This window comes from Oxyura jamaicensis, chromosome 1 (assembly GCF_011077185.1).
Source record: "Oxyura jamaicensis isolate SHBP4307 breed ruddy duck chromosome 1, BPBGC_Ojam_1.0, whole genome shotgun sequence".
Classification (NCBI taxonomy): Eukaryota; Metazoa; Chordata; class Aves; order Anseriformes; family Anatidae; genus Oxyura; species Oxyura jamaicensis.
The window spans coordinates 114,317,960-114,389,325 of NC_048893.1; the positions used below are offsets into that span (position 1 = coordinate 114,317,960).

Consider the following 71,366-nt stretch of genomic DNA (forward strand, 5'->3'; position numbering starts at 1 on the left):
AAGCAGGGTGCTGGCTGTAACTTCAACATTTGCAGAGCATGCGACTGCATTCGAAAACACCCAGGGAAAGTGTTTTGCCCAGCAATGTCTTCCACCAACGTAACCATTTGTTCAGTGAAGGCCCCTTCACGCTGCCTTGTGCTTCCCCAAAATGTCCCAATTAAAACCCATGGCCCTGCCTGCCATCTAACACGACTCACCTTGAGTGAAATCAGGGAGTGATTTAGTGATAGGTGGTGCAGGCTGGGGCAGATCCTCCTGTCCTTATTCACTGTGAATTGTGCCGTAGGCAGTTATAGTACCAGGGAAATCAATGGGATAATGAATACTAATTAGCGGCAAGTCACAGTGGGAGAATCTGGGAAAACATCTGTCCTTGCCCCAGGAGTAGGAGTTCCTCGGGTCCCTGCCATTGTCACGCAGTTTGGGGGCCCTCATGATCCTGGGGAAAGCAAGATTTTGAATATTTACAAGCAGCATAGGAATTGGCCCCAAAAATCACTTTCTCATCAGTTTCACTAAGCTCTAATTATAATGTAAATTGAAAAATTGGAAGGAATTCAGAGACGAGCAACAAATACGATTAAGGGGATTGGAGGATTGATTTATGAGGGAAGATTAAAAGACCTAAGAATTATGCAGTTTGACTAAACGATGACTGTGGGCCTGATCTTGCAAACTTTTCCCAGACATGGCTTTCCACATTAAAGAGGAAGCATGATTTAAAAATATCTACCATGTTCTCCAGTGAGAAATTTTGCAGATCAGTATTCCAAGCTAGGGTAGAGGGAAGCGTTAGTTTTCATCTTGCAGCAGTGAAAGCTAAAATTTCCAGTGTCAAAGATCAAGGAGTGCTTGCAATTTTTGTGCGGGTTTATACAGGAAAAGGAAGCAGAATTTATTCACATCAGATAGAAACATGGGGGAACATGGAGATGTGAGATCTGTCGGTGACCAGCATAAGAGAAGTGATAGAAAAATTATGCTTTTCACTTGGAAGACTATTAAATGCCATTTTAAATTTGTAGGTGTAAAGCATAAATCATTACACACACACACAAGAAGTCAAAAGTCTGAAACTCATGAATCACACCTTTGCATGGATAATACACAGCATTTGGATGTTTTGAGGATGCATTTAAACTCAGGAAGACATTACTGAGATACATAGATACCACAGGACCAAGCATACAATGTGACAGAAGAAGGCAACAGGAAAATGGGAGATGCAGCACCACAACAGGAAAATGAAAGATGCAACACCAAGCCTGTGACTGTCCTCTCGCTCCATGGCTTGGCTGCCTCCAAGCTGTGGGGCTCTGCTGCAGCAAAGCCAGCCTCCAAGCATCATGCTGCTTGGAGGGATGGCCCTGCTGTGCTCTCCCTATGTGCTTCCTCATTGCTTGCTCAGAGGTGCTGTGGACTAAGGAGTTTTTTTCAGCTTTGTGTTCAGGGAAGCGAGGGGCACCAGCACATTTTGGGTGATACAAAGAATTCTATTTCATAGTCCCAGCACTGATGGAAGCAAATGTGAATGAAATCTGACCTCCCATGTACAGGCTTCAGTGAACAGCCATAGCACGTGTGTGGAGGGATTCAAGGTGGACACGGATTCAGTACAGGAGCAGGAAAACTGAAAATATAACAGAGGCTTTAATGGCCTCTATCCACCAAGCTAGGGCTAAATCAGCATCATGCTCTGATGTCTCTGATGCTTCCCATTCATGGTGTGCATCTAGAGTTCGTGCTAAAGCCTACTGTTCCAGACCTGTTTCTTACAATTCTGGGGTCGTTCTGCCTCAGATCTTCAATAGCTGAAGAAAAAAATAAGAGTTGAGGGAACAGTTAGCATGATGAAGGATCAAATAAAATCCAGGATGAGGGGAAACAGATCCATTAGATCATCACTAACACGCAAATGTTCGTGCAGAAAATAAAAAATCCCTTGCTTTCAGCCCACCAGCCCTGGGTAAATAGAGCTGAGTAACACTAGCAATGAAATAATTTCATGAAAAAAAAATAAAATTAAAATAATTATGGAAAGATTAAACTCCTTGAGAATTTGTCATAATTGGCCATTCGTTTTTCCTAGAGAAAAACAAACAAACAAACAAACAAAAAAACCTTTCTGTTATACTCTAGAAACAGCAGAACTTTCTTTTTTTTTTCTCAAAACAAAATCAAACCAACATTGTTTAAAGGAAAAAAAGTTTTTAAAGTGTCAGATGAATCAGAATCAAAAGCAATACTGAATCAAAAGATAATCAAATCAGAATCAACACCAGTATTTGGACTGATCAAAATGTACTATAATGGATTATTCAGTAATCAAAAACAAAACAAAACAAAACAAGAAGAACTAACACTTTTTTTTTTTTTTTTTCCTATCCATCCATCTCTAAAATCCATCACTCATCAAGCCCCTGCCTTGGGGCACTAACCTCCCTGCTGTGCCAGAGCCTGGCTTGGACACAGGCTCAATGCATGACATGGATGACATGGCAGCTCTGCAAAACAGGATTTAAGTAAGTCAGATCTCTGATTTAGGTCCAATAACTGAAAAAACTCATTGTACAAGTACTGAAACCGAACCTGGCCCAGAAATATTTGTCTGTGTGAGCCCAAGCTGCAGTGGGAGGTGATGATAGAACAGGATGCTGACATGAATGCAGCATCCTCAGAGGCATCAGTGTGCTGCCCGAAACAGCCACACCACTGTGCCCACACAACACAGTGGAGAGAGACTGCATATGAGAGACACAGACAGCAGCAAAATAACAGAGCTGACCACCTTGATTACCTCCTGTACCAGCTCCGGGGGAGGCAGTTCCCAGCGTTTCCAGGAATGACCTTGCTGGTTCAGCAGATTCAGGTTTAGACCAGCACGCAGCGCAGAAACAAATGCCCTGCCTTTTTCAATGGGCCTGGAGCAAAAAAAGAAAAAAGAAAAAGAAAAAAAAAAAAAACAAACCTCACTATCTTTCCAAAAAACTCACAGCTGCTTATCTGAAACAGTTCATGACAGCAAAAGAGCTGGATGACTATGTCATGCAATGCTGCATTGTGATTTTTTTGGAAGGCAGGCATGATTTCACCGAGGCAAGCAAGGGAAGGGTGAGTCAGCAGAAGATTTCATAAGAGCCCTCGGCAGCCGGCTCCAACGTGGTGGTTACGAGGGAGGCATGCAAGGTGGGCTGGCTGGGGGCAGCCATGGCCCCAGCCTCATGTAAGGGCACAGACAAGTCTGCAATGGCAACATGGAGAGAAACAACAGCTGATGAAAACTGCTGAGGGAGAGAAGGCTCTTGGAAATGAGTGAACGTTTTGGGACAAAGACCCTAAAAGCCTCTTCAAGCCAGGATAAGTCCCTGGTGGTCTCCCTGCTCCATCCCACGGCTTCTTCCTCTTGCAGCTCTCTGACTTCCACAAAACCTCCTCTCGAGGAGGAAGAGAGGCAGGAAGGCTCTGGCAGGCCTGGGGGTTGCTGTCTTCCTTCTCAGCCCCACTTTCACAAAAGCCTGGGTGGAGTGGCCCACCTATAGCCCACAAAACAGGGGAGGCTGCCTGCCCATGACAGCGTTACTCCACTCACCGCAGTGCCTGGGTTGGGGCCAGCCGACCCTTAGCTGCATGGGAGCAACTCCACAGCAGCCACGTCCAAGCCCCAGTGTTGCTGAGCCAGTCTCTCTGCAGCCACATGCAGGATTTCCAACCGGGAGCCTGGTGGAGCTGCAGGGAGCGGTGCTGCAGCATGTGAAAAATCAGAAATAAAATGCAAAGGGCTCACAGGCTGGGGCCAGCAAGGAGTGGGTTAGCTCTACAGTACCCAACAAGGAGCAGGTTGGTGTCCTTCCTCCCTACCTGTGCTCAGGGACATAAGGGCTTCCTCCCGTCCTCTGCACCAACGCTGCATGTGGCCTGTAAGGAGCAAGGAAAAAAGCCAGGGAGAAACCAACAGGGACTTTTGTCATGGGCACTGGAACAGCACCCTCAGTTGCATGTAAGGAGCTGGTGAGTCAGCTGTGGAAGGAGGAACAGAGAGGCACAGCCCCTATACACTACTGCCATTGGCATAAATATTGGACCAAAATGTATTCTATCCCACACCTGAACCAAACCCGAGCAATGCTTGAGCACTACTTGAAATACTCAGGAAATGGGGGAATAAGAGAATGTTGAAGTGTTGAATAAGAAAGTAGGGACAAGGAGCAAGAAAAAGATAATAATAATGAAAGAAGATTCAAGAAAACATTATTTTTTGCAACTTTTTAAAAATCAACAATTATTTTTATTGCAATTGATGCTTTCAAGTATGTTTTGCCATGTGAACTCCTGTGGGCTCTGATGTCCTAGTCTGATATTGCTGTTATGCTTGATATTTGCTTTCATTATTCCTGCACAGGTTCACACACACCTCTCAAGTGTAGTCCCCCCCCCCCCCCTTTTTTTTTTTTAAATCAAATTCCTTGCAAGAAATTCACAGTCGGCTTCCCTGAAAAACTCTGTAGTTCAAGAGTGCCATCTTGAGGTTTACTATATTTAAGGACTAGCATGTTGATTGAACTTCTGCTATTTGGGGAATTATTAGTGAGCTCAAGCACCTAATATTAAATGTAGAGTTTTTAAGAGACTTGAACATACGTACAGAGATGCAGCTCATCCCTGCTCTGTATTGCCTGGAGTTAAGGGATCTAGCTAACAGATGTGCCAAACCCGTCCAGATTTTCAGAAGCAAGTAATAGTAGCGAGTGCTCTGTTTTGGGATGCTCTACTCAAAATGGAGATACCTGGTGTTCAGACTGTATCCAGTTCCAGCCATCTGAATATTAGATATGAACTAACTTCCAAAATATTTTAAGCCAGGCATCCAAAATTACTATTTTAAATTTAATTTTTTCTTGTCTGTAAGAAGGCTTACTTGAATTCTTAATCTGAATTAAAAGTAAAGTTGGAGGCAGAATAAAACTTTGGTTTTCAGACATACTTAATTTTTATTTCAGATACTCCCATGTTTTAAAATAAGGAAGACACTTTCATGTTTTGGAGCACAAGTTTAGGAGGTGTTCTGAAATCATCTTCCTTCTACAGCATTGTCCAGGCACAAGTTATATATCACTGCAGGAAAGTAAATGAGAGGATCATTAAGACAAATCACGCTTAGGTTTTGAAGTTACACTGAACGGGGGATGGTGCTTTTCATTCTTCCTGCTGCAACTGCCAGGTGGCTTTTGGTTTGGGAAAAGGATGTGTGCCAACATGTTCACAATGAAGTGCATTAAAGGATGAGGCGCCGCAGGAAACCAGAGACCCTCAAAAATATGCATTGTTAGCACCACAATTAACCTGTGTTTCCTTGTGATAGTTCTCACTTTAAAGCCCAGGAAAAAGAAAAAAAAGAAAAAAAAAAAAAAAGAAAAAAAAGAAAAAAGATAAAAGAAAAAAAAACACTTTCTCAAACCTTTGCCTATGATATCTAATTCCCAGTTATCTCCACTTCCCAAACTGCAAAAGTATGTTTCATTTTTTTGTGACTATTTTGACTTCTATTAGATGGGAAGCCCTAAAATTATAGATTTGAATGAAGTCTAGATGAAGAGGAATCTACCTCCAAAGAAGTAACACGATCTAAAGGAAGAAGCTCAGTTTGTTTCCCAGTGCAGAGGCAGACTGCAGCAGAAGGTATTTTTATCCTAAGCATATTAGCACAGCAATGACAGAGCTCCCCCCAGAAAAACAATATGAACCCTTACCACCTTTAAAGTATAAGGGGCTGAGCCATACCCCAGTCTGGAAGGAGGAGTGGGTAGGAAACAAATTTCCCTTTCACAGCAAAGTTTCACAGCTATGAATTTGATTTTTTTTCGCTTTTTTTGTTGTTGTTGTTGTCTCTGAGGTTCAAAATACCTTGCCAATAAATTGTGTCTGTATGGCAGATCTTCTGAAGGGGATGGAAGCAGCCCACCACAGCCTATGGACTGGACGTCCCACACAGACCTGCCTCCTGCCTGCAGGCCACAGCAGCACCTCGGTGGCTCAGTCCCAGAGAAGGATATCACACGGTCAAGGAGGTGATGAGTAAATGAGGACTTCCTCCTCAATTAAAGGCCCTTTCAAAGGTCTACCACGTGCTAAGCCTATTCACAGAGAATAACACTTTTTATTCTGGAAGCAGCCTGTGTTATTTCTTGATAAGTAAGGTGCTACCATGCATGAACAAGGTGGCAGGGAGTTGGTTTTTTTTTCTTTTTTTATTATTTATTTCTATTTTTATTTTTTTTTTGCCTGTGTAAGCGGTTGCTGAGGCTGAGCTGTGAGCTGGTTCACCTGGAAACTATTGCCTGGGTGCGAGCCAGGTGTCTATTTTGGGTCCCTCCACAGGCAGGAGTGGCATGGAGTCAAGCCATCCACTTGTCTCAGGCAGCCAAAACCTTGGCCTGTCCTCTGGAAGGGCAAAGAGCAGGAACAGCACACCAACTAAAAGGAAAAATTAAATGAAAACTTATTTTTTCCCCCCATATAATTTCAAGCTTGCTACTTCAGTTTTTGTTATCAATTCCCAGTGATGACTGGGAAGGCAATCAAAAGATTGGAGAAGATTTATGCAAAAAAAATAACCCTCAACTGCTGAAAGTTTCCAAATGTGGAGGTTTCAAAGGCGATGTAGCCAACTCTTACATTTACAATCACCAAAGAAAAATTTACCTTCTGTACTTTGACATGTGTTAATACCTTTTTGAATGCTAAGCCTTGTATTAGTACGTTGTATTTGAAGCTTTTTGCATTAGAACAAGTGGTGTACGATAGCATGCCTTCCATGGATGGTGAGAGAATGACATAGTATCCTATTGTGTCTTTACATGGTATTCTAAACAAAGATATTTTCCTGTGTTAGCATAAAGTCTAAATATTTTGGAAAACTATACATTGTTAGCCTTAAAATTGCTATAGATATTTCTCCTACTGGGTCTCTTGTTCCTTTTGTCTTCTTTTGTGCTTTTATAAGATATCTCCAGTACTTGACATTTATATTTATGCCTTTTTGCAAACTTGCTTTATTATTATAACTGAAAGATACCTTATAAAATAGATCCTACACTTAAATTTTAAGACTTTTTTTTTTTCTGTCAATGTTAATAAAATATATTTAGTGAAGATATAAATGAATAACACTTTTGAATTACAGCTGTCTCCAAAACAAGAAATACTGAGGAATAAGGTCTTTTACAAAATGCAAAATAACTGGTGAGGACAACAAAAATAAATAAATAAATGAAAATAAAAGGTACTGGGAGGAATTCAGCAGTGACCTTCGAGAGCTGCGTATTCCAGAGAAATCCAAAACCATGTGGCAAAGCTGCTGATCCAAAGTTGAAAAAATTAGGGTTTTAAGGCATCATAGGGAACAGCAGCCCCGTGACACCACAGGGACGAGTCCTTCTGCTGATGACCCCATGGGCCTTGCAGGATGTCCCCTTCCTCACAGAAGGGTCTTCCCCAGCTTGGTGGACCCCATCTGGGGTGAGCGCTCTCCTCAGCTGTGGGGTGGAGGCAGCATCTCAGCACCTGGGTCCTTTGTGGCATCTGCTGAGACCCAAAGCAGCAAATGCAGTCCCTGACCAGTCACTGGCCAAGGACTAACTTATGGCAGTGAGTGGGGTAGTTTTCACAGCTTGCATTCAAAGATGAGACGGAACCAAATATGTCAGGAGAAAATCATTTCACTGGAAGGAGGAAATGAGCTCACACATCTTCAGTTAAGCCATCATGGTGGTGATGGGATGTTCCCTGGATCCAGTTCTGAGGTAAGAAAAGCACTGGTATTTCCATGGGATATTTCTTCAAGGGACACACAAATAATTTTGTAATTCCTGCATGTGTGAGAAATATTTCTAGGAGAATTTATATAGCAATGCTTGCTTGAGGGCTAAGCGCTGGAGCTCATGCATTGCAAACGGAATGCAGAAGTTAGCAAGTAACAGAGAAGGAAGCTGCTGCTCAAAAGCAAGCTATCTGTGCATTGGGAAGTACACACAATGTACCAATGCCATGGGTGAGCGCTAACTGCATATTCTGAATTGCTCTGTGAGAAGGTTGTGCGTACATTTTTTTGCATTAGGCAAAGAAAAGTTAGAGTAGGAGCTAAAACAAGCTACTAAATAAAAGAGAACAATTGTTTTTGAATTGACTATGAAAAAAATAAAGCCATATGGAACCTGTGTGTAATCTTCTTACTTTTATGCATTTTGTTCCAACTGCAAAGGAAGATGCCAAGGTCACCTGCCAACAAGAGGAAGGTCTAGAGCTAGAGTTGAATGAGAGGAGTCGTAGCCAACCTCATGAGCAAACAAGTGTACAAGTCATTACAAAAATATCATGTGTGTGCATGTGTGCAAAACTTTGCTGGGTGAATGGTGGTATATATAAATATATATGTACGCTGCACGCAGCTGGCACTTTGGTTTTTCTACAGTCAGTCCCCAAAGTACGTACACAAATGTGAACTTGCAAGTTTGTGCGGGACATGAATTCTTCATGGTATGAGAAGACAGGATGAGAGTTGTATTCACCTGCACCAGTCATCCACTAAGCCAGCACTACCCACAAAATCAAGCCAGCAATATCAATTCAACCCAGATTAAACTAAAAGGCCTAACTGTAAAGCTGCCAGTGTAAACAAAAAAAAAAAAAAACAACAAAAAAAAAACAATTTAATATAAAATGCCTGTTTCTGTCTAGAGAATCATCTGCCTTGAGGGGATCCAGGATTTCTGTGTAAAAACAACAGTGCTAAAACTATCTAACCGCATCTCTCACAGCAAGGCTGATGCCTTCACAAGCGGGGCGCTTTGCACCAAAAAATATTGCAGCTGCTAATGGTTGATTTGCCATGGACTGTGAGAAAGAAGGGAAAAACTATACAGAGAGCTGTGCAAACCATTTTCCTCTGCTTATTCTTGATCTCAAAGCACAGCAAATTGTTAAGGTTACCTGTTACAAAGTTAAAGATCCGGATGGGAGCAATGCTATAAACACGATGTCTGTGGCTGATGGTATTCCTCAAGAAGAGCTATTTAGACTTGTTCAGAAATGCTCCTGACAGTGTTAAAATGATGGGAGATAGAAAAAGTTCACTAAACTCCTCTCCCATCATGGCTGCCATCAGTGGGGGCTGATAGTAATTGTAGGAAATTAGTTCCAAAAAGCAGCTGCAAACATGGGCACAGCCTCAAGCTATCAGAGTTAATTCTGAGCATTATTTTTCTCTGGAGAGGGATGCCCAGTCTCCTCGGAAACCAAGTTTGGATACATCCTCCTCTTGCCTTTCATATAGTGTCAATACTTATTTATAATTGTACTTTCTTCATGTAGGGACGGAATACACATTAACTCCTGTCTGCAGCTTTTTTTTTTTTTTTTTTTTTTACCATCACAAGTTTCAATTTTCCCTGGTTTTGATTTATGATTAAGATATTTCTCCTCCGCAATGGTTCATGTACTGTCACTTTCTAACAGGAAAGCACTAGGGAACTTCCAACTTTGAAATTAATTACAGGAATAAAGCCTTCTTTGCATATTTTCTAATTATCCCTTTCTTTGTTAATGCCAAATAATGCCTTTAGCATCTTCCTGGAAAAAGTCTCATTGACCCTGCTTCATGATTATGGTGCTTTAATCTCCCATCTGTGCTGTGAAAGCTATGGGTTTCCCATTTAAAATGCAAAATCCTCCAGAATTGAAAACATTAGCAGAAATAATAAAAATATTAAAAAGCTGCACAGGTACATGATGTGGGCCATATGCAAGGCAGCTTTATCCAGTCATGGGTGAAGGAGCAAAGACCAGAGGTGACACGCCTTTTATTCTGATATGATCACAGCTGACAACTTTAAGTTTTGCAGATACTGAGAAAATTTGCAAGCAGCACTCAGGGTCCATCGGTGAGAGGGCTTGGCAGGAGATGGGCAATAACCTTGGACCAGAACCATCAGGACTGCAGGGTCAGCTGGAGGAACCCTTGGGTACCAGCCCCGATGGGGAGCTGGGGATGAATGCAGCTCAGCTCTTGCACCCACCTCATCGACAGAGCATCCCCAAGTCCTGCCAGGATGTGATCCTGCATTTACACGTAATTCAGTCACTCTCCAGCCATCAGATGCCTCGTGGGAGAGCCGAGCCGGAGCAGGGCCACTATGCCAACATTACGAAACTCGCAGATAAGTAGGGGCATGTGGTTTTTGCCTCAAGGACCACATGTCAGACCTTGTTTTTTTTTTTTTTTCAGTTCAGTTTTGGCTCCATGGCATGCTGTTCTTGTAGTTGGTTCTCATGATCCCTTGAGTCATGCTATGGTGCTATGAGCTGTTTGCAGAGGAGTTGGCAAATAGCTCCGGTTTGCACTCCCTGTGTGATTTAACCATTACAAGTCATCGAGGGGCATGACATTCACGTGGGTTAGTAACTGGGAGGCCTGGAAGCATTGGTGCAAGCCTGGAGGGTGACGAACTGTTGTGTAAAGGAGAATCAAAAAGGTACATTGGATGTTGAACTAAAAATGCTCGGGTGTACAGTGGCTCTCTCAGCCCTCCCTTAAAATGGACAAATTGGCTTTCCATTGCTTCCTTGATATTTTTTCCTCTTGTAATATAAGCTAAGGCTTCCTATGAAAAAGAATTAAAAAAACAACAAAAAAAAAACTTCTATTTTTTGGCAATTTCTAGAGGGTCTTGATGTCTCTTGGGATTTCTTCAAAGAAGTTCAACAGAAACCAGTCAGAAAATGAGTGCATTCCTTATAATGCCTAAAATGAACAACAGTGAGGCCCCAGTCCATGCCTGATTCACTTCTTTAAAATTAGGTTGGCCTCTACTCTTCATTTATTTACTCCCTCAGCAGCCTAAGGGAATATACTTAGTGTGTGAAGTGAAGCACGTGCCCTTGCAAGAGATTTTCTGTCATTAAAAGGAAAAATGTAATATTGCAAATGAAGAAATAACTCATTAGAATTGCATTTATCTCTCCACAAATGCCAGCCAAAAGGTGTTTTTTGTTGTTGTTGTTGTTTTGTTTTTTTTTCCAAATATATACCTATATTTTTGGCTTCTAAATATACGCTGCTACCAAAAAAGAGCCCACAAGTGACCTGTGAGATAATCCATTGTCTTAGGGTGCATTTGCAGCTTGTTATAGAGATATCTGAGGAACATACAAACAAAAGAGATGTGTCAGGGGGGAGAAGGAGGTGGAGGATATCTGGGAACAATCCCAATTTATGAGAGAACAATGGGGCTGAGGATGCGATTCTCATCCCTGTCCTCAACAACTTCCCACCAAGAAACACTCTTCCTTGCAGATGGTTCTACCACAAGCAGCAGCTCAGGATCAAAAACCTCCCTCCACCCTTGAAACAGCTTACTATTAAAGTTGGTTTTAACAAAATGAGCTCTGGATGAAATTTCAGTTTGTAAAATTCCAGAAGATTTTTTTTTTTTGGGTTGGATTCTGTTCATATTTCCATGCTTTTTTTATCCATATTTTGCTATAAGCACTAAGTTATGGTCAACGTCTTTTATCTCGGTAAAATTTTGCCTTCCCAGATTAGAAGAAAAAAAAAATAAAAAAATAAAAAATAAAATAATAAAAAAATAAAAATGAGATGTTTGTTGTAAAACAGTGCCAGGAATTCCCCAAGCCAATCCTCCTTTATTTCTGTCTTGGATCTTTGAGGCATACAGTATTGCTTTTGGAGTGGTGGTAGTTTGTGTGTTGCAGCTCTGAGGAAAGCATGGCTCTGTCTGAACCACTGGAGGCAAAGATGGTCTAAGGAGGCAGCTGCATGGTTGCACAGCAAGGATCTGATGGTCAGTTTGACCTCCTAGGAACTGGGACTATCCAAGCCAACAGGAAACTGTGTTTTTTTTTTTTTTTTTACAGCACAGCTAAAAATTGCAAGCTGTTCTGTGAATTCACTCTACAGAATTGAACAAGTAGTCAGCAGCTGAAACAGCCTCTGAAAGTTTTCACTCAGTTGCTGGCTGCCTCCCCTCACCAGCTATCTTCCTGACTGAGGTTAAATAAGGACAAGCCTTTAAAACTCTAGTATTTTAAAACTAGTTACCTTATTTTTTGCTGATTTGGCATCTATTTCCATGGAAACAGAAGCAAGAACTAGAAGCCAGCAGCTGAAGTTGGCTACACCACTGCTCTTGGCTTGTTCTACTTCCATTTCCATGGAAACTGATGTAAGATCACTGCAAACAAGGCAAAGTTTGCTTCTTTCTTTTTTTTTGTTTTTAGATTAACTCTTCCTTGATTTTCTCCTTCCAGATGCCTTTGGTGCCAGAAGTGCAGATATGAAGTCACTGGGAATGCAAGCAAGAGCAGCCCACCTACCCTCTTGAATCTGCGTATGTGTGCAGGTCTGTGTGTGTGCACACGTGTGTGCATGCGCATGTGCTCCATTTTCTGACAGGGATCATCAAATTACTCACTGATTTACTTCAAGGATGCTGAAAGTCGTGATAAAATAAAAAACATACAGGAGAGTTAACAGAGACAGGGGAAGATTATGTCCCTTCATTGACAGGACACCCTTCTTTGTTGTTTCCTGCATTTCGGTGTCCAGGATGGAGGTGAGCACTGAGTCCTGGAGCAGCCTGGCCACGCCTTTCACAGAGGCATCTCACCTGCAAGGGGCTCCACGAGGATCAGCTCTGCCACCTCTGCTGGTGCCCTGGGCACCCCACTTAGCATGAAGACCGTGGTGTCACGTGGGCATGTCACAGGGAAAATGGCAAGTGGAAAAGCAGAGATGGCAGCAGCAAAAGCAGCAGCAGAAGGAAGAAGTGTATGACATTGGGGGGTTAAAATGCAGGATTGCTCCCTATGGAGTGTAAAAGCTCAATGAGAAGAAATGGCACTTCCTTCCTAATTGTTTTCTAGGAGTTTTCTAGACTATTTTTCTAGACTATTTCTCCTGTGATGCCATATATGGTCCCCTTTTTGGCTAGAAACCCACTGAAATTCAGATTTTAATATACCTTTTTCTCCTAGTCTGCCAAGGTGTAGGAAAACATGTCACAAGCCTTTAAGGGTGCCTGATGACATAGGCAATTTAACCTGCAGCCAAAGCGTTAGGGACTACGTTACAAACTTTGTACAGGCTGGGGTTGAGCATGGCTCATGGAGCGTGAGCTGTTCAGATCTGCTTTGAGCTAATGACTGAACCTGATCCAAGATTAAGTCACGGTTAGGGAATTGATTCACTTACCCTGCTTCATTAACAGAGGTTTTGGTGCCGATCCCAGAAAATCTGGATCCAGACGCTTAAACCCCAAAGTAGTAAAGCACTGAATCACATACTTGAGTCCTCCATAAGCCCAAACAAATATAATGTATGTGTATACTCAATTGCTCCACACTCTCGAGAGCCACAGATACCAACGCTTACATGACAAAAAGTCTTTCCAATTTGTAACAGTCTGCTTGGGCTTTGGGGGAGTCTCTCTCATTCAGTTGCTCTTATGAAATGCAAGGAGGAAGCTGGTGGGACAAAATGGCTAAAGAGAAGGGAGGTGACCTGGGTCACACCTCTAGCTACCAAAACATCAAAACACTGAATTTGTTGACAGAAGAGAATAGAAGCCAGGTTTTTAAGAAATAGATGAAAAATACAAGGAAAATCAATACTTTTTCATGTCTCGATTTGCTTCTCCTTCCAGTTAATAATACCTCCAGATTAGCCTGATTTTATGAACCTGTTAATTTCTGCACCAGTGCACATCAGCACCTGGTCTGTACCAGCTCAGATCCCACCAGACCAGGAACTGTTGCCTGAAAATCAAAAAGGGTTAATGAATGCAGGAAAAGTGTCTTAACTATCATGGCCTGCAAATGGCAATTGCATGGTGACAAAAACGTTTAAGACTAGAGGATTGTATCCTTTGGTATATAGGAAAAACGAAGTTTACTGCCTAGAGTGCACGTGTAGTGGTTGTAATATATTCATTGATATTCGTAAGATGAGTTCAATTCATAATTGAATCTCCTCTTCCTAACACTGGGTATTGGTCAAGACCACTCCCAAGGCTAGTGAAAGCAGTCTTCATGTATTTCTCATTCACATCTCCTTGCATTCAGACAGCTGGAGTAAGAGAGCTGATGAAAAATACAGATAAATGTACTCCCACTCAAAGAAAAAGAAAAAGAAAAAAAAAAAAAGAAGAAAAAAAAAGAAGAAAGAAAAGAAAAGAAAAGAAAAGAAAAGAAAAGAAAAGAAAAGAAAAGAAAAGAAAAAGAAATCAGAGACTCCAATCTGGCAAACAGAAACCAAATGGGGCCAAGCAATCAGTATCTACAAGGAAATAATGTGGTTTGACGAGGTTAGCAGCCTGCCACTGGATCAGGCATCTGCCGTGTTTTATTCTTTCACTGGTTACTGTTGTAGTTTTTTATTTTCCCAGTGAACTAGTTCAGAAGGAATCCTTTCATACCCATATTTTAAATGTCTTTCACTTTGGTCTTGGAAATGAAGCTGTTATGAAGCCATGGTTCATTAGCCAGCCCATTCCAAGAGTGTCTGCTCGCCATGCCACTTTTATTTCAGATGACCCTATTTCGTCCTGCATCTGCCTCACAGATGAATTTGATAGAAAATCTGAAGTTATGACACCAAAAAGTCTGCATTATTTTTAATCCTTTTAGCTTCTGGGACACAGACTCAATAGCATCTCTCCAAGAAAAATATTGTGGGTAGGTCTTTCTCTTCTGGAAAAATGCATGACATGAAAATGTTTCTCATTTTCTCTTGGAAGAGGATCCTTTTAATTTATGTATTTTGCCTGGGAGGGATCTTTTGTTTCACTGCTGCAGCGCTGCCAAAGGAAATCACGCCTCACGTGTGCCACTGCTTCAGCTGCAGGCACGTGTGCTCGGGCTCCACGTAAGGCACTGCGGGGCTGAACGTGCTCCAGCCACTGGGCTGGGGTGTGCAAGGCCACCACCAGCAGAGGACAAGTCCTTGACAGGGAGCTTTGTTCCCTTTCCAGGCAGCTCCTCCTCACCTCTTCCCTGCATGGGGAGTGCAGGGAGTGACCAGCACCACCCAGGCCCAGCCAAGGGGTCTGGTCTGCAGCCATTTATTTTATTTTATTTTTTTCCAGCATCATTTTCCCCTAGGCTCAAGCTCCCTGAATCTCTTTTTCTGCCTGCAGACACCGAAGCACCAAAATCCGGGATTCTCTTCCACACTTTTCACTGCTCGGCCTGATCTCCCCTAAATGCCACGGACAGCACAGCAGCTGATAGCATTTGGTGGCCTTTTGTGCTGACATTTCAGCCTCTCGCAAACAAGAACTGCCCTAATCTGCCGGCCACAGAGCCCGAGGCTTTTCTTGTAGCTGACTTTTTCTTCCAGCTGCCTACCAGTGTGCAGAGGCAGAGATTTCCGAACAGCAGGCTTCCTCTTCTGCAGCAGCAGAGCGGAGCCGGGGAGAATCAAACAAATACTGTAGATACAGAGCAGCAGCTGTTTTCTTATATTATTAATAAAACAGATTATTGACGATTCTGATGAATTATATCTAGGCTTATCAAACAACAGGCACTATTTCCTGGTGAGGCAAAGAAACGGTCAAATTTTTGTTTGCGTTTTATTATCTTCATTGATTCAAAATGTAGAAAAATTCATACGCTCATGACGTCAAATCTTCTCGTGGTGAATGGAAGTGAAAACGCGCTCTACCCACTCAGCCCTGGTGTTTGACACAACCCAGACCTCGGTGGCCACTTTTTCTGCCTTCATTTGCAGTGTGGGCCGTGGCTTTGGTTTGCTTGCTTGCTTCTCCTCCTCTCCCCCTCTCTTTTATCTTTCAGAAGAAAAAAGGAAAGAAACGGTGCTGGAAGAGTAAAAGCGTAGAACAGAAGTTGTCCGTTTCCAGTCCAACTGGAACAAAAATTCTGTGTTGCAGATCACTTCAAAACAGATGTTTCTTTCATAATCATGAAAATGCAGAAAAAAAGGAAATGATCACATCCTTCCAAATATTATGAGCTTTGTAGCATTCAAAAAAAGATGTATTTTTTTTGTTTGTTTTGAAAGAATTGAAAATGTGTCAAGCCATCCTAGCTATTAATCCACACATCCAGCCTGAACTGGGATGGAAACGATAAGCAGCTCAATAACAAGTCCGTACTGGTTGCTCGGCAGTAGCTTAACGATTTATCCTGGATGTGATTAATGAAAACCTCTATTAAGAACAGCCCTGCTGCACCACACCCTGCGCTGACCTCCACCCTGACCTGCGCCGCTGCTCGGTGCAACCGCCAAGGTCTTGCCAAGGCCCTGAGAGTGGCACAACCTATTGAGGACCTCAGGAAGAGCAGGAGCCTCTCCCCTTCCAGCAGAAGTTTGATTTTTTTTTTTCCTGTGTTTTTCTCTTTCCCGAGTGGCAGAGCGATGCAGCCGTCCTGCATCCCGCCAGGCAGTGCTCTGTTGCTGAGCAACCCCGTGCTTGCTGAGAGGGCTCTTTTGCAGCAGCAAACCTGGTGAGGGAATGGTGAGGAAAATGAGGTGAGGTGGCACCTAAAACTCACCTCCGGGGTGGCCCCAGGGGCTAGGTCCCTACCAGCACATGGAGGTGAGGAGCAGCGAGGACCCCGATGGGGACGTTGTCTGAGGAATCGCGGTAGGGTCACATCTCCTGCTCCTCTGCGCCCATCCTGTTCTTAAGGAGCGAGCAGTTTTGACCCCAAATTCATCAGTCAGCCAGTTGATTAGTTCACAAGGTTTCCTGCTCTGCAAAGCCATCTCCTGTTTCGCTTGATTAAAGGTGGATGAGGGATGGGGGTGGAAAGAGGCGGCGCTGAACAGCTGGGTTGCGTTGGTGGGTTGGGTGGACACCAGCTGTGTGCATTTCACCCCATTGTTACTTGGGGAAAACAGACCAGTTTTAGGCATGCCAGCAAGTATATGACATTGGATAGGAGAACCTGTCTCAAACTGCTTTGTAGGGTCGTCAGGAGGCACAGCAAACCTAGAATTGTTCCCGGCTCTGTGCATTTTGGCCCATGCTTTCCCACAGGCTCTTGGGTGCCTGGCCACGATCTGGGCTCTCTGAAACTCAGCCCTACCCTTCCAAACACACCAGCATTGGGGTCTGCAGTGGCTGGGCTTTTTGGGGACACTTCAAGTAATATCCAACCTGCTACTTCTACCTGGCACAGGCAGAGGATCTACAAGATAGCCATGCAACCTCAACACCTACATGCAATGTTATCAGGAGGGCAGGAAAAAAACCTCCTTCAAGGAGAGGTTTCTTTCAATGATGTAGCTCTTCTTTCAACATACAGCAAGCTGTGGTTTCCCACCCACCATTTTAGGCTAGCTCCAAGTTACGTGTACTAATTTTTAAGCTTTGTTTTCAAGGCTGTTTCCTATACACATCAGCTGTACTCAGGGATAGCCCAGGTTGGGTAAATCTTGAGGGAACAAGGAGCAACTTTTCTTGGGGGCAAGTGAAAATGCCAGTGGCAAGCTCCTGATGTGGCTATGGTGAGCCAGTTCCCATTTCTTGAGTAAAAAGTTGGTTTTTATAACACTTCAAGGTGATGCAGGTGTGATGCACCAGAGGAAAGTATAATTGTGCATTATGTGGTCTTAAATCAAACCACAGTGCAAGAACACCACGGCCTTCAAGACACTGAGAATAGAAAAGAAGCTCTGTTGTCCATCTAATGTTTTTTTGAGCCAGAGTACTGGCATGCCTGGTGCTTGCTGTGGGAAAGGCCATGTGCTGAAGTCGTCCCCTTTTCTGTGGGTCACTGTGGGGCAGGGCAGGCTGGGGCTCCTGCGCTGAGCCGGCAGCCAGGAGTCAGTTTGCTGCTCATAAAACTGCAGTGGAAAATTGAACACCGAAGACAGGCAATTAGCATATTAAGAAACTGAAGGGCATGTTTCTTATATATTACGTAGTGAAGATGAAGACAGATCGCTGGTGTTTAATTTTGGTAACATCCAGGGAATAGCGGGGTAGGAGCAGTGCTAAGCTGGCCGGTGATGCAGAACTGCTGGCAGGGAGCAGTGGAAAGGGCTGATTCCTGCAGCGGGATCAGGGGCAATGTCCCAGCAACAGGAAAGGCCAGGGAAGAGGATAAACTGCTGGATGTGGGTGTTTGGCTCTGGTGTGGCTGCTCTCACCAGCGGATTTCAAAGAGCTTTGCACCAGAGTACAAGGCCAGACGTGGATGTGGCGCAATGCAGAGCTGCGTGCTGGATGGGCTCGCTCGTGTCCCAGAACAGCACAGCCCCTTTCATCTGCAGCACTGGCAGGGTGCCCTGCATCCCCTGCCCTCTCAGCAGGACTCATCATCCCTGTCTGGCTGCTCTGTGCCCTGTGAACAAACCCTGAATGTCACCATCTCCCTTTTGCTCAAAGGGATGCACGGGGAGATGATGCAACTTCCCACAGGCTGCAGAGCCAAAGGGAGATCCCAGATCTCCCAGGTGCCTCAATTAACGACTGTCTGTGCTTCAAAGAGCTGCCCTCCCTTCCTGCCTCATGCTGGCAGGGTCACCCTCCTCCACACCCCCTCCAAAAAGGGGGAGCGACACAGCCACAGGGGTGAGCTGGGTGTTGCAGGCAGCACCAGGCTGCCCTACTGTCACAGCAGGAGACAGCCATGCGATCGGTTTTAAACAGCACATCTGTCAAGAGGTGACTCCACCAGGTAGCGCTTTTGGTGCTTCTCTGAGGGGAAACCGAGCCAAGCAAGCATCCGAGGAGCCCTGGGATGCGACTCCGGGAATAATGCACCGTGAGGGGCTGGACTTCTGGTTGAGTGTGCATTCCTGCCACTCTGCTGTTCCTCCCAAATGAGCTTTTACCAAGTGTCCCGCACATGCCCTCTGCTCCAGCAGCAGGATATCCTTCATTTGTCTGCACAAAGCGCAGATGAGCACCTCTTGGCGTTGTTTTCCCAGCCGGCCGACGGGAGGGTCAGCAGGGGCCGAAGCAGCTGCGGCGAGTAAAGGAAAGGTAGCCATGGCAACCCAAGTTATCTGCATCCTCCATGCGTTTCCTTCTCCCCACCCTACATCGTATCTTTCCCACCCAAACCTCAAGCCAATAGAGCCAGTGACCAGCTGGCAGGATGGGGGCTGCGGACGGGGCTCCAGCACCCAGTGCATCTGGCTGCGTTTCGGGGCTCACCGCGGCAGGGCCAGCAGCGTAGAGAGGGGTGGCTTGCAACAGGCAGAGCTCTCCGCGACTGTAGATGGGGCTCTGGATATGTCGCCTTTGCTCCAGAGTTGCAGATTCGTGGCTGCTGCTGCTGCTGGTTTTGGCCCTGAGCTGTAGCCCTGCTGCAGCAGTGACGGCTGCTCCGTCTGCACCCCACGTCAAGCCCAGCTACAGTTTTGGCCGGACTTTCCTGGGACTCGATAAGTGCAACGCCTGCATTGGGACGTCCATTTGCAAGAAATTCTTTAAAGAAGAAATAAGGTCAGAAGCTCGGCACAGTAATTTTTAGAGCATTCTGCATGATACCTTGCAAGTTGCCTGTTAGCGTTTCCCAGTACTTTAATGAAAGGTGATGCAAAGAGTAACTTACATTGGGCTGCCATTACAGTGCTGGGTATTTTAATTAATGTCTATGCGCTGCTGCTCTGACTCTGTTTGCTTTTAAAGCCTCACAAACATGACCAGAACTGTAACTTGAAAAGCAGGAGTAAAAGGCACAACTTTCTGCACAGAGTGTCTCTGGAGGAGCTCAAGGCAGTGGTGGGGGGAGGGAAGAGGGGAGGAAGAAATCAGTCTGTTTCGATGTCACTGGAAGTATTTGATTGTGAGCAGCTGAGTAACGGTGAGGGGGGGTTAACTTTGCATGTTCCAGTGGGCTGTGTTAGCTACAAACATAAGGCCATGCTATATAGTCTCGTACCAGGCGCAACAGCACCAACGTGCAGAATTTCACCTGTGTATTAACCAAGACCGAAAGCGACGCGCACCTGCCTGAGGCACGGGGGCTTCTGCACATCGGGTACCTGTGTGCTAGAGCACAGACCAGGCTGAAATGTTCTTATGCTTTGGGGAGTTTTCTATGAGAAGTTGAAGGCAGCAGCAGAAGTTGCGTCTGCCTCAAAGTCAATGGGACACGGGCTGTCCATGGAGAAAGTTAAAGGCAGTACTTGGCAGAGGAAGGGTTTATCAGGTCTGATGAGATTTATAGAGCCAGATGCATTTTCTTTTGTAGATTTAAAATCCTGGGAGAGAATAAATGATTATAGAAAAATTGTATTGTTAATGATGTGATGTAAGTGGAACTATATTGGGCAAAACACCCTTTTTATCTTGAGTGGGCCAGGTGAAGCTGGGAGGGGGTGAAATGTGTCCCTCCCCTCCTTGACTTCTGAAGCAGCCAGGATTTTTGGCAAGTGGCAGGTTAGAAGTGAAAAATTTCATTGGCACTCCCAGATCCACCCCCGTGCACCTTTTCCGTGTTCACAAAAGTGGATGGCGCTTTGCGCTTCCCGCTCTTGATCCTCAGCAGGACACGCTTCATTAACCCCCCACCACTTCCAGGAGCTGTGGCATGTCCTTGAATAGCGAGCACCAGGATGTGGGGTTCGTTCCCAGAACCTGCCCACCAGCTGGCCCAAAAGCAGAGCGTGGCAGAAGTTGTCACTGAAATATTAGATTTTCAAAACGCTGTGAAAACGAGCTGACCAAAACTATTTGAGGTCTTGTGCCAATGTTGGCGGCTAGCCTTGGCCGAGAGTATTGGGAAGGAAGTTTGAAAAAAGTGGAATGCTTCAATTTGTTAATATGACCTTTCTTTCTTTCTTTATTTTTCTAAGACTTAATTTATTTAATGTTAATGTTTAAAAAAATGTAAAACTCTCCAAATACAAGCAAGGTTATTTTGGCTGAAACAAAACACTTGGTATCATTCGGAAAAGAGAAAAGCAAGTTTGATTTTCTCCAGCATTCAGGTCCGGGCCGATGTATAACCTGCAGCTGGCAGATCAGTCCTCCACGCAGATCTCACGGAGCGCCTTCATTAAAGCCCAACCTGGCCCTGAGCTGCGCGGCTCCACAGGAGGCTGGGTTACTGCTGCGGCACGGCTCGGTGATGAATCCCAAAAGCATCCAGCACGTGTGCCAGGCCAGTGCTGGGCTGCCTGGAAATGACGCCAGGCACAGAAAGGCTCTGCGGCCCCCTCGGGGCTCCCCTTGTGCCCGGAGCAGCGCTCGGTGCGGCATTTTGTGCATCGCGGCTCCGCTGCAGGAGGTGGCTCTGTGCTGGTGCCTGCCCGGCATCAGCTCCCCTGAGAGCGGTCATGTGAGCCAAGTCACAAGGCACATTTATGCTTAACTTAAAAAAAAAGAGGGGGGGGGGGGAAAGAAAGAAAGCCCCAGCCCATATCCGTCCCTTTCCTGTACGTGCCTGGCGCTGTGTGCCTGCTTTGCAGATTAGGTGCTGGGAGGGACACGGTGCAAAGCAAACCAAAGTAAGGCACAGAAATTACTCTGTAGTCCTACCTCAGAACCAGGAAAAAAAAAAAAAAAAAGAGAGAGAGAGAGAGAGAAGGAGTTTATTTTCATATCAGACACACTGATCATAAGGAAGCTCTAATTTCATATTGGGCAAAATGCCCTCAGGAAGAGCCACAGCAAGGCTAGCACCAGTGGTTGCGTTGGATAAAGTCAGTGCAACAGCCTGGGATAACAAGTAGCTGTCCAGGCACTAAATGTCTCCCAGCTGCCTGCAGCGTTTGCACGGGGCTTGTTGGGAACATTTCGGGGAGAGGGGTTTCTCCCCCCCCAGGGACAGCTGGGCTGCCCAGCATCTGCAAGGTGCTGCCCTGAAGAGGGGCCGGGGAAGGCGTCGGGACAAGGCTGCACAAGCTGATATTTGAAGGGGAGATTTAGAGGGAAGTAAATATAATTAACCCCCCCCCCCAAGTTTCTCTGTGTGGAGTTCCCAACTGGAGGTCAACAAAAAAAATCAGCTTCAACCCTCGGCTTTGTTACCGCCTTCTCATTTACTGGCAGCTAGCTGATCCTGAAGGGCACTCCTTGCCTCTCCTGTTGCAGTTTTGAGCTATCATTGGCTTTAATTTATGGCGAGATTAAATTAAGAAATGCTTTCTTATGCACTTGGGCGAGTGTATAATGAGGAGAGCCTGGAGGCAGCCCGTGCAGCCGCTGGCCTGGCTGAGGGCCGGGGCTCAGCCGCTCTCTCGCATCTCGCAGAGGACCCTACAAAGAGCACCACAGTCGGATGCCTGTTTCCATCACACAGGTTTCCATCCCATACCCCACACCCCCCACAGCTGTGCCCTGGGGGAGTCCCGTGGTGACCCCGTGCCCATGCAGGTGGAAGTCACGGCATGAGTTTGGTGCTGGTGTTGCTGCTCTCCTTGCTCCAGCTGTTCCTCCTACCCGGACACGGGGTGAGGACCGGGCAGCCCGGTCTCTGCCTGGACCAGCCTGGCCAGGAAGGCTGGCTGAGGTGTTTTTACCATAAAAGATTTTGCGGCTGAGGAAAGCATTAGGTCACGACATTAAACTTTTCCTTGGAACTCACCATTGAAAACTTCAAACAAAATATCCTTCATGAGCTTTGTTTCAGCATTAGTACTTTGATTAATGAAAAAAAAAAACACACCTGCCTCTCCTGCATCAACACCGAGTAAAGCCACCACCTCAGGGTGAAGGGTCATTCTGGTATTTCCAAATATATTTATTTTCTGGAGTTATTGTTCTGCAGGGTACTTTCAAGTATTATTGTTCCTTCTTCTGGGACGCTTCACTTGCTGAGTGAACCCTCATCTCTTGCTGAGGTTTTCATGACGCTGTGTGGTGCTTGCGCGGTGGGTGTTGGCGAGGCTTGTTAACCCGCTCTCCGTGGGGCTCTCGTTTTGGTTTGGCAGGTTTGACACCTGGCTTTCTTCTCGTTTAAAGCTGCCCCCCAGCTACCTGCTCAGCTACTCGGGCAACTACACCGACGATGCCCAGAGCTGGCGGCTGGTCGACATCACCCGCCTGACCACCAAGTACCAGCACGACCAGGCGGACAAGCGCATCTGCACCTCCCTGCTGAAGACCAAGACCTGCAGCCTGGAGCGCGCCCTGCGCCGCACGCACCGCTTCCAGAAGTGGCTGCGGGCCAAGCGCCTCACCCCCGACCTGGTCCAGGTCAGTGCCCCACCACCGGCCCCAAAACAAGACCAGGGCAGCCCACGGGGACGCATGGGGAGCCTGAGCCGGCAGCCAGCTGGCCCTGCTCCTGCATGGCCATGGGCCCAAAGGGGACTCCCAAGGTGTCCTGTGCTGCGAAAACACCAGCAGCTCAGGTGGGGATGTTACTGCTCCACCCTCGATTCTTCCACCCTAATGTCTCAATGCTGTCTGTACTCTATGCACGTCTTCTTTACAACTAACAGCACAGGTATTTTAGGGTGAAGGTTCTCACATAATTACGCGGCTGGGGAAAGGGCGGTTTAAAATAGTGGCTGGGTGAGCCCCGAGGGCCAGCCTGGGGGGGACGCACCTAAGGACAACCTCCCTGGACATCTCAGGGATTTTTAAGTGAAGAAAGGGCACAGCCAGCTGCATGGGGGGCAGGGTCAGGGCACGCCAGCCCCAGGCCTGCACCGCTCCTGATTTCATGGCTCTTTGGCTCCGTCAATGAAGCGGTGCCTGCTCTGTAACATGGCTGCTGGGCTCACAGTGGCCTGAAACAAGAAGCAGCCGGCGGCAGGGACATTTCCACAGCACAGCACGAGCGAGAGCTCCTGCACAAGCCCACGGTGATGCTCCAAGCCCGAGGCCTCCCGTGCCTCCCTGCCCACCCGGCACCACCTCCTCGCAGCTGAGAGCCACGGGAGCACCTCAGCCTGCACCCAGCAAACAGGAGCTGGCAACCCAGAACGAGCCATCAGAGGGGGCTTCCTGCGGATACAAGAAGTCACTGCAAATGCTTGCTGGCAGCCGCTGCTCCTCTGGCATTTTTGGAGGTGCTTAACAGCATGCTGCTGATGCCCAGCGTGATTCTGACCCCGTTTCATGACGATGTGGTCACCCAGGGGTGTCCGTGCTCCCCTCCCTGCAGTTTTGGCACTGAGGAAAACTAATGACTCGAGTAATTTTTTCTTTTGTAACAGGGAATTACAACAGCCCTCCACATCGGGATGACAGCCCATGAAGAGCTGCTTTTACACTTTGCGCTGCCTGCCCTGCCTGCCCCAGCTCCCGGCCGAGCTGCCACACTGATTATTTCACCCGCCACAACGAAAATCCTTGTCGGACGCAGCAAAGCCTTCACTGCTAAAATCTCGCTGGCCTGGGAGAGGAGCTGGGCTCAGCTTGGGCTGTGCACTGCTGCCTGTGCTGGATATTGTAAACCACAGGCAGCACCACCACACACACTGCTTTGCCTACGTCTAGGGCCCAGATTTTGTCACTGTGGACCATACAGGGCTTGTTTGCCCTCTTTGAGGTGAACAGCAACAAAATGTGGGCCAGCTTCAATACAGATCGCCTGCAGGGCAAAGTGATACCCCTGGTTACAAAGCGCAGCCTGGAAAATGCACAAGGACATTTTCATGCACGCAGGGGTGCCTGCAGCGGGGGTGAGCTCCATGGCTTCACTGGACATCCTCAGCTTCTTTTCTGGGGGTGAATGAAACCCCTGCCTTCGAACAGCCAGGAGCTGTGAGTGTTTCAACACGTACATCCAACTGTCTCCTCCTGGGTCCAACCCCAGACTTGTTCATTTGTTTTCGCCAGGCAGCAGCGCATGGGGCAGCAGGCAGCAGTGTTCCTGGGCTGTGCTGCCATTCCTCAGACAGGCTGAATAGAGAGAAAAGTGGAGAAAATGTGTCCTCCCGAGGTCATCTTTATGTGCCAGTGGATTCTGCGCAAGTCTGCATGAGATCTGCATATGTACGCATGCACAGGAGTTGAACACATCACATATTGTGCAGCAGGGAAAAAAAAAAATCACAGCTGAGTGTAGGTAGACATTGTAGGAACTACTCATTATCAGATACAAGGATGTAGGAATTTAATCAAAGTAAATAAGAAGCTTTCCATATCAATCACAAACAAGATGTCAGGCTGCCTGTCAGGTCTTATTCTCCAGGGTGATAAGATGCTGGAAAGGACTTGAGATATTCTGAGATAAATCAGTATCTTCAGTGCTTCAAGTATACAACCTTCAAATTTTTCTTCCATTGGCAGTTTTTGTCTGACAGTTTTACAACTGTGGCTGCCTTTCTGCTGTGTGGATGCTGCCGTCGTTCAGCTCCAGCCAGGGGTCAGTCACTGCTTTAGCCATGAAAAACCTAAAACAGTTCCACGGGAAAGGAGCAGTCACAATCACTGTGTGCAGCTCTGTGTTCATAGGATAAGCTCTGACCTTGGAAAAAAATCCCAGTTATAGCTTCTATGCATTCTCGTGATTTCTGTTCCTACTGTACCCTTGTTAAGGGTCTCAGCTTTCGCATGACAAACTCCTGGAGTTAGCGAGGCTTTCTAACTTTGGCTGCAAATATTTGCATACACGCTGAGCTGCTAGAGACTTTCTCCACCATTTCTCTTACTTAACACAATTCTGTTCTGCTCATTTTTTCTCACTTCTCCTCCAAAGGGAAAGTGACAGAGTCACCCATAATGTGTCTGCAAGTGCAGTGAGACAGAAATCCATAGCCATCCCTGCCCTCCCCCTACGGTTTCTGATAATTAGTGGAAAATGCATTTCCTTGATAAGGCCACAACAGAGGCCAGAACTGTATGAAGGCTTGTAGCTGGAACTGAGGAGCAGTATTTTTGACAAACTGGGGGGAAAAAATATTCTGAAGTCTTTGCAAATCAACGCTCTAGTTGGGATTGGGCTTTTCAGGTAGTTTTGACCAGGTGTTGGCATTCATTGCTCTGTGCAACTGATGGCCAAGGAGGGAGAGGTTGGACCCCCCTGAAGCCAGCAGGGAGGCAGAAGAGGGGGCACAGGAGGTCCTGTCCCCACTTCTGCATCTGCCTGGGAGAGTGGCACTCTCCTCCTTCCCTCATTTCTTCTTATTTTTTTTGTCATGGCTGGTTAATCGACGCTTTATGCCAAATGAACAGCTCGTGCAGGAAGGGCTGCGCGAGACCTACCTCAGAGCTACCAAATGACTTGGGGAGATCCTGAGTCAAATCTTTGCTCCCAGCGTGAAGAACGGCAGGCAGCAAATGTGGGCTCGAGTGCCCTGTCCTCTGAAGAATGTCTCTCAGCCATCAGATGAGAAAGCAAATCCAAAAGAATAAATTTGGCTACTTGAATCATTTGGCAGAAAGAGGTTTTGCAGAAGTCCAAATCCTCTCCCCAGCAGAGGAAAGGCAGGGCAGCATTTCTGCGTTGCTGTCGGGAACTCTCCTCCCTGTGTCACCTCTCCTTGGTTTTTAAAACTTTAAAACAAAAATATTATTCTACAATAAAGGTATAAGTATACATGCCATTTATCCCAGATGTGGACCGCTTGTTATAATTTTACAGATCAAGGCCACAGTTTTAAAAGGTGAAGTACAGTGATGGCTGAAGCCATTAGCCCAACAATTCTTTACTTGTTGCTGGCATTTGCAAGAAAATACACTCAGGATATTCAAATTTGGCTTTGAGAGCCAATGCGCAAGTTTATCAGAGAGATAATGCACCCTGTGCTTGTGCCCATGTACAACGTTTATTTACAGTTTTAAGGTGTGTTTACTGACCTTAACAAGGAGCATTTCCAAGAAAGCTGCTTATAGGCTAAGCAAACAGGGAAGCAATCTGAAGACGTTATTTGAAGAGGGAAGTGACTCACTGGTGGAGCAAAGGGAGAGGCTGCCGCGGGCTGGCGGGGCTGCCAGGGCTGGTGCTGCCCGGCGAGGCAGGGAAAAGGGGCTGGTGGTGGCCACGGCCACGATGCAAAGACTGCGTGCCATTTCCAGAATTTGTCTCAAATGGGTGTTTTTGGCTGATGCAGGAGGTGAAGCTGCCCCATTTCTTCCTGGGAGGGGGTTGCTGCAGTCCCCTGTGCGCCCGTGCCCATTAGTGGTGCTGCAGAGCACAGAGCTGCCCACCATATCCCCATAGCAGAGCACCTTGTGATATCTCAGGCTGGAAAATAAAAACCCTTGCTGTGCTTTGCCCCCTCTCCAGGGCCTGTCTAGCCCAATGCTGCGCTGCCCATCCCAGCGCCTCCTGGACCGGATAGTGCGGCGCTACGCCGAGGTGCCGGACGCCGGCAGCATCTACATGGACCACCTCACCGACCGGGACAAGCTGCGCCTCCTCTACACACTGTCAGTGAATTCTCACCCCATCCTGTTACAGGTAGGTACTACCTGCCCCGGTAGAAACATCGCCCTGCAGCCCCTTGCAAGCATGAGGCATGCCCCAGTCCCTGCTGCAAGGACTGCCCTTTGCACGCTCCCCAACCTTCCTGAAGTGTGTTTCTTCTGTGGGTGGCTGAAGCCAGGCAGACTCCTGCAGTACTCCTTGCACCAGCCTGTGAAGTTACTGAGAGATACGGATGCCCAGCCCCTGACATAAATCAGAGCCCAGATGGGTTACTACAGCAGCACGCTGTGAAAGCCAGGTTTTTACACATCCCTGATGTTTCAGTGTCATGTTTGCATCGCTAATGTATTACTTAAAATCACAGCCTTTTTATAAAATCCAAAGCACGAGAGCACACATTAACACATGAGGACCGAGACACAGCGCTGGGATTGAACATGGATTCAGGGAGCATGGATTTCCCAGTCTCAGTGTGCCACAGCTGTTATTAATGTTTGCACGCCTCTGGTAGCTGGCTCTATGGCAGAGTGCAGCTCTGCAGAGGTGTTTGGTACAATCCCAAATACAGCTGAGCTCTGACTTTGAAGGCAGAGAGCTCCTCTGGTCCCCTCCTGGAATGTGGTCTCCACTCTCATTGTGTGAGTACCTCCTTGGGAGCAGCCTCGCTGTCACTTCACATTTAGTCCTCATTGCTGTTGCTTGCAACCCTTTGAGATATGATGAGTAGAGAGAAGGCGGCAACACCTTCCTCCTGCCTGAGGCCACCAAGGACCGACACAGTGCTCCCCTGCCCAGTGAGGTGGAATGGTGCTCATGCTTTTGGGAGTCTCCTGCAGGTCCCTTGGCCACCTTGCCCAGAGCCCACTGGGACACAAGGGTGCAGCTCTCAGTGCTGCAGAGGTGAGAAAAATGTGGTAAACCCTGTCCAGGTGTCCCCCGTGCAGCAAACACCCAGCACATCTGACTTACAAAATGGCTGGTCACGGTCTTACAAATCAGCAAAAACTGCGCTAACCTCACTTCACCTTCAGGCCGTGACTTCAGCGATGCAGTGCTCATAAGGGAGCCATCCAAGGCCCCGTAAAGAAACCTAAAATTAGCTCTTCTCTGCTTAAAAATTTCATGAATTTAAAATCTATTATTGTCTTGGACTTTCCAGTTAGTCTCCCTCATGGAATAGATCTTGAAATATCAGATTCTTGTTCTTTAATTACGCAAAGAAAAGACAAAAGGAGAAATGTAGGGCAGAGTAGTGCCTCCCTCGGCTGCTGGGGCACGCTTTGGTGAGGGTCAGTGGTGTGCTGGCTCCAGAAAGCAAAGCACAACGCCGGCACGGCTGCTTGGGAAGTCCAAAGGGTGTGCTCAAAGCCATCTGTGAAGGAGGTGGGCTCATGGCAAAGAGCGCGGTGACCAGGGTCAGGTGTTGATGCCACCGTCCCCTCTCCCGGCAGATCTTCCCCGACGTGGAGGGGTGGCCCTTCCCACGGTACCTGGGCTCCTGCGGGCGGCTGGTGGTCAGCGCCAGCACCCAGCCCCTGCGTGACTTCTTCGGGGCAGCCCCCGAGGTGGCGGCCGACCTGGCCCTCCAACTCCTCGCCGTCCTCCGCTCCATGGGCACCAACGACCTCAACTATTTCTTCTACTTCACCCACGTGGACGCTGGCACCTTCGGCGTGTTCAGCAACGGGCATCTGTTCATCAGGGATGCCAGCACGCTGGGCATCATCGACAAGGAGGAAGGTACTCAGCAGGCTCTGGGGCTGCGCGTCTGTCGTAGGAGGGCTTGGTGTGACAGGGCAAAGCAAATCTGTCCCCTGCTGTGGTTTATTTATTTATTTATTTATTTATTAAAAATCTACCAAACATCACTTGCTAAGTTTAAATCAGAAAATAGACCGAGGAACGATTTACTAATAGCCAAAGCATCAGCAGTGCCTGCCATCCTGTCTCCGAGTGAGGAAGGCAGCAGGCATTTTGCTTGTGCCATCAGTGGAGCAGTGACCAAAGGATGCTCCGGGTGCCATGTGGGCACCTGCATGCCACACGGCCCCCTCTGTGAGGGGCAGCAGCATTCAGCGTGCACAGTGCTGAGCATTCTCCCTTACACGCTCCCTACATTACCTCTTCTCTGTAAAACTTTTGTCACACGGATGTCAGTATTTGCAAATAGAAACGTAATAGGCTTGTTTGTTTAAAGTGAAGTATTGGGTCAAATCAAACTCTTTTTAGGTGCATTTATCACAGTAACTTATAATAGTAGTAATAATAATAATAATAATAATAATAAAATCACTCATGTCAGTTTTGCATAAAATCAAGGATTACTATTCACTTTCCACAGTTTAGATTGCTCTGTCACTGGAAGGACAGCTATCCAAAGAACATTCCTCCACTAATTTAACACTTTCATTTTGAATGTCCGACTTTTCAGAAGTCCTTTGCTCAGCTCATTCAGCTGAGCACAACTCAAATATTCAGAAATAGTTTTCAGAAGATTTTTCCACTAGGTTTCTTTTTCTTGTCCCACCAGCTATTATGGTTGTCTTGGCTCCAGCTAGATTGAGCTGTTTTTGCAATTTAATGATTTTGGGTAACATGAAAAAATTACAGGTTTGTCTGTTTGTGGTAGTTTCTGTAGGAACTCCATGTTCTAGGTTGTTGCTCTGATTCTTCTCATTTCCTCTGCACCAGTTTGACCCAACAAAACCTCTCTGCTTCCTCTGTAAGGCAATTCAGCAGAGCTCTGTCATTCAGAAAAATACATGTATTTCAGGAGAAAAGTAGCCCTTACACAGATGCAGCACAGCATACATTGTGATGAAAGACAGCAGTATCCTTTAGACAGCAACAAACCCTACATTAATACAGGGGTACAGACATATGTGATTATTCGAGATTTCACTCCCGTCTTTCTAACAACCATTTTCATGGTCTTTAACAGGGAGCCAACTGATCGACGGCCAACAGGAGTACAAAGATATATTTAGCTGCTTGACTGTGGACTGCCAGTCTGCATTTGTGTCCTGCAACTCCATCAGAGAGAAGCAGAGCCTTGTCATGGTGTGTCAAGAACTTCTGCCGAAGCTCCTGAAGGGGAAATTCCTGCAACCTGTACAGGAGAAAATAGACAGCTTCCTGCAGCACTGTGCGGATGGCCTTGCCGATGACCAGGGTGTCAATGAGGCGTTGGCAAAGCTGGCAGAGCTCCTGAAGCCTCTGAGGTCTTGTGATTCACGCTTTGCCTACCGCTACCCAGACTGCAAATACAGCGACAAATACTGACGGCTTTGGAGGAAGGCTGCCCAAGAAGGATGGGACAGGTTTCCTGGCTCCAGTGCAGGAAGCAAGGAGGAGCCAGGGTAGCTGGATGGAGCCGCACCAACTCCAGGATACCCTCATGGGGATGGAGGAGGAGGGAGCCGAGGTGCACACAGGATTTATTGTTCATCTCCCAGAGATGCATTTGTTACTTGGGATGTTAGATGTGATGTAAGGCTTATGGATTATAAACATTATCATGAGTGACAGGGGCTACAGGATTAATAAATCTCCTTCACGTATTTTGGCCTTGGAAGAGTTTTCCATGCCATCCATTAAAAAGAAACCCTCTGAAGGCAACATGCTCACAGCTAGCTAGATAGGGGAGCTTTATTACCAAGAATGTCTTACTGACCGAGATGATATATACATAATGTGAGATGGATGGAAATATTTAAGACTTTCCTTGTGGGGATTTTTAATGCTCAAAAGCCATAGACAAACTGAGCCACCTGATCAGTTCCTTAGCATCATCCATCACAGATCACTTCTACAGAATATTTACATTTTATTACTTTTATGGGACACAGAACAGAAAGACAAAGTCAGCGGCATTAAAAAGCTGAAAGAGCCAGCATCTCTTGAGACTTAATTTCTCTAATCCCCAACTACTTTTAGTCTTTTCCAAATTGATGGGCAATAACTGGAGTCTAATAAAGGATCAAAAACAATAGCAACAACAACGAACAAACAGATGAACAAAAACTATTAACAACTCTTAGATTTGATTGTCCAGCAGATATCTTCACACTTTCCTCTCTATAGAAAACTGGAGGGGACCATTTGAACAAAACTATTCAATTGGAAAACTACCTTAAGAGGAGAAAAAACATGGCCAGAAGATGAGATATAGGTTTACCCTAAGCACAAGACTACCTGAACAGTAAATCAGAAAATCACCCAATATCACAGAATTCTTTAAGTGGGAATGGACCTCTGGAAATCATTTGGTCCAACCCTGATGGCCAAGCAGGAGCACCTAGCCTAGAGCACATTGTTCAGGATGGCATCCAGGAAGGTTTTAAATATCTCCAGAGAAGGAGACTCCACAGCCTCTCTGGTCAACCTGTCCCAGTGCTCTGTCACCCTCACAGTAAAGAAGTGCCCCTCAGTTTGTGCTCATTGCTTCTCATACTGTAGCTGGGAACCACTGAAAAGAGTCTGGTCCCATCCTCTTGACATCCTCCCCTCAGATATTTATACACACTGATAAGATCCCCTCTCAGTCTCCTCTCCTCCAAGCTAAACAGGCCCAGCTCTCTCAGCCCCTCCTTATGTAAGAGGTGCTCTAGACCCCCAGCCATCTTAGCAGCCCTCGTCTGAACTTGCTCCAGTATTTCTATGTCCCTCTTGTACTGGGAAGCCCAGAACTGGAAACAATACTCTAGGTGATACCTCACCAGGGCTGACTAGAGGGGGAGGATCACCTTGACGTGCTGGCAACACTCTTCTGAATGCACCTCAGGGTACTGTTGGCCTTCTTGGCCACTAGGGCACACTGCTGACTCATGGTCAGCCTGCTGTCCAACAGGACCCCCATGTCCTTCTCTGCAGAGCTGCTTTTCAGCAGGTCAGCCTCCAGCCTGTACTGGTGCATGAGGTTATTCCTCCCTAGGTGCAGGAACCTGCGTTTGCCTTTGTAGAACTTCATGAGGTTCCTCTCAGCCTGTCCCTCCACCTTGTTGAGGTCCCTCTGAATGGCAACACATTTGCCTAAATGTTCTCTAACCCGACTCTCCTTGACCAAGGGAATATTCTCCTTTCTCCAGACTTCCTCTTTTGTCTCTAGGGTCTGAGATTCCTGAGGGCTGGTCTTAACAGTGAAGACTGAAGCAAAAAAGGCATACAGTAACTCAGCCTTCTCTGTATACTAGATGCTCCAGTGCAGGTCCTGAGGCACCCCCAAAGAGGCAGAAAGGTCTGAGTTCTGACCAGCAAGAAGTACAACCATCCCTGCTTCCTCATCCATTTGCCTTTTTAAAATAGAAATCAGAAGCCAGTCCCTAAAGGAGTGACTCAGGCACCTAAAATTTGGGTTGGTAGACTTGTTTCACAGAGGTGGCCAACCCAGTGCCTCTTTTTGTGTGGAAAGGTTGCAAAAATTGCTGAACTGCAAAACACAGCTTTCGCAGAATAGCAGAATCACAGGATGGTTGAGGTGGGAAGGGAGCTCTGGAGGTCATCTGGTCCCACCCCCTTGCTCAAACAGGGCCATCTAGAGCAGGTTGCCCAGGACCACGTCTAGGCTGCTGGCAATGCTCCATCATTCACCGAGTACAGAAGTGCTTCCTAATGCACAGACAGAGCCTCTTCCAGTTTGTGTCCATTGCCTCTTGTCCTTGCATTGAAAATCATCCAGCATTTGTTGGTCCCCATCCCATGTGGTCCCTGTAGGGTGTCAGAGATACTTTCTTGTTGTCCAGGGGGTTGTGAGAACTCACCTGGGTTTGGGGCTTGTCTCCTGTGATTCAGGTGTGCAGGAGTCACCAAAATTTTGACTCAGCTGAGTCAGAAACTAGATTTTCTGGATCCCCCTGTAAGTATTTTCATCACGGAAACAGTCTTCACGTATCCATGGTTCAAAAAAGAAATCAGTAACAGGCCTAAAACCAGAAAAAGATGTGAGTGCATTTGCATTGCTAATCATTGTGCAGAGTTACCGGGAGCAGGAAAGCAAGACAAGATCTTGTGTTGGCTGTGGAGGGGCTCAGTGTATGCAGAGCACCAAGCCTGGGGTTAAAGCAAGGTATTGTGGCACATCAGGCATCCAAAACCACATGTGGCTCTGCCACTGGCAAAATCTGCCCCAGTACATTTATTTTGCTTTTCCTCCTGGAATAAAATATCAAATACACCTTTCACCTCTCAAGAAGCAGAAACATTGGAAATAATTTGTAAGTAAATTTAGCTTCAGGCCCAGATGGTCCGACAGCAAAAATGTTTAAATATACAGCCTGAGCCCTCTTTCATGATTTCAGTCTATTTCTACATCATGGCTCTCTTCCAGTACAAAAAACGTGTCCTTTGCTGGATCCATAAGGCTGACTAACAATCTGTTTTCAACAGTTCTTCTGGAATCCGTCTGCATCTTCAATCTTTCCGTCTGTGGTTTTACCTAAATCTGTGCCTCGGCACCAGGCCCCTTCCCTTCTAGTGAGTCCTCCTGGTCGGCCACCCCTTGCCAGGGCAGGTAAAGCTCCTGCTTTACCACCATTCTTGCTAATTAGCAACACATTGCTTCCCCCTGGGTGGTTCACTGTCATCTTCTACTCAGTGCTGGAGGGCAGTGTGGATCATGGTAACCAAAAATGCCAAAAAAAAATCTCTAATAGGAAGAATTTGTCTGGTCCACCCATGCCCCAGGAGAAATAATTTGCAAACCATGGGTGTGCAGGGAAGTGTTCACAGTTACCCTATGACTCAGGTCTGACCTGGAACCAGGCAAAAGGACTGAGGGGTGTCACATGTGCTTTGGGTAGGCCCTGACATCCTGTGATCCTAAAATGCTGGGTGTGAGAAATGGAGGAATCGTTGTCTTGCTCTGCTGCTGGATTCAGGTGGCAAAATGGCAGCAGGAGTTTTGAGGCAAGAGGCACCTATTCCTCACATGGCTTGATTCAAAGCTGTTGAAGCTTAGAGGAGTCTCCCCATTGCCTTCAATAGGCTTTGATATTTTTTTGTTTTTAAAAAGTGTGATTAAAAATAATAAATTCAGGGAATTAAAAATATTACAGCATTGGAAGCTGTGCTCACCACCCATTTCTCTTCAGCCATAGATTACAAAGGCCAGGCTCACATAAGACCGTGACTAATACACCAGACATAAAATCAGTCCATGGCTCAGAAAGCAATCATTTTTCTAAACTAAAACTTATTTCCCCGTATTTCCCTGGCCTTTTATTTATTTATTTGCCAATTCTTCCCTTTAATATTTTCTTTTCTCTTGGCAGTTAGGCCCTGGAAGCAGCGCCCACTCTGTCTGCCAGCTTCAGTCAGGCCTTGAAAAGCTAGTAGGCCACTCTCCAAAAGGATGTGAAATTAATTTATAAATGGCAATTATTTTAAACCTAATCCTCCCCAAAAGAACTCTCAAGTAATTTTTTCCTCTCTGCATTTGAGTTATTTCTGACAGAGGCTTTGTGCAAGTCTTTGCACACTGTTCCTGGTAACGACGTAGAGCGCGTCAGGCCTGCTGGTTTCCACAGCAGGAGAAGAAACGCAGCCCTCCTTGGTCCTCTACCAGTCCCACAAGCAGCCCAAACACTTCCTTTATCTGTGGGTAGTTGGCAGCTGCCTTTATGTCCACGTGTTTATTAGGTGTCTCTCTTGCTGTCCAATATCCTGCATATTTTTAAGCTTTTATGTCAAGAGAGTCGTGGTTCATAAAACTGTATATTCTGTCGTGTTTCATGTAGTGGCATACTTTAATACTCTCATTTCTCAGTGTGGCAGCCCATAGCAAGCAATATTCCCACTGCAGTTCACCACTGCTCTAAGTATCATGTTCAGTCATTGCCTTCACACATTTCATCAGTGCTGTCACCCCACCCCACACACTCACCCCCCAAAAAAATCCATTTTGGAGGGAATGGCTGCCATCAGTGGCACTAAATTGTCTCCTTCATGCACTTCTGCTGAAGAGACAATACCTGGTAGCATGTGCTGAAAGACTCCCCTGGGTTGTGCACCTCATCATAGGTTGTCCAGAGCCTCTGAGGTGGCCTTGTGCTCCCAAGTATCACATCTGTGCCTGCACAGCTTTGGCCCTTCAGACACCTCCTGGCACCTCCCCATCCTGCTGCCTTGCCCAGGACACTGCACATCCAGAGGGCAAGGGACATGAGGAGTATGACTAGGGAAACCCAAGCAGGTATTCAAGGTCAAGGTATCTGGTGTCCCACAGAGCACCCCAAACCTTCTAGCAGGGGCACTTTCATTACAACTAGTCCTGGCATTTGGAGACCCAGGGCCATGACCCACCAGAGAGAAAATATCCTGTAAAAGAGAGGGATGATTTCCAACTCCATAGCTTTTGAGGGCAACAGTTTCTTACACTACTTTGTGCCCTCTGTCCCTCTTGGCTTCCCACAAGGTGCTATCCAGAAAGCATCAGAGAACTTGGTGTTGGTGCTCAACAACTGCTATGTGCAGGAGCAGTCAGACAAGCACATTTCATGTGAGGGCCTTTCCAGAGAGCTCAGCCAACAACAGTTATTTGCACGTGCTTTTTATTTGCCTTCTGGTTTTCTGAGACTTTAGGATGCACTTGGGTCCCATTTGCCAATTACTCTCTACAGCCAGGTGCTCTAGATACTTTATTGCTAATTCTTCCTAAGTGAAACCTTAGCTTACCACATTATAACATGAATCTGGAAAGAAGGGCCTTAACAAAAATATTGAATGTCATGAGACATTACAAAATCACATCAGGAAGCAACAAGGTATTCTGAATTGGTTTACCAAGACACATTAATTTGATTAATAGGTGAGTCTGGCTGCTACTGTATCCTATGTTTCTTTAATTCAATGCTAAAAGGAGTGTGGAAGCCATCCTGAAATTCACAGCAAGCAAACAGACATGAAAGATAAATGAAATGGAACCAGCTACTCATGGCAAGCCCATTGCAGGGGAATGGAGGTACCCAGTTTCTTCCTTATCAGTTGGAGAAAATGGCCAAATCATCTGCTCTCCTCTGCATGGGATGGTCTGAGCAAGAGGGTGTTTGGCCAGTTTTTAGCACCACTCCTCAAGGAAGAGTTGAAAAACTTGGAAAGAGACCCACTAGGAAGGGTGAGGTTGACCCAGAGTTCCAGAAAAAGTGAAGATTATATTATCTATAGAAGGTGGAACAAGGTGTCAGCCCTTAGAACTTTGGTCCACACATCTCACATGGAGACAAGACCTCCTAAAAAAATAGAGGCTGGAGGTAGCTCTTTGGTGTCTGAATCCAGTGAAGAAAATAGAGGAGTTACCCCTCCGTGCATAGACCACCAGAACGGAAAGGGCAACAGGAATAAGCCCGTTTTCTCATTACAGATAGTAAACCTGTGTTTCTGGGATAGCTCTACTTGCAGCATTTTACATCCTTGCACTTTGGAGCAACAAGAGGAAGCTCTCCTTTCTCCACAGGTAGCTCAAGGGTAGGAAGGCTCTGCAGGAGGATCTGGATAGGCTGGACCCATGGGCCGAGGTCAACTGCATGAAGTTCAACAAGGCCAAGTGCCGGGTCCTGCACCTGGGGCGCAATAACCCCAAGCAGAGCTACAGGCTGGGAGATGTGTGGTTAGAAAGCTGCCTGGCAGAGAAGGACCTGGGAGTGATGGTTGATAGTCGGCTGAATATGAGCCAGCAGTGTGCTCAGGTGGCCAAGAAGGCCAACAGCATCCTGGCCTGTATAAGAAACAGTGTGGCCAGCAGGGCCAGGGAGGTGATCGTCCCCCTGTACTCGGCTCTGGTGAGGCTGCACCTCGAGTACTGTGTTCAGTTTTGGGCCCCTCGCTACAAGAAGGACATGGAGGTGCTCGAGCGAGTCCAGAGAAGGGCTACGAAGCTGGTGAGGGGCCTGGAGAACAAGGCTTACGAGGAGCGGCTGAGGGAGCTGGGCTTGTTCAGCCTGGAGAAAAGGAGGCTCAGGGGCGACCTTATCGCTCTCTACAGGTACCTCAAGGGAGGCTGTAGCGAGGTGGGGGTTGGTCTGTTCTCCCACGTGCCTGGTGACGGGACGAGGGGGAATGGGCTTAAGTTGCGCCAGGGGAGTTTTAGGTTGGATGTTAGGAAGAATGTCTTTACCGAAAGGGTTGTTAGTCACTGGAACGGGCTGTCCAGGGAAGTGGTGGAGTCACCATCCCTGGAGGTCTTTAAAAGACGTTTAGATGTAGAGCTTAGGGATATGGTTTAGTGGGGACTGTTAGTGTTAGGTCAGAGGTTGGACTTGATGATCTTGAGGTCTCTTCCAACCTAGAAAATTCTGTGATTCTGTGATCTAATTAGAGCTGAAGAATGCTGCTTGCCCTATAAAGTAGCCCCCAGTGTTGCTGGCACTCCTCGCTCCTGCCCTAAGGGCTACTGAAATCCCACCACTGAGTTTCTCACCTCTTCCTACCAGCAGGCTGAGACAGGGCCTGGTTATGTGACCCCCAGCCCTCTCCTAAACTTACGGATAGCCAGCAGGCAAATATTTCCTAACCAGGAAAACAGGCAGTGAGTTCTGGTGAGAGCCAGAGCTGCACCTCTTTCACCTCCACCAGCTCCTCGTGTAGCACCTCTCCAGGTCTGAGCCCCTCACTTCTTGAGGGATCATCTGGCTGGGATTAGTGGTTTTAACACCAAGCTCTATTCTTTCCAACACACAAAACATAAACGGCAATAGCTAGTCTAAAGCGAACTTTTTAGGTGTCTGAAACAACAAGAACACACCAGCCTCTTCTCTGGGTACACGGTGATGTAAGAGAAGAAGTGTGGCAGGTTTCATAGCCCTATAGTACTACTCAGCAGCAGTGCATATAGCTACAACCCTTGCCTTACACAGTTCATTTGTGAAGTTACATGCAAAGATAGCTTTTTAGACTAACACCCACAGAAGTGTCATGTAAAGTTCAACGTATTGTGTGTTTTAAAAGGACCTTGTCAATCATGCTGCATTTCTTTTTCCTTTCAAAATTCAAACATTCACTTGGATAAAGGCTTGTCAAATTCATTCCTCTAGTGATGTCTTAAAAGAACGTTTTTTCTTGTTCTGAATAAAAAGTAAAATAATCAAGCCACTACGAATCATCAGAGACATTCCACGGCGATGAGAAACTCTTCCTCTCTTCATGTTCGTGGTGTATGAAAAGCATGAGAGAGCTTCACCTTTGGTTTTTCACTCTGCTCTGGCTAGCACTGCTGTAAACATTGACTCATTTTTTCCCACCTCCTCAATCTGGAGACGGGGAAAAGAAAGTGTCCTTAAATGTTTGCACTATTTCTTCTAGAAAAACAAAGCAGGGATTTGTGTACAATGCAGGTACTGCTGAAGGACAGGAAGAAAAAGACACTGGGTGACTGATGCCACCGGGTGAAAGTGCTGGGATTCAACATCTGCTTGCCCAGACAGAGCATTCGTAACCACTTCAGAAGTCACTTTAGAAGGGAGCCTCTGTATCAGCACTGGTCTATCAAAGTGGAAGTCCTTTCAGCAGGTGGGCAAAGGATGGGAAGAGTTGTCCAGATTTTGGGAAACCAACTACATATCATTTCCCTTTTTCACTTATGGTATTTCTTGTGTTGCCTGTCCCCTTCCACCTCCTGTGGCACCTTTGCCAGTGTGAAGGTTGCACAGGATTAAACCTCCCAAATGCACAAGGAGTTCATTTGGTGTTGCCCACTGCTCAGAGGCTTTACATTTAATGGCTGCATTTTCTGGGGACAAATGTTTGCAGGGGTTTCTCTCTGTGTCTACGAGGGCGGCTGAAAGGAAGCAACCACGTGAGGAGCACTTCTGAATCCAGTGAGCAAAACGGTGAGGAAATCTCACAGCTTGCTTTGTTGAAGTGCATTGAGAAGGGCTCTCAGAAGTTAAAGCTGTTCTGTTTTGTTTTATTTTTATTTTATTTTCCCACAGTAGCGCTGGAGTTTCTGAGTGTGTCATCTAATGGGAGCAAACACACTGCTGGAGGGAGAGCAGGGTAGGGCCTGTGAAGCCGGACAGAACTTCATGGCTGTGCTCCCTGAGAAAGGAGCCAAGCAGAGCATGCTAAAAATACAGCTTTTGCATGACTAAAGGATTGTATTTACTGCAATATAAAGTTACAGGGGAAGGGAGGCTGAGGAGAGCAGCTTCTGAATGGAGCACACAAACAAAAATCTGACCTTGAGCTTCCACCAAATATATATATATATATATACTTATATATGTGTATATATATATGTATATTTACCTTTAAAATATTCTTACTGGCAATTCAAGGAAGAAGTAAAAAAGGCCAAATGTAATAGAAACAATCAGAGCTTTTCTAAGTGGAACAGAGCCTTCAAAAGACTGCCATTCCCAGGGGCCTGAGTGTTCATGGGATTTTATGAGAAAGATCATTCACAAATTTGACAGAAACCCACAGGTCCTCTGTCACTGTCCACCAGTAACTAGAGAGGCAAAAATCAAGATTTACTGGAAAAACTGTGGCTACAAAGTCCCTCTTTTCCCAGCCCTGGACCTGTGAGCAATCCCACTCCTGCTCTGAGACACCAGCCAGCTTCTGCTGGGGCACGCGCTCCAGATGCAGCCCCCAAATCCACGTCCTGTGCTGGGCAGGGATGGAGGGACACCAGGCAGCAGGCCAGTGAACTGAGCCCCAGGATGGGTGCACAGGTTGCAAGGAAATCTGTGAGCTGCTCCATGACTTAACTTTCTGTATATGGAGCACAGCAGGAAAGCCTCGCCTGCTGTGATGTCTGCCCGAGTTTTCCTTGAAGAGCCCTGCAACAGTGGGATCTGTTTAAAGACGCCACATTAGAAGCTCAGAGTAGATGTGTACCGGCAATAAATAAAAAAAAATAAATATACACATACCCCAGGTGGCTAAACAGCAGCACAACAGAGCGATTCAAAGCAAACAGACACCCTTCAAAAAGTAGAAATCAAATGCAGAAATTAGGCAAATTAGATGCAAGACTACAATAAGGCAGCCCCAGAAAAAAAATTAAAAAAAAAGTCCAAGGAGCTACTTGCTAGCAGCATGGGGGCTGATAATAAACCCCTTCTCAAACACATTAGAAGCAGAAAGTCTGCCAAAAGACTTGCTGTGGCCAGCCAGCAATCCCAGCACAGGGAGGCTCAAGGAAGAGAAGGCTGTGGAAGAAAGTGAAATCAACTTTTTTTTTTGCAAAAATATTCACAGGCAGTGCCTCAAAGAGGACATAGGAGTAGTAGCTTCAGTTTAAAGCAAAATCAGGTAGAACCTACTGCTGCCTCCCTAGTTTTTGGGGTACAAAGCCTATCCAAGGTGGAGGACGGAGAGAGGAGGCAGATATCACAGACCTCACCTCTGCTAAGACTTTGATGCTGTTTTGCAGGAACAAGTAATGGGTCTGATGGGAATAAGGTGTAAGGGAGGAACCGTGCTCAGACTCTGTGCCAAAGCAGGGATACATGGGGTGGGTATGACCTGGCTCACAGGGGATGCTCATCACGTGGAGAAAACCAGGAACAGAGTAGCAGTCTGGCTTTTCAGAGTAGTACAAGGGAAAACAGGATAACCAGGTGGGCACAGGCATGGGATTTCCATAGGGGAAATCCCTAGGATTTGTGAGCCTGAAGAGGGGAACCTTGTGGAGGGAGGGAGCAAGAGGCTGAAACTGTGGCTTAAACAATTCCCTGTGAGGAAATCCCAGCATCAGGGATTGTATGGAGGTGGGAGGATATAACAGCAGAAGGATCTCTCTTCATCTTTGTTCTTATATTCCTCCCCAAACACAGATCTGGCCCGATGTGTCAGCCCAAATGAGTTTTAAAGGTCACAGGAATGGCTGGGAAGGAGGGCTGGAACGGGGGCTCCTGAGGTGACAACCCCCCTCAGGGCTGGATGCACGCTTCCGATGACCAGAGAAACATCCTCCTGGGTGGAAAAAAGTGTCCTTTGTTTCGTGATGTCCATAAAATTAAAGATGTGAATAATTTAACAGTATTTATGAATAAAGCTATTGCAACACAGCTACTAATGACTCACTGTCTTCTCATGGAAACACCCTAATTTTCCACTGATACCTCCTTTTGGAGAAAAAAATAAAAATAAAAATAAAAGAAAACCACCAAACTTGAGGGAAATAAGCTCATCCTGATCCAGAGACATCATCTTAATATCAGTGTTGTGAGTGGGAGGCAGCGAGAGCTGGGTAATAGCGCATGGGAGCTTTGAGATCTCAGATCTATTAACATGTTAGTTTGCCAGCACAGCCACTTTGCATGTCTGGAAATTTTCATTCAGAACAAACCTTTGCCACAACCAAAAGCAAGTAGTCGCACGAAAACAAACCTGGTATAGTTTTATAGGGCAGGGACTCTCAAGAGACTTGCCATTTCAACATCTGAAACAGCTTTTGGTGGCTTCACTTGGATTAAACCAAGTTTCTCTCCTCTGATAGATTCTTAGTGGTCCAAGGGTCTCCATCAGTTGTTTGTTTGCTTTTTGGAGTTTAACCCCAGGCTCAGAGCATGTGTTTTCCTCCCACGTGAAACCTGGTAGCTCAGAAACCTCCCCGCCTTCCCTGGCGCTTTCTTCCCTCACTGTTTAACCTGTCACCACACATCTGTCCCTTCTGACCACATTTCTCGGGTACCTTCTGCTCAGCGGTGGTTTTTATGACATGGATATGCCCCTGCCCCAGACAACCGCATGGTGCTGTGCTTCATGGGGCTGTCCCCTGCCAGATGAGATAAACTCTGCCTGGGAGGACCGGCAATCCAAACAGAGGCAGCAAATAAAGGACAGGGGGCAGGAATGGTGAAGGTGGTTTCCTTGCAAAAATTAAAATGTTGTCCAGCTCTTTCTTGCCCATTTTCTCTTAGTTGGATCACGACTTCCTTCCTCTGATGACCCAATAACCACGGCAGACCTAAGGTGAAAAGGCCCTTTCCCAAACCAATAAAACAATGCCCTCTCTAGCAAAACTCCTGTCCCCCTGCCCTTTCCCAAGCTCCCCACATGCAGGAGATGCCCCCAGTCTGCTGAGCAGACTCAGGGAGGGGACAAGGGGACTGCAGGGAGGGCACAAGGAGACTGCGCACACACGTGCAGAAAGAGCACACAGCTCCAGATGAAGAGGGGAGGGTGAAGAGCACAGATTTTCAGGTCAATAACATGGGGGGAAAGGATGGAGGAGGATAGGAGAAGATGTCACCAGTGTGGTAGTGAAAAGGGAACTCCTCTACTCACAGCATTTCAGCACAGCAAAAGCCAAACCAAGAAAATAAATACAGAACTGCACATTAATTCAAGTTAAACCAGCATTTAAAACAGAATCTCAATAAAGGAACCACAAAGATGGTCAGAGGGCTGGAGCACCTCTCCTGTGAAGGAAGGCTCAGAGAGCTGGGGATGTTCAGCCTGGAGAAGAGAAGGCTCCGGGGAGACCTCATTGCAGCTTTTTGATACTTAAGGAATCTTATAAGAAAGGATGGAGAAGGACTCTTTACTTGTGTAGGTAAGGATAGGACAAGGGGGAATGGTCTTAAACTAAAAGAGGGGAGATTTAGATTAGAGGTTAGGGAGAAATTCTTCACTGTGAGGGTGGTGAGGCCCTGGCACAGGCTGCCCAGAGAAGCTGTGGGTGCCCCATCCCTGGAGGTGCTCAAGGCCAGGCTGGATGGGGCTTTGGGCAGCCTGGTCTGGGGAGAGGTGTCCCTGCCCATGGTGGGGGCTGGAACCAGGTGGGCTTTGAGGTCCCTTCCAACCCAAACCACTCTGTGGTTCTGTGATTCTATGTAGAGGAGAGTTGGAGGAACACGAAGCCCTCACAGATTTAAAACTGTACAGCATCTAATGCTTTGTCAGGCAGCCTGTCTAAGCGAGTCACCTTGCAAACAGACAAATAAGTGCCTCAAACTATTTGTCTTCTACCCTGGTGGCTATGCCATTGTCAGTGACAGGCACAGAAGGCTAAGCCTATGTTAAAAGCCTATGTTAAGGATGCTTGGCAGTGACAGAAAGGTAAAAGCGCGGAGGTAAAAGTTAAGAGAAGGTGATGTGTATTTTGAGCACAACCACTAAAAAGCACAGAAGGCATAGCAGACATTTGGGAAGGGAAGGTTTGCCAGAAGAGAGAGGGAAATAGACTTGCTTCTATGGCAGACCAATAGCTTGCAAAAGCAACTGCATTAGGAAGGAGGTGGAAAAAAATAAAAATAAAAATAAAAAAAAGCAGTGAGCAGCTCTCCTGATTTATGTAGGATTGTCTTCTGCGTTTTCAAGTTTTTGACAGCAGACACACCACCCAGCTTCCAGAAGATGGGAAGAAATACACCTCCCTCTTCCCCAGCCATAGAAAACCCACTTTCCGAACTCACAAATCCACCACTGCCCTGTACCCACCACCCATGCAGCACACAAGTTCCCTAGGGCTTTGCTCCAAAGGCAGTAGTGCCAAACACGGGCAAGAATGGGCAAGGAGGAAAGGAAAGAGTAAAGCAAAACTCTCCACCCCTCCATCCTCCATCCAGGTGCCAAAATCTGCTAGCACAAACCTTCTTATCCCTTCCCAAGATCCTTTCTCAGCAGAACACCGTTATTTTTTTTTATTTTTTATTTTTATTTTTCTCCTAACGCAGTCTGCACACCGACACGCAGCATGCATTATCCAGCATCATGCCCAGAACACTTCGTGGCTGCAGGCGGAGGGGAAGGAAGCCGGGGGTGATGCTGGCAGGCCCTCGGGCTCTCACCTGCAGCTTCCTGGCAGGGACCAGAGGACTGGCAGGCTGAAGCCAGCTCCTGGTGAGCACAGGGCAATCAAGTACCTTCTCAAACCCAGCAGCACTTCATTCATGGGCTGTCTTGTGTTCTCTAATTTGTAATTGTGTAAATAAGCCATCGATAGCATTATCTGCGGTATTCTTCATAGCGCAGCAATAATTGCTGAAGACTCCATCAATCTCTGTAAACAGCATTTTACCCTGATTTTGAAAATTAGGAGCTGAAGTTGCACTTATGATAATTGCCAGCTCATTTTGTTCTGTGCTGGGAAGCTCATCCCACCTTTGCCTTTTACTTTGTAGCTGCTCCCAAAGCAGTTTTTCAAAGTTACCATGAGCTACCAAACACACGCGTTGTTTATCCATTAACCAGGATGGGGGGAGGTTCACTGAGCATTCATTCAAATTTTTTTTGCCTACCCAGACTTTTTTCCCTGCTGGACTTTGTTCCTTTCCTTCTTGGTTTCCTACTTTTAATTTTTTTTCTATTATTACCTCTAAGTACATCTCATAAAAGCAGTGATTTTGTCTTATTATTATTATTATTATTATTATTTTTCAAGGGAGATGTTTTCTGCTGTATCTCTGCCATAGCCCTGCAGAAGTCCTGCTTGGGGCACACAGGTAAAAGCTGAAAGATACGGAAGCAGGATTTAGATGTCAGAGTGCAATTTAGCTTATAACCACACTGTACTAGCAGCATGCAGTGCACACAGACAAAGCACTTTCCCTCATCCTTGCTCAGGAATACCAAAATCTCTTGTTGCACCTCAGCACCGTGATGGGTAATGATGACTATCCACATAGATAACCCATGTGGAGCTGAGGTCTTTTTCTCTCTCCCAAGACATCCTCCAGCCCACAGTCTGTTGTAGGCTGGTTCTTGGGGAAAGCAGAGTATCTTACTACAAAGCGTGACAGCATCATGCCACGTGAGTGCTTGGGAGGGCACCCCAGTAGGGCACCGCCATGCTGAATGCCCATGGGCATTTCTCAGTAACATTATACTCTGTCAGCCTGTCACTGACACCATTTTTATGTATTCTAAATCTGCCGGCTGGGTATCGGGTATCTGTACCCTTCTCTGGTGGCTGTGTATCAACATCCCCAGGTTGATCTGCCCAGGAACTTCTGCCTCCTCAAGCACAACCGATCACTTTACCACTTAAAACCCCACCCTCCCGTGTGCTCTCACAGCACTTTCAGCTTTGTGCCAGCCTGGGAAGCATTATCAGATAAATGGCTGGGCAGAGTATGAAGCAGCAACAGCCCTAAACCTCCTGCAGCTCAGCCTGCAGCTCGGGCTGACCGGTATCCCCAGGCTGATCTGGTCCCAGGGGATGTGGGTGTGTGTGGGTCCTTGGTGGGCCCTTCAAGTTGTCATTGGATTTCTAAGTGAAGTGCAGTAGTGTTTTTTTGTTTATTTTTTTTTCCTCCACATCCCACGTGATGTCATTCCTGGTCCCGTTTGGGTCTGGTCATTTCTGCACCCACCTGAAAGTTGCCAGGTTAAAAACCTGCCAGTTGTCAGCTTAAAAACCCGATCATGCTGCCCTCTGCCAGAGAGGAACCACCGTCCTTCAGGAGCTCAGAGAAGGATGGGGGCAGGCAGCAGGCTCTAACAACAGACCCATTTCCATCCCACCTCCACTCTCCCCATACTTGCTCTATCCACTGCACATACCCAATGCCCTGTCGTGCCCCAGGAGTGGCAGCAGCAGTTGTGTTTTAATGCCTTAACGAGGCCCTCGGCACCAGCGACCAGCAGCTACCTGCAAACCGCTGACATTGCTGCCATGTCGTGATGCTGGCAGCCGAGTCCTTCCTGCTCTTGTCACGAAGAAGTGCCTTTTACCTGCTTTATGGCTTCCCAAAGTAAACAGAGACGCAAGCACCTCACCCGTGCCTGTTCTTTTGGACCTTTGAATGGTCAATCTCCTCCTAACAGCCCCCAAAGCCCCATCCCCAGCACCGCAGCTGTGGGAGAGCCCGGCCTGCCCTGCAGCAAGGCTGTCTACACCCGCTTCACTTCTTCCAGCCTGGTGATACCACCCCAGAGCCAGGGCCAAAGCTCCTGCTGGATCAGTTGTTGTCCCCGTGTCCCTTGTTTAAGCTTGCTGGGCCTCACCTGGCAGCGCTGCACCCCGTGTAACCCCCCGCAGCATCTGCTCGGCCTGCGGTGCAGCGGGGAGGCTGCTCTCCCTCTCTACCTGCTGTTTTCTGCAGCATTGCTGGCATCGACAAGGAGACCTGATCCCCCAAAAAGCCACCCTCGGAACACCCCCTCTCCCTAGTTACCAGATGTGTAGGATGTATTTGTTCCCCAAGTTCTAGGTAAAAGTGTCACACTTCCCCGAAATGAGGCTGCCCGGGGCCCCAGTGGGCCTCGTGCCCGCATTGCTGCCCTGCTTGCAGCCTCCTCCCTGGCACCCCGTGCCTTCTTCCGTGGGGCCCTGCAGGTAGGCAGCCCTGCACTGAGCTTGCTTGAACCTGAGCTTCAGCTTGAACTTGTCTGGGCATCATCACCGGCTGTTCTCCTTCCTGTCAGCGTGGCCACAACCCAGGCAGCCAACGCTGGCTGGCATCGACCTCCCCCAGCGGTGAACAACCACCCTCTGATCACCCAGCTGAGCGCCTCCCCCGCCTGGTTCCCACCCTGTGTAACGTGGCCGTGGAAGAGATGAAGCTTCCCCACCTTGCAGACTTGTCTGTCTGCTGGCACCATCACTGTTGTTGGATAGATGGGCCTTGGCTCTCTGCTATGGATCCAGACAAAATGTCACTGACCTATAAAGCTCAGGCCTAAAAGCCCTCTTGCTAGTCCCCTATGGCAAATAGAATTTGTACTTGAGCAGTGTCTTCCAAAACATCCCGTTTGAATCCTTGCATCTTCCATCTCCTTAACCCGCTGTTTTACTTCTTCCTCTGACTGGATATCATCATAAGCCAGACTAATTTCAGCAAAGCAACACCATTTTAGTGCTACTTTCAAAATCCTTCCTCCAAGTAGAAAGGTATATAGACTCACAATACGTTGTCTTTGGGATCACCAAGTAACCTGCCATATAAATTCAGGGACTTTTCAGAAGCCCTGCCACCACCGGCCTCACTTACATGGCTACCAACACCCCTCCTGAAACGGAAACACCCAGAGACTTCACTTCTCCAAAAAAGCTGAGATGCTAATCCCAAATCGCGTATCTGAAGGAAAACTTAAAATCCAATGCTCTGTTGAATGTATTTGTGGAGGAACTTAAATTAAGCCTAGACACGACTATCCCTTCCTCCCCACATACGGGATCTCTTTGCTGTCAAGCTCCTCCCGAACATTCCTCAGACCCAGAGTTGTGTAGCAAATGTTGCGGTTTATTTCTAATTCCCATCATAATTCGACTTTTTATTACTTTTGTTTGTGTGTGTGTGTGTGTAAACACCCATTTTTATCTCATCAGTTTTATCCACATCTTAATCATGCCTCTGTTAGTCCTGCACCTTCCAAAATTCAACAGGTGTCCTATCTTTGGCCACGGCCATCCTTTTACACTGTGATCTTTAATTTGCCTGCTGCAGTGATTTGTAGCTACAACCAAATCAGGTTCACTTGCAGTCATGGCTCAGCTGTGGAGCTCAAGGTTCACTGAAGAGGTGAGTTAGGGTGAGTTATTCCCCTCCATTTTGCTTAGGAATCCCACCTCCCTTCCCCTCCCCCTCCCGCCCCCAAACTGCTGGAAATATCCAGAGATTACAAATGCTTCGCGTGCATCATGCGCGTCATAATTTAAGAAGCAAAACTGCTTCACAATAACTACAATTGATAAAATATTAACTTGTGCTTTTTTAATAAAATGAAACAAAAGCATTCTAAATCATAGCAGCTTATAGATCAAAACTGTCCATAGTTTAGGAGCATAGTGTAATTAAGAAGTATTAAAACTGCAAAATATTAAAGCCCTGCAGCAATTCAAATCCATGACAAAACCTTCATGCAGAGTGAGCAATACTGCCTGATGCTCTACTGATTTGGTCTACCTGTTCATTGGTGAAATACGATTTATTTTTTTTTCCCTTGGTAATGGTAGATCCTCTTTTCCAAAGGGGAGGAAAGGTACAAAGCCCTTTTGATTAGCACGCAATAGCTCTTTCCCTAGTTAGCAATACTCTATCGTAGCACTGAGAAATGAGGACTGTTTGTTTACCATTAGTTGAGGTAAGTTATCTTGCTTTTATTTGGGTTTAGGACTACTGTAAAGGAGTAGCTTTTCAGTTGCAGCATGGTTTGTCAAGATTACAATAGTTATGACTGCATAAAATACATAAGTAGAAAATTATGATTTGTAGAGTTTGTTATCAAGAGCTGAGACTTACATCTTTACAGAACTGTAAATACTGGCTTCCTAACTGCTAGCTGATAATTTTGCTGGAAAGAGCGTTTGTTATACTGTTCTCGAATCTCGATACCCTTTTGTCCACCTGCTGTATGAACTAGCAAAAAGAGTCATCTATAACTAAAGTTAAACTGTTGTAACAGCATTAGACAAGCTGTACTGATTCTTCATTAAAACACCCTTCATTTGAAGCTACAAAGGTAAGAGGCAATCCTTTTTGTTCAAAATAAACTATTAGCATGCTCTGTGCCTTTAACACTTCACATTGATTACAAAAAATTTAACAATGCAATCACTAACATACCCCACTAATGAGAAATTATGAGAAATCGTTTGATGCAGAACCTTCCGCATCAGTCAACTCTGATCGATAAGAAAGCTATCCATTTTGAAATTTAGATTTAATGCATTTTCAAGAAGCTAATGAGAAAGGAGCAACTTAAAATAAATACCATAATTAAAACTGCAAACTGTTACAATGATATATTATAAACTTGTCCTAAATAAACCTAGTGCTTCAAAAATTTACCAGTGAATTTGTATTACAAAGTATGTGAAAATACAATAGAATACCACAAAACAACGTCCTTTTTTCTGGGTCAGCAATGACACCAAGGTGATTCAGTCTTAACTTTTTCAGCTGTTAATAGAACATATCGTAATAGATAGGTTGCAATTTGGTTGAATTCTAGATACCATCCCCACCCGAACTCAAATTCGCCTTTTTCATTTCTCCTCTAAAACTAGTGGCAAACTTCCTGTCAAACCCGGCATTTTCTCAAAGAGCTTTGAAGTTTAGCCATTACTTATTTTCTACTACTACGTTTTGGCAGCAACTATTTATTGGTCTGTTATTGCAAAAAGTGCAATTTAACAATAAACCAGTCTGAAGGTCATTTTATGTCTTGAGGATACATACCATATATTTCTTTAAAAATAATCATACTTTTGTAAGCAATACTTTACAGTAGACACCTCAAATCTACCATAGATGTAAAACTTAAACCGAGAAAAATTTAGTCTCTAAATCTTTATACACATATTTATATTCGAATTTCTATATATATTATATATATACACAAGCACAAGAGTATATATAAAATATATATAATCAGATTCAAAAAAAGAACAAAAACTGGGCACTGTACATAAAATCTTTTTAAAACTCAAACAATAGAAAAACTTTAAACATTAAACAATTTTAATAAAAGTTTCTGTACAATGCTAAGCAGTTTTATTTACATATAGAAAATGTAATAGGAGTAGTGTTTGAAATTACAGAACTCCTTAAAATTTCAATGGCAGGTAATCTGGAAAAAATAACAGCATTCCATTCACAAATATTTTCAAGCAATAAATATGTATTTATAAATAGTGTAAATTTACATCAAGATTAGAAACAAAAATCACAAATCTGAAGTTTATTCCTTAGTCTATGTGCAACCCATTTATCTTTGTGACTTGGCTGTTAATTGTTTTAAATTTTATTTAGGAACCAAAAGTGTAACCGTCATGGTTTCAAAACAAGACAGAAAAACATAAAAGCAGTAAAAAATTTATATCACCAAACTCTTCACATTAAAAAAAAAAAAAAAAAAAAAAAAAAAAAAAAAAAGTTGCCCAAAGAAAGACTTAAAATTTCTAACTACCTTACAAAGAAATGACCAGCTAAGCTAGTACTTTTTCCAAGGGAAATTCTGAAGGGGAAAAAAATGGTTGAAACCAACTCATCAGCCCAGAAACAGAGAAATACAAAAGAGGTGGTCTTCAAGTCAGTAGTCTGTATAATGTTGCCAGTTTTGTCAGATATATACAAAACGTGGAATTATTTTTTTGAAGTACAGCTGGATGAGCTTTATTTGTTTTGAGTTCTGGAGTAGGAGGCAGTGCTCTCTCCTGTCCAGTTGGTTGACACTCCGCACTTGGAAGGTTGCATAGACACAGCTTTCAGCCAGCAGCCTTACGGGATAGCTACAAAAATCAGTGGTGCAGAACTGGGTCACTTCCTGAATATCAGAAAAGTTTTCATTTAATGTCCATGAAAAAATGTCAAGATGAGGAGGATGGCAATGGAGGAGCCTGAAAAAGAAAACATTAAATTACCTTTTCTACAAGGGTGCAGAACTCAGTCGTTTAACCAAGATCTGTCCAAACGATAACCATGAGAGTCTGAAGTCAAACACGACTGTTTTTATACATCGGGACCTTATTAAGTGGGTACTGGCACGTTTTCCCAGCTAACTAATAAAACGTATACTTTATGACTGCTTCGCACTAGGATTTTGCCTATGCTGCAGATGGGGAGGATGTCTGAGTTGATACTGTGTGAATTGCCAGAGTAAGTCCTGTTGTGGCAGCAAAGAGCTCCGTGTGGGCTTCTGTAGATCTAGCTATGTACTCTAAAACAGGGATTCTCAACCTGTTTACCAGTGGGATGGGTGGGTCATCCATTTGTGGCTATCCAAAAGCACTGCGAGCTGCATTTTCACCCCCCACCTAAACAGTAACATATAATCCTGAGGTTAGGATATCTGTAGAAAGGGTCTCTAGATTCTCTGACATAGGGACAAAGTTTCTATTTATTTTTTTTAAATCCTGAAACTCAAAAACAGAGTGCCTTTGAGAGTGAAGGAAGCTGGGTGTCTCATTCCTGCCTGCTTTCAGGAGACGAGGTCTAGAAGATATCTATTTCCCAATACTGCAATTTGTAACATTACTATAAAAATATTGAACCTTTGATAGCACCTGCTTTTCTTCTCTTTTCCTGCCCATCAGTTCTGTCATGACGTGGGAACCCTTTAGAAAGCTGCTCACAGTCCCTAAGGACACTGTCATTCACACCCTAGTATCTATCTACAAAACACTAACACTAGCTGATTCCCATATTCGCTCCTGATACTTTACCCCAAACACAGAACCTGTTAGGCTTGTGCCATCTCAGATTATCTTTGTCTTGTGACTTGCCACAGACCTCTGCTCCTCTCTCTCCTAAATCTGAGAGATGCTACCTTAAGGCTATGACTCTTCTCAATCAAAACTGTAACCTCTTTTAAAAGAAATGATAGTGTGCATCAATTTCACTGCAGAACACTTCTGAATGCCCTTCAGGGCTGCAGGTATAGGCTTTGGTAGGTCAGGGAGCTGCTCACAGGTTGAGAACCCTTGTTCTAGGCACAGTTATATCACCACCACTGCCTATATAATACTATCAACACAGACAACAAAATACCCTTCCCCCTTTCTCCCTCCTTCCCCCTTCTTTTCCATCAGAAGCCTTCTTTTCCCATTCCACTCAATTGGATGGTGTATTTGAGAGCAGGTGTTTATTTATATGCTTTTCTGTAACAGATCATCACTTCAAAATTGCAGTATTTCACAAACTATAATGACAATGGGTTTCTAAAGTACAAACTGAAGTTCAACCACCTCAGGCTCAGCAGGACCGATGAAGAGAATTCAATTCAGAGGACATGGACCTGCTCTCTCACCAGCCTCTACTGCTGAACCCTGAGGCATTAGCTCAAAGGTTGCAACTTAATCATGCTAGTGTAACATGAAATAATTGTCTAAACATACATTTTCTGCAGCACCTGGAAATGAATCAAAAGGCACAGCCGTTTCTGGGCTGCTGCATTTAATTCAACATGAAATTCTCATAACACTTTGTCCAATGTTTGTCTCCTTTGACAGGAAGGCAAGGCTTATGATAAATAAATCCAGCATCGCTTTCATTGTGATTACCAACAAGCCATCTTTGCCTGAAACAACGAAACCTGGGTGAAATGTTAGGACAGTTGTGCTGACACAGTTCAAAGCAGGAGGCTGCCATGTATAGCACGAAGCTATAATGGCAAAGAGGCTTTTTGCTTTAAATTGAAATGCAAAGGAGGCCCCAAGCCAAAGACAGAACTGTTTGAGAGCATCCACTTGCTAAGCAGAAGGACAGTGCTGATTTGGGAGAGGATGGGTGAGGGAGGGGGAGGAAGGGGTCTGAGTGCATAGGATGCTCTGCTGCTATACTGACTTCATACCACAACCAATGTATTAGAGATGCTCTTGAACCTGGTGCTAGTTTCTCCAAGCTTCACTGTCCTGATTCTTCCCATCTCCATCTGATCCAGTTATGGTCTTCAGGTGATCTCTATTGGATTTTTAAAGCCACAACTTTATGAATTGTAACATCATACTTTTCCTGAAAACTCAGTGGTTATGTTCTGCAGTAAGTTACTATACTATTTCACATAAATCTGACTCTGCAGCGTTTTGTTCTGTAAATATCACATACAACCCATACCTCCATTTGAATCAGAAAGTCCACAGTACTCATACAGTGGAGTACCAAGACAGTCTACAACTGCTTTACAAATCATGTATTTATGCATCCACTTATTAATTTGACTTACTAATGTAAATTGATCATAGACTTGCATCAAGTCCTCCATTTTGTACTGTTCTAGCACCACAAAATTTTCCAGGTTCGTGCTTATCTTCCTTGCACAGTCTTGGCAATGTACAACATAGGTCTTTCGAGAATTGCTCTCACTAGTGACGAAAAGCAGATCAAAGACTTCCACCTATTAAGACAAGAAACAAAGTCAACTGTTATGATTTCATTTTTAAATAGGTAAAGCAAATACAGCTCTCATGATTTAAGATCTACACCCTTATCCTGAGCATATAGTGAGAAAAATTACATTTGTTCAGGAAAAGTCCATCTTCCTAAGGCTCATGCACTGAGGTGAAATATTCCAAAACCACTGCTAACATGCATGCACTTTGGATGCATGCATGAACAGCACTATAGGAAACTTTCTGGTCAATATTAACATGGCAGGATTTGCTCTGAATACTGGTCACTCAGTATTGTGGATATTTATAACAACTGTATCTAGTTTTCCTTTGTCAAATTTGCCTGCAAAAAAGTCATGATTTATTCCCTTACTATTCAGTCACACACACGTCCTGCCCCACAGGCTCGGTCAGAAAATAACTTGAAACTGAACTTCAAGGAGTGGGAAACATTTTATTTTAAGCTTCATGAGAACTACTATCCAATACTTTAAAGGAACTAGTAACAGAAAGTAGAATCAAAACCTTCAGTACAAAGGTATGCCCTGTAAAGAAAATTAGTTTAAATTCTCCCTTTTTTGGGGCTGTTGTTGACTTCTGACATGAAGACAGATATACCTTCAAACTGAAGCTCAGCAGATCAAATTATAGGCAAGAAGGGGTAACAGCTTTTTAGAACTAAGAATTGAAATTTGACCTAGTGAATAACAGTCCCTACGTACTGCGGAACAGACTGAAGTAAAATACAACCTGTATCTAGCAAAACAGCTTAATCAACCCTTTGAAGATAGCACTGCATCACACGTGTGCTTAGAGCATAAAGCACATGCTGCAACTTGCAGCAATAACAGAAGATGGGTCAAAATTTCAATAAATGTTACAACAGTACACAAGCCCAACATGTTTTTACTGACCTCACAAATGCTACAGTAATGAGCTGGCTCATCCTTTGCTCGCCCGTGCCAGACAATCTCTTTTCCTGCAGTAATCAGAGCTTCCCTCAGTGTCTGACACTGTTTGAGAGTTCTTAATAGGCAATACCTGCAAGCAAAAAATCGGGATCAGAGGAAGGTCTACATTGGCATTCAGTTGCATATTCAGTTTAGTATTCCATTTTGTAAGCAAGATTCAAATAGCCTGAATTTCATCTAAGACCCCATACCTGGAGTTTCGTCTTCCTCTGGGATTTCAGAAAACACCTGGCTACTAAGAATCCCTGGACACATAACTTAGGTAGAAGTGAGACCACATGATTATGGACCTCTTTGTAAATATATTTCATTTCTGTAATGGCTCTTTTCCTGCAACAGTATGTATCTTTCGTTTTTGACTGGAATGAATGGACATTTTAAAACATAATATACTGCGGGCTTTAAAAACGCATGCAACTTATTTTGAATTATAAATTTATCAGCAAAAAGTTAGTTTGAACTACCAACCTGACATTGGTGTAAATGACTGAAAGCCTATCCAAACAGCTTGCAAAACTTAACGTCCTAAAAACACAATTACTTCATGAACAGTACCAAATTTTCAGTTATTCAAAGTCTGGAAATCTAGGTTCTGACATGAATCAGTCTACACACAGTATAAAAAAATCTACCAACAACCATCATCATCCATGTAAAAGAAACAGGAATGGACAGGTTGGTATTAGAAAAGGAAGTTCCTTCAAAGAAAGAAAAAATTAAGATGTACAAAAATTAATTTTAAAGACAACTTATGAATGAAGAACTGGACAAATTAGAACCAACAATTCTCTGCCATACTTCTGCTAAGGATTAAAAAGAGAGAGAGAGAGAGAGAGAAGTACAGAAGAGAACGGTATACAGAAAATGTAACTTGTTTTCTACCGTTGTATGAGCTGCATACATTCACTGAAAAACACGCTAGCAAAATAGGTCACCAGATTTCTAAATTACAATGTTATTTACAGTAATTTTTAGCTCTCAGCTATCTTATTTATTTGAGCCACTGCCTTTGCAGCCTTTAATTTTCTCCTCCACAGGGTGGTTATATTACATGCTCATTAGATGCAGAAGGACGATTGAAAAATGTAAGGGGAAGTATAAACATTGGACAGAAAACAAAGTGCTCACGAGTTCCATCAAAATGTTTTCAACTTGATCTTGCTCCCATTTTAAAGCCTTAAACACGTAATATCTATGTTCTGTATTTTTTTTCAAATGTTTCTTTCATGTTTTTCCAAGTAGTTAATAGAATTTTAGGCTTACTTTCAGATACTTTCCTCTCAATGTTTTGCACTCAGACTGTTCATCTTCACTAAAAAAGTCTATGGCTTCATTTATACCCTCACTGTAAGAATAATCCACAACCGAAAGCTTGTTTTTACATTAAACTCATTTTCATATACTGATTTTCAAGGAAATTAACAGTTCACTCCTTCAGCAATTTTCAGGTTTGCGTTAACAGCACTCATGGTGGTCATGCCAACCACATGTGATAGTTCATGCATTAACTCACTTGAATGTTAGACTAAGGTAGAAATGTTTCTGCCAAGTTCAGTATATTTGGTATAGCATTCTTTTATGCAATACAGCTCAATTTGAAATAATCTTAAAAGCTACCATTGTTATGCAGTCATCTGCTGTCATCTGGAACAGTCTTTGGGTATGTCAAAGAGCAACTAGAAGCACATCTACCCACTTCTAGCCATTGTTCTCCATTCTTCACTCCCAAAGAGTTTTCAAAGTGTTATTTTCAAAGAGCTTTCTAGTGTTATGGTTGTGAAGAAAGAATTGCTCACAACGTAATCCACAAATAACACTGCTGCAATGTTTGCCGAAATTGCAACCAAAGCCAAAAACAATAGCTAGGAGGTGAATTACTCCTCCTTGGCTAAAATTCAGATCTGAGTAATGGCACTTGAAAATGTAAACGTTAACTATTTCATGCTATCAAAGAATGGGAGAAAGCACACAAAGTATCGCTTTGCAAATCCATACCATAATTTCCTGAAGTGGAGTCACGGTGTGCAAGTGGTACAGGCTTTTAGTATTGCAGGCTTGCTTTATTCTTCCACACGGAATTCAGTTAAAAAATCTGGACCGTTTCTCTCAAACTCTTAATAGGTATGACATAAAGAGTATGAGTAAATCATGTCCGGTCAAATTCAGATATTTAAGAGAAGATTTTTAAAGTGTGCTGAGAAGCCTGTTCTAATATTTAGATAACCAGTAAAGCTTCTGACGTGTGGAGACCATTCCAATAGAAATGCAAAACTGACTTCTTTTTATCTTCCAGCTATTTGGCTTCCCTACCGATACCGAAATGTGATCTGGCTTTATGATTTTGTGCGAAATCATTTCTCCCATGTCTTGGTCTTTTACATTTAAAAAACTATTTTTGTAAAAGGAGTTAGTATTTCAGTTACTTTGAAATTATTTTTTAGGCCTTTATGCTATGTTCCCCCTCTCTCTGAAGTTTTCTCTTCCTCAGATGCATCTGAATGTCCTTCTGTCTTTCCATTTAAGTTTTCTGTTAATTTTCTTTCTTTGAGGGTTGTGCTCTCTCAGTCAAGTTTAAATCATTTTATCTGTCTGCATTCCCACCCAGGATTTTACTGTTAACATAAAATTTTTAGAAAACATCTCACGAGAAAGTTTCAGACTTTGCTCTGTGTCTTTTATCTAGAGCAAGACAGCACTAAGATGTACATTACCTAAAAACACAAGGAGACTACAAATTCCTCTGAAAAGCAGAGAGCTTTTTTTGATTTTTTTTTCCTACTGCTATTCTATTTCTTTTCATCATTAATCTACTTCGAATACTTATATGCATTCTTCTCAGATAACCTAGTGAGACACACTTGTATTTATCTTTCAAATTGGAATTACAAACTACTTTTCATCATTTTCCAGAAGCTGTTCTTTTGTGATACTCTGATACCTAAGAAGCCCCAGAGACAGAAGTCAAGCTATCTAAACACTTGTGATATCTTCAGTGTCATAATTTGAGATATATGGACCTCTGCTTTGGTAAAAAAGATGACAGCCATGTCACTGATACATGTTTTTTTTTCCTGATGACAAATGAACAGTTAGCTATTCAACTTGAAATTGAATCAGCTGTATCAGGAACCACTATTCCTTAGATGTTTTTATACACATATATACACACAAATATAAACCCACAAAAGTCTTTATTTTGTATATAGTAACATCTAGGCAGCACAGGATGAAAGCTACTTGCCAGCTGGTGCTATTCTCCTCCAAAGCAGCAGTTCCAGGGAAAGTTGTGCATTTTCTCTCTTATCGTATGGGGATTTGTGACAATTCCCGCATTTCCACTGTCTATATAAGGCCAAAGTCTAGTATATTAGACTGTGTATGCTGGTGACAACCATTTCTAGCTACAGCTATATCATAACTAGGGCAGCAACCACAGTGAAGAGTTATGTGAGGTTACTGTTCCTAGATGTCACATACTAGAGCTCATCATTGGGTCTTCTTCCCCTCCTTTGCATGCAAAACATGGAACTTGGGATTTAGTTGACAACTTAGACTGAGAGCTTAATCTAAGTAAACCAGAAGTGGTATCAGTAGCATGGAAAACCAAGTGTACTTATGACCAAAGTTTCTATCAGCACTCAGCAACCTTATTTGTAAAGTACACCCAAAATTTAGGTATCTCACTACAAAAATCTCAGCTGCTATCAAACAAAGACAATAGGAAACATCAATTTTGTTCCCTGTATTTCTTCACAACAATTTAAGATATTCTCTTGGAGAAAGATGCCCAGCTTAGTCATGCTTTTCTCCTTTTAAATCTAAACCATGGCCAAAAAACAAAAACAAAACAACAAAAGAAAACCACCCTTGTACGAATGCAAAATACAGTTCCCAAATTATTATAAAATCTTATTTTGCCAAAAACATTCCAGAGCTCTTCTGAGATTTACAATACCTGCTGGGCTTGGGAAGATAAATAAAGATAACCTGTGAAATAAGTTTTGTTTTTTTTTTTTATAATGGACTTACTGGTTTCCTCCTTCCCAACACTTATTCATTTCCCATTTTTCAATTCTAACCGTAGCCTACTCAATTCCTCTTCTCCCTTTTTAACAGCTAGCATCCTGACTGTGATTGCCCATAACTTAATTTAAGGGGCAAGACTGTCAAACACTCAACAAAGATTTTCCTTCCATCTAGATATTGGTTGATACGTTTAAAAAAAGTATTCATATTTAAGTGCCATTCCAAAACCTAGTTATGCAGTTACTACAAACCTCTCTTCAACCTGCAACACTCTTGTGCCTTATAGTTACCATCTTACTTGTCAAATGAAAGAAGAATTCAATGCTTGTAGAAAGTGCCTAAGCTAAAAGCTCTTTTGGTTGGTTGAAGAAAAACAGAGAGCTGTAACCATAGCATTCTCATGATGAGTCATTTATTTTGGAATTCATTCCTCCACTTTCTTTGGGACAAGCCTATGATATATGCTGAAATGTCCATTTATTCCTCAGCCTGGATTTAATGATTTATATTTGCTTGAAGTAGCACTCTTTTAAAAACATTACAAAAGATGCTCTGAGTCAGGAATATTTCTGCATTTTGAAGTAAGTGTATGAGAAATGTGACTATGCTCAAGTATCATTTTACACATCAGTTCATTGTTCAGAAGAGCGAGGAAAGGGAAGGGGGCTTTCCAATTCCTACTTGGCCTTGTTTAAAAATTTATATTCGATCTCCAAATGACAGTGTGTGAGCCTTAACTAAACAGACATTCTAGAAATGTAAACACCAGTTTAACTTTGCCGTAAAAATAACTAATCATTCTAACATTTCGACCGATGACCTAAATTTGTTATTTCTTACGGTATAGACAACAAAACTTGTTCAGAGTATAAGTCAACTACTTCTGTAAACTGCTGTATTGGAGTCTATTGCATATTTAACAACAGAAGTTAATTAGATCATTCTCAAGCTATGTCACAGTATCATCACAAACAAGACATTACAATCAATGATATCAACAAATGGGTTCTTTAAAAAACAGACTATCAAATCATTTTGGCTTGATTCTCAGGAACACAAGTCTTACGAGGGATATTTACAGATTAACTCTTGTTTTATGGTTGAAGGGGAAATGGATATAGGGAATGTTAAAATAAAACTTACTTTATCATTTCAAAAAGCTTTGGATCTGAGACCTTGATATTTCGAGCCATATTCCATGAAAGATGAACCATGGGTACTATGGACTTTACGCTCTGAAGTTTATTCCACTCGTACCGTTCCACTGCCAATTTGTATTGACAGGCTATATAAAAATCACAGAAGTAATTAGTCAAGTTAACAAATAAGTACCAACTGAATCCAAAATAATTCGATTATACATAAAATCTAGACTTTTTAGGGTGAGGTTAAACAGCCTATTCACTGCAACTACATTTAAATTTTTTTAAAAAATCTCCAAAACGTGTATTTATGGTATTTCAGAAGCTGAGAGAACATAATACCACAGTAGTAACAACCACCTGTGAAAACAAGAACTTACAACTGTTCAATTTCTATGCTGAACAAAGAACACCAATTCAAAAAGGGTTACTTAAATAATTTCTCAAACATTTGAGATAAAAAAAAATCTACATTTGAAATATCTGCATCTTGCAGACTTTTGCCATGTCTGCATATTCTTTATCATTTTACAGTGCTACAGCACATAATTTGAAAAGGAAGACTGCACCTTGAGAGGTTCGTGCAGTGAGTCAGACTTTTTCATGAAGCAGCCTACTCACCCCACCCCACCCTTTTTAAAAAAACGTTTTGCAAAACTTACTGTGACTGAACATGTGACATCTGTATCAATTGATCATATAATCCTGGAGATACCCTATTTATTGCACCATAATGAAATAAAGATACAAATTAAGCTGTTCAAGAAAACTGTGGGTTTTTTTTGGACATTCTGTCCAAATTCCTAACAGAAACTCCTTATTTTTGCTGTCAACTTTTTTCCATCTTCACATCTAAAAGTCTTCCTAAACCATGGTTCAAAAATAAAGGCTTCCAGAGCAGTAGGCCTGAAAAATCTTACATTCCTTCATTTAGATTTTTTTTTAATCAACTGTCTGCATTTCCTGACGCTTTCACTAAGGAGCCATTAGGCATCTCTTGTCCTGAAAAAGTGAGATTAGACAAGTCTTCAATTCATATGTAAGCTGTAGCACAGTCTTTCGGGTGGAACAAGTTTGGGGAGAGAAATGTAAGAAAGTGGCCTACAAAACAGAGTGTATGAATTCATCTCAAAACTTTATTCCGCTAGTGTTTGCTACACAATTGTAATTTCTGTAAGTCCATTAAATAGAGGAGTACAGTGACTGCATTGTTGCTGCTTTCACTTCCTCTTCCCAGTGAAATTAGTTAATGCTTCAAGACACCAAAATGTTTAAAAAAATGTACATTCGTTTTTTTATCTAGCAAATGTGTTATTAAGAAATGGCAGGTTCCACGGCTTATATATGACCTTACTTCTGTAGTTCAGCAAACACACTATTCAACCATACCTGTAAGAGGGCCAACGTTCCAAGCGATGTTGTTGCACCAACCGATAGCCTGAACCCAGTGAACAGTGCCAGCATTTATCCACACCAAATCCCCTGGTCTTTGAATAAACCTATAAACTGGGACATTGGCTTCATACAAATCCTCCAAGTTTGGCCACCAAGACCCCATTAGGAAATTCATATTGTTCCTGAAAGAAGAGGAGAAACAATTTTCAGCGTTTATCAGCATATGTATTAGTAGTCAATACCACAATGAAATTACCCCTAAAAAGTGATCACCATCATAAATGCTATCTGCAACTAATCACTGACCCAGCTGGACTAGATAAACGGAAAGTTTCATCTATAAAATGGTCACAAGAATGACCTGTTGGTACTATCTCAACTGTTATGCACAAGTCTATGCTATGTTCAGACAGGAAATACTATACCCGTCCAGAGAAGCATGACAAAAAGGCCTCCATACGAAGTTCCCAACTATGAAATCTTATCTTCCAGCATGGTTATGCAAAATACATACTTCTCTCTCTTTCTCATCTCATTTTTAGACCACTTTTCTGTTGTACCACGAGCAATCATTGGCAATTCAATTTTCAATGACCATGCGGTGCCTCTATCAGGCACTCCGGACTGTTTATGAGGTTACCAAGGCCTTAGATTCTGTCACGCTTAGAAGGGCACTGCCATAAGGGCAACAAGCATACTGTCATCAGAGACATTCCAATTGCATCAGTGGAATTACAGTTCTGAGGTGGGTAATCTTTGTAAAGGCTGATGACATAAGAACACTTGTCAGTATTCAGGCAGAAAATACACAGACACTGAGAAAAATTTGCAGAGCTTTGGAGAAGTTCTGAAGAAACGTCAACGGTTTAGGTCAGCTAATTTCGCAAGATGAGAAAAAAAATCTCCCTTAAGATCAAACAAACATGGCATGATGAGGGGACGCACCTGCTCCTCCTCTTTTTTTTCTCCTGCTCCTTAAGCACACACTCTACACAAAGCAGGACATACAAGCTCTAATCCTGGAGCTGATCCAGTATTACCCACTGGGTCAGTACACCTCAACTTTTTAAAGCAAGTTACAAACTTGTAAGTGTATGCAAAGCATGCCGTGACGCCTCCTAGGATCTGGGTAAACTAAGCTCTGCCATTTGCCATTAGAAGCTACAAGAAACCGTGCCAAATAGCATGGCCGTGTACTTGCTAGAGTACAACATGTACATTAATCACAATCAAGACTAACAGCATACATCACCAGGAAAATACTTCACTCCATCACTCCTAAAAACAAGCAAACAAACAAAACAACAAACAAGGAACCACCAAAACAAAAACTCAGCTCCCTGACCCCCCCAATTCTTTTCCGTTACCCTACTACAACAGCCCTATAAGTCATTATGAAAGCATCACCATTTGGTAAGAGTAGGGGTCAGCTTTAACATGCATAATAAAGTGGCTAGACAAACAGCAAGGACTGGGACAGATTATCTGATGTGGAAACATTAATTTTTGAGAGAAAAATGATCACAGGGCACCTAAAGCAATCCGAGTTTCTGTACATTGCACAAATGCTCTATTTTGAGTACATTCTAGATTTTGCATTTTGACTCGTTTTAAAAGACTTTTCAGACTACATGGAAAATCCATAAAATATCCCCTTTTAATACCCCTAGTGAGTACTTTCCCCCTTCCCATTAGGTCTGATAAAGGTACAGAGAACTCGATAAAAATAGAGAACAGCATGCCCAGCTTACTTTTCACAGAAGTCATTCATGACACCCCAGTAGCTTTCAGGGACAACAAACCATTCACAGTCACCTGGACCGATATTTATATTTACTGAACAGAAGTTGTTATTTTCTTGATGACCTGAAATTTAGAGAAAAATAAATGCATTTTATGTAAGGCTGAGCTATCAAAATAACACCATGAAAGTGCAAAGTGAGTTACACTAAAAAAAAAACTACAAAAAACAGTTTATAAAAACAGTTTACAATTCTTATATATTTTAATGTATTTGTATATATTTTTATGTATTTTTAAACAGTTTAAAAAAAAAAACACAGTTTAAGTTTTTATATATTTTTACGTGATACCTGTTGCACTGTTTAGGGGCTTCATAGTATTGAGAAACATTATTAAGTTGCCAGTGACAAGAGAATTCTGCTTTTGTTAGTTTGTGGAAAATGAAAAACTGGAATTACTGATCTTATGAATCTGGCCAACACATATGCAGCTCCCCTTTGGTAGAAATAAATGCTTCAAGATGCTAATACTTGGATTTTGTGTTTTGTGATAGCTCTTGACAGTCCCAGTCAGGAGCAAAACTCCATGACTTGAGGCACTGAACAGACAAGTGGCAAGAAAATCTGTCCCAAAGAGCTTTTAAAATCGATGTAGAAATGCCAGAATTTTATTTTCTTTTGACAGCTGGAAAACTGAACCATAATCCCTAATAGAATTATCTAAAGAAGTACTTGAGCGCAAAGAGATTCTGAAATTTAGTCCAGATCCCACAAGTCTCAGTCCAGTGCCTATACTGGTTTTGGCTGGGACTGAGTTAATTTTGGCTAAGCATCTGCCTGCCAATGGGAAGTAGTGAACGAATTCCTGATTTTGCTTTGCTTGTGTGCACAGCTTTTGCTTGACCTATTAAACTGTCTTTACCTCAACCCAAGAGTTTTTGCACTTTTACCTTTGTGATTCACTTCCCCATCCAACTGGAAGGGGAGTGAGTGACAGGATGTGTGGTGCTTTGTGGCCTCCGGCGTTAACCCACAACAGTGCCTGACCACAACACTATTATTACAGAGTCTTATTTTCAAGGCAGGTGAGAATTTAAAAAGTACTACCACCAATCATTGCAGAAATCCATAAACTTCCACTACACAGTAATTTAGTGCTTTGTACATGCAGAACTCAGTTAAATGAGAAATTAAAACATTCTGAATGTGTGCTATTTTATCTTGTTCACACCTGCTATAAACTAAAAAACAATGCAGTGAAGTTAACACCACAACAGTAGAACCTGTTTTTTTTTTTGTTTGTTTGTTTCTGTTGTTGTTTTTCCATGCAAAAATTATACTCACCTGGTGTTCTGCTTCCTGGAACCTTCATGTACAACTGCACTGTGTTCATGCCCAGGATGGTATGACCAACATGGCTTAGAAGATTTCCTGCTGATACCACACGTACAAAAGCAGGAAGTTTTGTCAGTTCATGGAGTTGCAACTTCCACCTGCAGCAAAATAGCAAATTGACAAACTGTGAATCCCTAAAACTCTTCTAAGAGTTTGGGAAAGAGAAATATTTTCAAAAAAATATTAGTGTAAGAGATGAAAGAGGAGACAACCTTCTGTGTGTAACTTACCGTCTTCAAAGAAGGAAGTTTACAGAATGCAATAACCTTACTTGATAGCTACAGAAATTTAGATGGCAATTTTTATTTAACTGTGAACTACAAGACCCGGTGACCTAACTCCATCTTGTAGTTATCCAATCAGTTGCTATACTGCTGGAAAACCCTGCATGCGATTTACACCTTGGTGTGTATCTTTTCCGAGCAAACACACAGCTTTGCTCTCCCCACCCTCTAACCCAGTCAGGAACTGTGTTAGCCATAATTTCAAGATCCAAATGATAATGATGACATGACATTTGCTAGGAACACTGTCTGAACACTCCTTAACTTGCAAACACTATTGCTGTGACCAAGAATAAAGTTAACTGTGTGCACATGCTACGGAACTGAATATTTGTGTTAGTGAAAACATATCTTCAACCACAAAAATCTCCAAACTTAAGTGTGGAGCTCAGTAATGTCACCCAGGTATCTGTGTTACTCTTGATTCCAAAATATTTCCAAATATAATCACACATACGACAGGTTAGTTGAGGGGGAAATATATTTTTGGTAGCAAAAGCTGAGACTGCAGATCAGATAATCTGGCATCTGTCTGTGATCTTTCGAGAACTATTAAATATCAAAACCCAACTCCTGTGATCCTCAGGTTAGTCATGCGTAAAGTCTCTCACCCAAAGCAATGCTCTGAGGGTTAGTTTATTGGCAACAATTTTGTACCTACAGAGGGAATTTTCTTTAGAAAAAAATAATATTTATAATTTCATAACTATCTCTAAACACACATCTGTATACAAACTGATATTCCAGAGAAGATGCCACAAAAGACCTATCAGCATCCTAAGCAGGCCTTATTCCTCAGTTTCCAACTCTATAACATTTTCTCCTGCTATAATAACTGAAGTACATCAGAATTTTTCTACTGCAGCTGGTGGGACTGACAGCCTATATGTAATAGTGTATGTTTCTATACGTTTCCAAGTAGAGACTGAAAAAAAAAAGTACTTTCAGGGTATTTCTGATACATTCTCAAGTTTTTCTGTGCTATGTTCCTCCATTTCTTGGCTTCACAAAGATATCTCTAGTCTAAAGAATAGTCTGTGTTTCCACCCCTCCCCTTTATATGCGTGTGTATGTGTTTAATTCTGGGTGAGTATCACGGCTTACCTACATGTATGCATCAGTCTGGTTTTTGCTACCTATACAATGTTCCTGTATAGTGAAGCAAGAGCTAACGGAAAATGGAAACAAGAAGAATGACCATAGGAACAAAAGGGAATGGGTGGAGGAGAAGGGAGGAAAACAATTTAAAACATCAGAATGAAACAAGGGAATGCATTAGAAGGATTACTAGAAAGAACAGTGACTGATGGACACTTAAAGTTCTTTACCAAAAAAATAAATATCCTGGAAAGAAAAATTTGAAAAAAGATTTTAAGGTGAGACCGATTCATAACAACTTTTTAATACTGAAGTTAACATTCCCCACGGTGATGGGGCTTCCAAATGGAACTGGGTTTATCAACAGACTGACCTCTGAGAAGAATGCATTAGTTCTCCAGGTGTATCACATTGTAGAATACCACTGTGAGCAAAAGAAACTGCAATCAGACTTACTTTTTGTCATCTGACAGGTCAATGTTGGTCCCGAACTTGATTGTTTTAAAGGGTCCTCTTCTCCTCCTCCCAGAGCTGTAAATATAAAAAAATGTAACAGATGAATGTGAAAGTGAGAACAGTGTTAAAACACACACACACACAAAATCCAAAACATAAACCCAGCTATAAAATTATCATATTAATACCACACTTACTTATCTGAAGATGTGGATTCATTATCTGAGTGGTCCTTGTGGTGACTCTTTTTCTCGTTTTCCTCCTATAAAATACAATTGTGAAAATGTTTAATAATTTAAACAAATGATAACTTTTAAACAATATTAATATAAAATATGTGCATATATAAAATACAGGCATATAAAGGTACAAAGTGATAGCATGCTAACATAAGAACGTTTGTTTCAAGATGGTCGTACAACCTTTAAAATACCCGTATCTGGAATATTATATGAACATTACTGTTAAAATAAAATATATAAAAACAGTTATTAGTGAAAAGACATTGAAAAAAAATCTTAATGACTAAAAATTCAGTCAAGTTCAGGCCAGGACAACAAGAAGTTTCTACACTGTGAATATTTCTGTTAGCCTGTATTAGAGTGACAAATTAATGTGTTGGTTTGCTTCATAATGCAGGTGAAAAGGAAACCAATCTAAAGGAATACTGCTAACTTTTTTAGACAAGAACATTTATCTACCTTCAAAATCAAGCAGGTCTCCTGACATGAAGCTAGGATGACTAATATTTATAAAATTCATTTTATAATATCCATTATACAAAGTCTTTTGAATTTTTAATAGCCATCTGCTATTTTAGCACTGCAGTACTAGGACCATGACTACTGGAAAAAGTCTAACTAATATTAAATGATGTAATTTTATCTTTTTAGCAGAGCGGGCTCAAAATCCTATTCTAAAACCTTCTTTTTTCACAACTAGATGGACAAAGAAGGTGAAAGAGTAAGATGAAAAGTAGGAAAGAATTGCCTATCCAAAGATCTTTGTCTCTGAATGGGACTGTTGTTAAGTCTCCAAGTGCCCTATGTACCTGAGAAAGTCTTATTCATCCTTTGAATGAAGGACAAAGAGAAACAAAAAGGAACCTAGTGATGATGGATTTATGAAATACTGAAAGACATGTTAGAAAAGCAATGTAATAGTTGTTAGAGGGAAAAAAAGAAGGTGACTTAAGGCTAGCCAACATGATTGTGTCAGTAGAAAAAAGAAACATGGCTCTCATTTGAACACTACAAAAGTCACCTAAGGACAGAACAAAGCAGTGTTAGGCAAAAGAAACACATGCACTTAGAACAATGCCATTTTGATTTCCAAAGGAAAAATGAAAAATTGTTATTATGAAAATTATTTTACATGCTACATTTTTACCCCCAATTCGTAACAGAAAAAAATAAACAACCACCACCACAACACCAGAAAACACTGCAGTTGCTTATTGGTGCAAAATCAAAGCTGAGACTTTCCTGCTGACAAGCTCGTACATAGCCAATCACAAACTTTAAATTAAACCTGTGTTTTTCTGTAACATATTTATGTCATGTTCTCCAGTTCCTCTGAACTGATGCTCAAGAACACAACGCTGGTGCAAATCTTCAAGAAAAATCCCATTCAAGTCCCAAGCTAGGCCAATCCGCATACTCGTAATGATTTCAGCACTCCCCACCTCCCAGTATTATTCCTGTGTCGTTTCCTCATCCTATACCAGTCTCACTCAGAATTATAACTACCTTGCTTTTTCTTTTCTCCAACCACATATTTATTTCTTTGCTTCTAATCCTTTCCTCTAATGCATGAAATTTAAATTGAGAATTTCCCCTTTTCCCTTTATGAAACCATTGTTGTTTTAGCGTAACAGCAGCGAAAACTGCAATCACCAACTGATTCCCTACATTTTCCCAATTATCTAATCAACAACTGGTCAATAATACCTTTTCTTTTTGTTTCACCTTACCCTAATCTTTTCACAACGCTCAATTACATATGCCTTAGATGAATGCCTATAGCTAATTCCAAGGATGTGCTCACTCCTTCAACAAAAGTATTGCAAATTAGTACCAATAAGGTATAATGTATGTCAACTTCTGAACTAAACAGAAAATGTTATGTTTGGAACTCAGCTGTAACAAATACGGAAAGCAGTTACTTTGAGGGGAGGAAACAATATTGTATTTAAAACCATTACGCTGGAAGAAAAGTATGAGCATATATTAATTAAGCATGCTACAAAGAAGGAAGAAATATCATTTCAAAGCATGTGTGAAATTAAAAGCAATATAAATAACAAAACTGTCTGAAGTTCTACATCTTTTAATATGAATTTTGACATCACTATACAAAAGCTTAATGGTAACAAGCTTTTAAAATATTTAACAGCTAGGAGTTTTACATTAAGAAAATTAAGTCTACACTAAGCACCTGGGAGGAACAAATACCCTGACTACTGTTTGGTTCTCTATTCAGAATGGATTTTCACAAGTTATATGTGCTCTTCATGCTGACGGGAATGTCTCTGTTTCCTTAGAACTACTGCACTTTTTCCCCAATAGCCATTACTAATACAGTTTGGTTCCAGAGTTAGTACACAGCTTTTAAGTTTTAACTTGAACCATGGACTTACCCTTAAAGACTCCTGGAACGAAGAGGCCTGGTACTGTGCATATTTAGCAATTGTTGTATGAGATCTACTGCTTTCACAACGCCATATTTTCTTTGTTCCAGTGGGGTCCCAGTTTTCATCTGCTGGCTGCAGTAGTTGTGTCCTCACTTCTACTATGTGTTCATTATTTGCTTCTACCAATGTCTTAGTAGAGAAGAGTCCTAAATCTAGTAAGTAAGAATAAAATTCACAAATAATAGTTAAAATATTACAAAAAGTTACAAGAATATAATATATTAATACTTAACATTATCTAAAGCACTAGTCTAAAACATATATATTTTCCCCTCAGCCTTCAGAATACAGCCCACCTATATCTTAAAAATTAACACTTCTGATAACGCTCAGAAAGCTTTTCTGCACAACAGTAAAAGCCTATAAAAAACTTGGCAGCTACTATAGTATGAGCTATATTCCAGCATCTGGAAGATGTATATTCCAAGAGAAATCTGTAAACATGGGTAAATCTATTACCAATTAAGTATTTTTCAGACAACTAGAGCTCTATGAATGTACTTCCACTATGTAACACACTTCCTACTAGCAATGACAGTTTTTCTAGCTACAAAGTTCAAAATATTTACTGAAGCATAGAATCGCAGAATGATCTAGGTTGCAAGAGACCTCCAAGATCATCTAGTCCAACCTCCACTAAACCTGATTTTTTTTTTCAGAGATGATCTAGGTTAGAAACAGTGGTGAGCTAAGTGACAACATATTACCTTCATTAATTGAAATACAAAAGTAATACAGTATTATTAAAAAAAATCACTTTTAAGAACTGAGAAGCTTTAAACTTTTTGTTGTTGTTGTTGTTTATTAAATACATACGTTTTTCAAAGAAAAAGAAACCAAAGTAAAGTTACCTAATTTAAGCGCTCCAGCAAGGCCACGTATTACAGTAACAGGGTTGTTTGGATTTGTACAAAATTGATGTAAAGGTGGAAAGAAAGCATCTCGTTTATTTTCCAACTGTAAAATTATAATGGAATATTAGATGTCATATGAATTTAGACTCTTTGTAAAATAAGAAAGAATAATAAAAAATGAGAAACAATAAAAAGAAGACAGGAATTTTAACCATTTCCCTGCACTGAGGGGATTGAACAGCAACACCATACAACCATTTCCATGTTATAAACTGGGTTCACTCCTTCTGAAATTAATTCGTTATTGTAATTTATTTCTTGGCATGAATTATTCCCAGGTTGCTTCAGCTTTTGAAACTCAGGTTTCCTGCAGTTTATTGCTTTATCTGACAGTAGCCCCGTAAATTCTCTAAACCTGCACAATTCGCTGAAGAGCAAGATAATATACTAACATTCTTTTCAGAAGTCAAAAAAGCTAATCCTACAGATGATGTACATGAGAAACAGCATAATTTAAAAGAGCACTCAGAGTGTATCTCATGTTAACTAGAAAAATGGATTTGATTTTCCTATGCTTTTGTGCATCTATTACTTCAATTTTATGCTATAGTTTCCCCCCACTTTTATTTTTAATTGCTATGAATCTTTTAAAATCCTGCAGACTGTGAAGAAAATACCAATGACACTGTAGACAGAGACAGCATAGATGCCAAAGACATCTCTTTCAATGAACAAAACACAATACAGATTTCCCAAATACTGGGATCTATGTTGGCACATCCATTCAGAATGCTGCAACATGGGGATTTACTAGCTTTGCAAAGGCCCGATGAAGCTGTGACGGACTCTTAATTGTGTAGATTAATTCAGGTGCAGCACTTTGAACACAGCACTATTGTTTCCATCCTAATCTAGTGCTTAGGCTGACTGCTTGTATAGTATCACACCAAGCTGTCAAGTGCTGCCAGTCCTAAAGTTCATCTGACTAAACCCAGCCTGTGGTTTTTACACCAGCTGTATGGATACACCATAATTTACCCTTCCATTATCAGGGAAGGTGGCTACAATTCTTCAAAAAGCTATTACAGAACTTTGTTTTCAGAACAGAAGTTTAAATGGTTGCATAAGAAAAAAAACAAAAAACCTACCTACCTAAAAGGCAGTTTTTTGCAGGCCCCTTCCAACTGAACTATTCTATTAATAAAGTTTGTCTTTTCCTAATTATGACATTTTCTTGTTACCATCACCGCAATGTTTTTTGATTTTCCTTACTATATTTCAAAGTAGACTGTTCAGAAAGTTCAGTTTAATTATTTGATCATTCATCACTTAAACTGTCACTTGCAAAAAACGTTCATCTTAAATATAGTGCTTTCTATCTACTGAACCATTCTGCTTATTCCACTAATGTTTTAAGTATTAAAACATAAACCCCACATTTCTGAAGTTGTTTTTCCCATTATTCACCGATCTGATGAAATTCTTAATTTACAAGTATTTTAACAGTCAAACCCTGTCTCAAAATTCTCTTTAAGTTTAGCATTTTTTCCTGCTTATATACTAGCTGGGAGAGTGGTGTATCTAAGTAATTAAAAAAGACAGTCAGCCGTGTACTTCTACCATCAGGTTTACTTACATAAATACTAGGTGTAGGTGGATTCAGCTTGTCCTTTGGCAAGGGAGGGTATGGTGGAGGCGGTGGTCGTGGAGGTGGGCATTTATCCAATAGAATACTACTGTTAGATAAGCCATTTTTACCCAGATTCCTAAAAGGAAAGAAGAGCTGCCTCTGTCAATACTTGGTAAACACAATAAAAACACATTAGTGTCATCTCTTCTGCAAAATATTGACATATAAGGAGAAACTAATTCAAGATGCAAATAAAGCTCATATATATATTAATCAAGAATTCTCACTGTGTAAATTGATGTTATTCAATATCATTCCCATTTTGCATCCAGATCTGCAACATCATCACTATTAGCTAAAAATAAAGCCAATTTAAATAAAAGCATAACTCACTTGACCAACTCTTAACACAGAAAGCAGGTTTCAACTAGAAGGAGAAGAACCTCACAAGGCTGGCACTCGCCAGTGGATGCAGAATTCACAGCAACTGAGATAATGCAGTCTGCTAATACTGTACATAGCGCTGTGACAGAGCAGTGAAATGATAACGCCTCAGCCTTACACTGCTGGAGTCACAAAACACTACTGGAGTCCCCCCCAAAATAAAACAGAACACCCAACAACAAATAAAGACGACTAACAA

At 43.3% G+C, this 71,366-nt stretch overlaps 2 protein-coding genes and 1 long non-coding RNA gene across 18 annotated transcripts in view; 2 read left to right on the forward strand and 1 right to left on the reverse strand.

The window, feature by feature from the left end:
* The first annotated feature begins 14,305 nt into the window (after positions 1-14,305).
* Positions 14,306-31,231, forward strand: DIPK2B (divergent protein kinase domain 2B). Its single transcript, XM_035315968.1, has 5 exons — positions 14,306-19,496; positions 22,931-23,195; positions 27,181-27,354; positions 28,773-29,061; positions 30,263-31,231. Exons 1-5 carry the CDS (start codon positions 19,270-19,272, stop codon positions 30,601-30,603), a joined length of 1,296 nt encoding a protein of 431 aa, XP_035171859.1. The 5' UTR covers positions 14,306-19,269; the 3' UTR covers positions 30,604-31,231.
* A 16,686-nt stretch (positions 31,232-47,917) lies between these two features.
* Positions 47,918-71,366, reverse strand: part of KDM6A (lysine demethylase 6A) — a 120,590-nt gene continuing 97,141 nt past the window's right edge. For 8 of the 16 annotated variants that reach the window (XM_035315966.1, XM_035315962.1, XM_035315963.1 and 5 more), the window contains 11 exons: positions 70,730-70,859; positions 69,091-69,196; positions 68,186-68,391; positions 65,745-65,809; positions 65,548-65,622; positions 63,659-63,807; positions 62,324-62,438; positions 60,567-60,754; positions 59,179-59,320; positions 53,953-54,079; positions 47,918-53,043 (listed from right to left, as the gene is read on the reverse strand). In XM_035315966.1, coding sequence (XP_035171857.1) covers positions 52,747-53,043; positions 53,953-54,079; positions 59,179-59,320; positions 60,567-60,754; positions 62,324-62,438; positions 63,659-63,807; positions 65,548-65,622; positions 65,745-65,809; positions 68,186-68,391; positions 69,091-69,196; positions 70,730-70,859 — 1,600 coding nt within the window. In that variant the 3' untranslated portion in view covers positions 47,918-52,746. The remainder of the gene's footprint in view (positions 53,044-53,952; positions 54,080-59,178; positions 59,321-60,566; positions 60,755-62,323; positions 62,439-63,658; positions 63,808-65,547; positions 65,623-65,744; positions 65,810-68,185; positions 68,392-69,090; positions 69,197-70,729; positions 70,860-71,366) is intronic. The other 8 variants (XM_035315967.1, XM_035315964.1, XM_035315965.1 and 5 more) reach the window with 3 other exon arrangements.
* LOC118160888 overlaps positions 60,763-71,366 on the forward strand; it is a 21,059-nt gene continuing 10,455 nt past the window's right edge. The window contains exon 1 of the long non-coding RNA XR_004747725.1: positions 60,763-60,919. This is a non-coding gene — a long non-coding RNA (uncharacterized LOC118160888). The remainder of the gene's footprint in view (positions 60,920-71,366) is intronic.

Coding starts and splice junctions, on each gene's coding strand:
- DIPK2B (XM_035315968.1), top strand. CDS start 19,270: ATGGGGCTCTGGATATGTCGCCTTTGCTCCAGAGTTGCAGATTCGTGG. Junction 19,497..22,930: donor TTCTTTAAAGAAGAAATAAG/GTCAGAAGCTCG, acceptor TTGGTTTGGCAG/GTTTGACACCTGGCTTTCTT. Junction 27,355..28,772: donor CTCACCCCATCCTGTTACAG/GTAGGTACTACC, acceptor CTCTCCCGGCAG/ATCTTCCCCGACGTGGAGGG.